The 70,881-nt window shown below is 48.7% G+C and overlaps 2 protein-coding genes across 2 annotated transcripts in view; one reads left to right on the top strand and one right to left on the bottom strand.

Annotated features, from left to right (window-relative positions):
* ANGEL1 (angel homolog 1) overlaps positions 1-16,607 on the bottom strand; it is a 25,074-nt gene extending 8,467 nt beyond the window's left edge. Inside the window, exons 1-7 of the mRNA XM_026519445.4 lie at positions 16,456-16,607; positions 13,133-13,708; positions 12,009-12,235; positions 11,521-11,590; positions 10,505-10,938; positions 8,165-8,291; positions 7,753-7,863 (exon numbers count right to left, since the gene is read on the bottom strand). Coding sequence (XP_026375230.3) covers positions 7,753-7,863; positions 8,165-8,291; positions 10,505-10,938; positions 11,521-11,590; positions 12,009-12,235; positions 13,133-13,708; positions 16,456-16,519 — 1,609 coding nt within the window. The 5' untranslated portion in view covers positions 16,520-16,607. The remainder of the gene's footprint in view (positions 1-7,752; positions 7,864-8,164; positions 8,292-10,504; positions 10,939-11,520; positions 11,591-12,008; positions 12,236-13,132; positions 13,709-16,455) is intronic.
* Positions 16,608-29,946: 13,339 nt separating this feature from the next.
* On the top strand, positions 29,947-57,715 carry LRRC74A (leucine rich repeat containing 74A). Its single transcript, XM_044391338.3, has 15 exons — positions 29,947-29,983; positions 31,452-31,583; positions 34,742-34,914; positions 37,396-37,503; positions 38,550-38,646; positions 41,579-41,628; positions 41,987-42,068; positions 47,577-47,662; positions 48,106-48,300; positions 51,401-51,496; positions 52,497-52,643; positions 56,137-56,244; positions 56,854-56,936; positions 57,135-57,185; positions 57,625-57,715. The coding sequence occupies exons 1-15, from the start codon at positions 29,947-29,949 to the stop codon at positions 57,713-57,715; spliced, it is 1,536 nt and encodes a 511-aa protein (XP_044247273.3).
* Positions 57,716-70,881: the final 13,166 nt, after the last annotated feature.

Here is a 70,881-nt window from a genome sequence, read left to right as displayed (position 1 = left end):
CAGTTACGTCCTCCACTGAAGTCTTGAAGCCCTCACAGTCATCCCTGAGGGCTGGAATCAAACTTCTTCCAAACTCTTGTTAATTAATGTTGGTATTTTGACCTCTTCTCAGGAGTCACAAATGTTCTTAGCGGCATCCGGAACAAGGAATCCTTTCCGGAAGGTTTCAATTTACTCTTCCTAGATCCATCAGAGAAATCACTATCTGCAGGAGCTATAGCCTTACAGACTGTATTTCTTCAATAATAAAACTTGAAAGTCAAAATCATTCCTTGATCCATGGGCTTCACAATGAATACTACGTTAATAGGCATGAAAACAACGTTAATCTTGTTGTACATGTCCCTCAGAGTCTTGCGTGACCAGATGCATTCTCAATGAACAATAATATTTCGAAAGAAATCTTTTTTTCTGGGCAGTAGGTTTCAACAGTGGGCTTAAAATATTTAGTACATCATGCTGTAAACAGATGTGCTCTCATCCAGGCTTTGCTGTTCCATTTAGACAGCACAGGCAGCATAGATTTAGCATAATTCTTAAGGGCCCTAGGATTTTTGGAACGGTAAACGAGCACTGGCTTCAACTTAAAGTTGTGAAAGCCCCTAACAAGAGAGTCAGCCTATCCTTTGAAGCTTTGAAGCCAGGCACTGACTTCTCTCTAGCTATGAAAGTCCCAGATGGCATCTTCTTCCAATAGACAACTGTTCATCTACATTGAAAATCCATTAAGTGTAGCCATCTTCATCAACTATTTTAGCTGGATCTTCTGGATAACTTGCTACTTCATCTTGTACTTTGATGCTACGGAGATGGCGTCTTTCCTTAAACATTACGAACCAACCCCTGCTAGCTTCAGACTTTTCTTCTGCACTTCCCTCACCTCTCAGCCTTCACAGGATTGAGGAGAATTAGGGCCTTGCTCTGAACTAGGCTTTGGCTTAAGGAAATGTTATGGCTAGGCTGATCTTCCATCCAGGCCACTAGAAGTTTCTCCATATCATCAGTAAAGCTGTTTTGCTTTCTTACCACTCATGTGATCACTGGAGTAGCACTTTTCCTATCTTTCAAGAACTTTTCCTTTGCGTTCACAGCTTGGCTGTTTGGGGCAAGAAGCCTAGCTGTTGCCTGTCTCAGCTTTTGCCATGCCTTGCTCACTAAGCTTAATCATTTCTAGCTTTTGATTTAGTGGGAGACATGCGACTCTTCCTTTCATTTGAACACTTAGAGGCCATTGTAGGGTTACTACTTGGCCTAACTTCAATATTGTTTTGTCTCAGGGAACAGGGACGCCTAAGGAGAGGGAGAGAGAAAGACAGGGGAATGGCTGGTTGGTAGAGCAGTCAGAACACAGAAAATATTTACCGATTAAGTTTGCCATCTTATATGGGTGTGGTTCATGACCCTCCAAAACAATTCCAATAGTAATATCAAAGACCACTGATCACCATAACAAATATAATGAAAAAGTTTGAAATATTGTGAGAATAATCAAAATGTGACAGATACAAAGTGAACAAATGGTGTTTGAAAAATTGCACTAATAGACTGGCTCAACGCAAGGATGCCACAAATCTTCAATTTGTAAAAAACACAACGTCTGCAAAGCACAATAAAGGGAAGCATAGTAAAACAAGGTACGCCTGTATCTAGTTTTTCCTCGATTTAAGTGGGGTCTTTTAAAAAGAATCTAGAATAGAGGTTGAATTTTAACAGTCTCTTGGACATCTGTAGGATGCACTTCATATATTTTAATAGATTTCATATATATTAGTATGTTAAGTTATAATTTCCCAATATCAAACAATCTTTGTATTTCTGATATACTCCATTTGGTCATGGTATACTGCTCTTTCAGTGTGCTGCTAGACTGTTTCCTGATCTTCTATTTAAACTTTTTTTGCATCAGTATTCCTAAGTGGAGAATTTTAGCATCGATAGTTTTTTCTGTATAATTGTTGTCAGATATCGGTGTCAAAATACTTGTTGCATAAAAATAACCAGCTCCTTTCTTCCTCTGTGCACTGTAATAATTTAAATAGTAATGAAATTACAAGTTCTTTAAAGGTTTGATAACATTCTCCAATCAATCTGAGCCTGGTGTTTTTGTGGGACATCTCTGAGAACTTTATGTATTTCTTCCCTACTTAGATTCTCTCTCTCCTCTGTAACCAACTTTACTAAAATACATTTTCTATAATTAATATATGCCATCTAAGTTTTTAATTTCTTTTGCACTTCGCTGGGCCAAGAACCCCCTTATAATCCTACTAATTATTCTGCATCTGGATACTTTTGCTTGTTCCTTCCCTGACCTTTGCAATAGGTTAGTTAATGGGCCTACCTAACTGACAGCTGCTTTTTTGCCCAAACAACAAACTCCTAAAATTTATTAGTTTCACTGTTTTTCTGTTTTCTACATTATTCCCATTTGTATCTTCTGTTTTCTTCCAGCTTACTTGTTCTTTTTTTCTAACTTCCTAAGCTGAACATGTGATTTACTTACTTTTATCTCTTCTTATCTACTAATGTAATTCTGTGATTCTAAATACTCTATACAATTCTGTGAACTTTTCACTGAATACTGTTTTTTTGTTGGTTTTTTTTTTTTTTTAGATTTTATTTATTTATTTTGACAGAGAGACGGCCAGTGAGAGAGGGAACACAGCAGGGGAGTGGGAGAGGAAGAAGCGGGCTCCCAGTGAAGGAGCCCGATGTGGGACTCGATCCCAGAACGCTGGGATCACGCCCTGAGCCGAAGGCAGACGCCTAACGACTGCGCCCCCCAGGCGCCCCTCACTGAACACTGTTTTAGCTATATCCCACAAATATATGGTACTTTCGTTATTATTATTTTCTAGATATTCTGCAATTTTAGCTTAAATTTCACCTTTGACTCAAAAGTTGTTTGAAATGTTCTAAATATCCAGGTGATAATGTTTTCTTTTTTGTTTCTAATTTCTATTTGTACTGCATGTGTGATCAGAGAAAGACTGTATGACTTCGACTATTTGAGATTTATTGAGGTTTTTTTGGTGGTCTAATTCTTAAGAATTTCCTATGAATATTTAAAAAGATGTCTTTGCTCAAGATTCAGAGTTTGATATGCATCAATCAGATTTGCCATATTCAACATGTTACTGAAGTCTTCCATATTCTTAGTTATCTTTTTTCTACTTGATCTGTTGTGGGCTAAGACAGGTATGAATTAAAACCCTTTACCATTAGTTATTTTCTGACTACTGTTCCTGTTAAGCCTGCACTTTCACTTCATGATTGTTGATGTAATGTTATTTGGAGCTTAAATATTTATAATGCTAATATCTTCATTTTGAGTTGTATCTTCTACCATTACAATACACCAGAAAAATCTCAGTGAGCAGCAGGATACTAAAAATGGTTTCCCTCAACGCCAGGTTCTGTCCACGCAGCACTGTGTACAAACAGCGCTGTTCCGGCAGTCACAGAGGACTAGAGGTCTCTGCGTGCCCCACCTGGCCAGATGAGCACATGGGCCACAGCTGCCTCTACAGAAGCTGCAGTGTCTTCCTGACCCAGTCAGCACTGGGAGCAGTCAAACTAGTAAGTTCTTCTGCAAGTACTTGGGAAGAGGATAAATTGTGTCCAGGCATGGGCCAGTGGAGAAGTTGGATTCAGAACTTTCCCGGTTAGAAAACTGATCAGACAGCTTTTGGTCTGTGACCATCTGGTCAGTCTGTAAATAGTGGTTACAAAAATCATCTATTAGCAATTGCTTTTTCTATAATGTACTGTATTGGGCACATGGTTTGTTGTTATTTGTTAAAAGACCTGAAGGTCCAGAGTTCAATGGAAACGGGCAAGTGGTCATGAGAAAGAAAATCAGTAACCCCCTTCCAGTGTCTTTAAGATCATACTGGAAAGAAGAAATCATTAGTAATGGACAATGTTTACAAGAAGGGGACTTAAAATTTAGATTCCCTTCTCATGAATTATTTCCCCACAAAGGGAGTTGGGGAGAGTGAGAATTACAATGTTTTTATTACACAATTGGACAATGCAGAATTCTCCGGCGTCATGCAATGTCAGCCTGTGGCAAGGTTAGACCATCACCACCTAGCACTGCAGCTCCTTTTGCAACTCACATGCTGCCTAGTAAAATCAGGGCCACAGTCAAGTCAGCAAGTTCTGATGTGTATCAGTGGGTTGCATGACTCTAGTATTAGACTGGAAATATTATTTGTTAGCACATCTAAACACATCCTCTAGAAAAAAGATCACATATTATCGATCTCCTTGTTGCACTTAAGCCTTTCAACTTGGTATAAAAATGGTGGTAGATTTTTAGATTTGGAGTCTTTAAAAGATATTCATGAGATAAACATTTTTCCAAGAAGACATACAGATAGTCAACAAAAACATGAAAAGATGCTCAACATCACTCATAATCAGGGAAACGCAAATCAAAGCCACAATGAGATATCACTTCATACCAGTAAGAATGACTAGTATCAAAAAGACAAGAAGAACAGGTGTTGGTAAGAATGTGGAGCAAAGGGAACCCTTGTGCACTGTGGGTGGGAATATAAACTGGTCACTACAGAAAACAGTATGGAAGGTCCTCAAAAAAATAGAAATACCACATGACCTAATAACTCCACTTCTGGGTGTTTATCCACAGAAAACAAAAATACTAATTCAAGGGGCGCCTGGGTGGCTCAGTCGTTAAGCATCTGCCTTTGGCTCAGGGCGTGATCCTGGAGTCCTGGGATTGAGCCCCGCATTGGGCTCCCTGCTCCGCTGGGAGCCTGCTTCTTCCTCTCCCACTCCCCCTGCCTGTGTTCCCTCTCTCGCTGTCTGTCTCTCTCTGTCAAATAAATAAATAAAATCTTAAAAAAAAAAAAAACTAATTCAAAAAGATACATGCACCCATGTTTACTGCAGCCTCATTTACAATAGCCAAGATATAGAAGCAACCCAGGTGTTCATCAACAGATAAATGGATAAAGAACATACAGTGTACTCACACATACACAAATACGGAATATTATTCAGCCATAAAAAGAATGAAATCTTGCCATGTGTGACAACATGGGTGGACCTAGAGGGCATTCTGAGTGAAATAACTTAGAGAGAAAGAAATACTATATGATTTCGCTTGCATGTGGAATCTCAAAACCAAAACAAACAAGAACAAAATAGAAACAGACTCATAAATACAGAGAACAAACTAGTGGTTGACATAGGGGCGGGGGTGAGGGAGAGGCAAAGCAGGTACAAAATTCCAGTTATAAAGTAAGTAAATCATGGGGATGAAAAGTACAACGTAGGGAACAGTCAATATTGTAACAACTTTGTAGGGTGATAGAGGGTAACTACACTTATAGTGGATGGGTATGTTTACCCAAATTTAACCTCAATTTTGAAAATACTGCTATTATTTTGCACTGTTAGTGAAGTGGATATTTTCCCCATACATAATGATTCTACTTACAAAGTGACTGTCAGTATGTGTTTTAAAAAGTTTAATTTTGTTATTAAATTGAAATGCTTATTTTATGTTTCAAATACAATACTGTTTTGTTTTGGTTTTTAATAATGTATTCTTAACATGAAATGTGGGGTCCTACTACTGCTTTAACTTTAGGATTTCGTAATTATAAAATACTGAGCCACTGCTTCTCTGCCTGAGCCCACTTAACACCAGCAGTCCTCTCAGTTCCTGGAGCATGCTAGCTGCTTCATGCATGGGGGCCATCATTACCATTATTGCTATTGCTACAGCTATATAATAGATTTAGCTTTGCAATTAAATTTAAAAAAAAAACAGAGCCACTGAAATGTTCATTGCTTTGTGCAAAATGCCAATTCAAATCAAATTTGTACAAGAAAAAATAAATCCATTGCTTATCACCAGTCCTTCTAATATAGCTTTTCCAGTCACTTCTCGGTTGTTTTAGATTGTTCTAGCAGTTTGGTTAAGAAAAGCTTTTGGTTGAGTCTGAAATTCTTGAATCACACCTTGTTTCCTTGAAGCCTTGTTCTCCTGTCTTCTAGAGTTGAATGATAACTAAGAAGTCTGAAGCCAACCTGGTTATTTTTACCCTTCAGAGCAGCCCCATCTTTTTGGTTCAACTGCCCAAAGGATTCTTTTGTCTCTGGCTTCTAGTAACTTCAGTAAAATGTCTTACTGTTGATCTCCTATGTCATTTTTTACTGAAACATAGTACATTCTCTCAATTTGAAGACTCAAATCTTTTAATTTTGGGAAAATCTTCCTTGAATAATACCTTTACGTCTTTTGTGCCGTTATATTGGTTTACTCCAATTACATGTATGTTGAGTTTCCTTATCTTCCACTACTATCATTTCTCTCTAATCCCTTTTATCCTTTTACCTCCTTTTTATTTTGCTTTTTCTTTCATGGCTTCTGTCTCTTGGCCTGTTTTCAGCAGTATCTATTCCTATTCCTTCTTATGCTGAACCCAATTTTGTCTTCATTTCATGTGATTTTTAAATTTTTTATTCTTTCCCAGCTCTGCAGCTTCCATTTCATCTTCTGGTGTCCTGCAAAGTGCCTGAACTTATTTTATAAAGGCAATTGCTTCAGTTTTTTATTCATGGGAAAATAGTCACACTTTTTCATATGCTTCATGAAAACAATTTTATCTTTGAGGTAAGCATTCTTTATCTGCCATTGGTTTTTCCGTTCTTCCTGCTTTCTTTCTTCCAGTATTCTCGCACAGCTCACATGCCGGTTCCTTTTAAGCAGCCCGGCTTTGAATTAGTTGAGGTTTTTCTGTACAAGCTATCTTGTACAGCTTCTCTAAGGGAAGAACTGGGTATGCATTCCCAGTAACAGCAATATTCCTGATGACACAGGGTTATATATGAGTCCTTTGAATCTTTACTTCTCCCAAGGCAAAAGCAAAACGCAGCTCTGTAAGTGTCTCATCGCCCCTCCTGCCACTCATACAGACTGCTTAATGCAAATAGGGCTTGATTCCTTGATCAGGCTTTTCTCCAGTGCCTGTTAAGACCAAAACAGGTTCAGACAATCTCCTGTCACAACCTGTGCATCCTATTCTTGCTGACGAAACAAGGGATTTTAATTTTGTGCATTAAGGTACACTCCTCACCTTGGAGAAATGCACTGTGCTGGTTCTTTGTTGAGATCGATATAGTCCCCAGGTAAGTCCTTCCATACTTCTCCAGAGCTTCCTGCAGCCATCTACCTATGCTGTGATTCATGGTTTCAGACACATTCAGATCTCCTAGATTTCTCACAGATGGAGTTTGCATTGCTTTTTTCCATTCTACTTATTGCTTTGGAACGGTTTCAGAGACAAGAAGGGGAGAATGTCAAGTACACTCTGCCATGTTTGATCTAGGAGTTCTCAGTAGGAGTAACTTTTTATCACAAGCAGGACTCCTGTCACCTTATGATTTTCAAACCCTGTCATGTGTATCTTCCCTATATGCTGTACACACATTGGTTATTAGCAACTTAAGCCTAAAAAGGTTACATGCCTCATTCAAGGTCTCAGAGATGATTGGAACTCAAGTCTCTTGATTTCTGGTCCACGTTCTCACTGTGCTGCACATCTATGCGTGCATATGGCCGCAGAACTCCACTGACCTTCCTCCTAAGCATGCTCATTACCAGAAGCTGACCTTAAGAATTATACCTACAAAAAGACTAAAAAACCACGTAACTGACAAATATCAGGGGTGAAGAGGAAAGAAGACCAAGAAAACAAGCTCAGTTTCCATTACCTGGCTTCGTATCTGTCACTCCTTCCATAAGAACCAGTCCTACTGGTCGCTGACAGGCGATGTCACAGAAACGGAATCGCAGCAGGAAGTCTCGGCTATACTTTAGTCTCTCTGCAAACCAGGAAAAGCCATATAGTGAGCGAAAGGAAAAGAAGCCGCATGCTGAAACCGCCTTAATACTGAGAAGCTTCCGGTGTAGGGACACAGAGGAAGCCTGGCTCTGAAGACAAGCTGATTTTCCAACAGATAGGATCCAAAGTTGTCCATTTCACTGGGAGGTCACGAGGACAATGGGAAAAACAAAGGAACTTGCTAAGAGAATTGAGGAAATTACATTTTCTCTTGTCACTGAAATACCAGCTTTCTCCCAAAATGGGCACAGAGGCCAACCAAGAATGTGGCACAGGCTCACCTGCTCTCTTGGGGTGACAGGAGGTAAAATACTGACAGCAGTCAGTGATGCCCAGGGAGCTGGGCCAGAGTGGGGCCTGCAGCTTCCTCTGGTAAAGCTGATGGGAGAAGTCTTCCTGTCCAGACACCTAGAAGGAAAGAACAGGGGGAATGAAGATACCAAGACGGAAAAAGAAAACAGCCCATGATTTGGGACATACAGACACACACGCACACAATCACATACTGTATACATATTATAAGCAAAACACGTCAGTCTCAGGGAAAGGTTAAAAATAAGGAGCTAATTAAAACCTTTTTTTTTTAAACTAGAAGCACTGAAATGTCCTCGAAGCAGAAACAAAGGCTAAGAGAATGAGGTATGTGAGTCAAAGAGAATAGAACTGTATGAATATATAGTCCCCTAAATTTCACCTCAGAAAAGTCTACATGAGTCTCCAGAGGGAATAGCAACTTTCAGGGGCTTTAATCTGCAGTGGGAAGAGGTTTATCCTGATCTTTGGATCTTCTGGATCAAGGTCTAGCATCTTGAGTCCATCATGAGGAAACCACAGGGTCAAAGCAAATGGGAAATGCAACAAAGAACTTTACCGTATCTACATCACCATCCTTGGTCAAAGTCAATGAGCAGCCTAGGAATGGACAGAACGTCGTAGGGAAACATTGGGTACCGTCAGTCACCTGCATATCTCCACCGTGTGTAGCAAAATTCCCTTTATTTCATCTAACAACAACAAATATTTGAATGCCAGCTATGGGCAAGACACTAGCTAAGTGTTGGGGAGAGTGCAATGATAGATACAATCTCTCTGCCCTTGAATGACATAAATTTTCAACATGCCATCTCAAGTAAGACAGACCTAAAATTTAATGGCCACTTTCTAGCTGTGTAACTTTGGGCAAGTTAGTTAACTCTCTAGGGTTCAATATCCTCTACTATAAAATGGGATAATAATACCATATACAATTAAGAATCTTGATAATAACAACTAATGGTTGACTGCTTTCTTTGAAGCAGGAACTGAGAAAACAATTTACCATGCGTTCTTATATTTGATCTGCCAAACAACCACCAAAAAACCCCTCTGAAGTGGGTCCCCTTGTATCCCTAGTGTATAGATGAGGCGCATGGGGCTTAAGGAAGTTAAGTAACTTGCACAAGGTAGCAGAGCAGGGATTGGAACTCAGGACTATTTGGCTCTTAATCACCATGCCTAATGGCACTGGTCACATGGTAAGCACTTAGTAAATTCTTTTTCCCATTCTCTGAGCTCCTTGATTATAGCAGCTTTCCGGCAGGATAAGACCTTTCTCCGCACACATGGGAACCAGGATATTGCTGGCACTTGAGAAACCTCATTAAAATAAAAGCCCAAAGTGCTCAACGATAATTCAGCCATTTTGTGTCCTTTCTCCATTGTGCCTTGCCAAAAGCTAAAGCAGTAAGTTGGATAGTAGTGGCCAAACAGAGGAACAGGGAGATTAAGTGACATATAAAGAAATCAGCACAAGCTGAATGTCCATAGGCAGGGCTAAATGGGATAAAACTATGAGATATCTATGCTATCAACATTCAGTGGTTAAAAGGAATGAGATAGATCCATATATACACTGTTGAGTGAAAAAACCAAGCTACAGAATGAAACATACATTAATATGTTTATAAACACACACACAGTAGATCATATATCAGCCATCAGAAGCAATCACAGCACAGTACTGGAGGGCATGGGATCCTGGCTCCACCACTAGCTACCTGTATAGCCCAGAACCAGCAAACTGCCAAACTTCTGCACGCCTTAGTTTCCTCACTTAAAAAATGGAAGCAATGATAGAAACTATGGAAGTTGAGTGAGTTAATACATGTGAAGTGCTTAAAACAGCACCTGGAACCCAATAAGTGCCTAATAAATGTAAATGATAATTACAGTATCATAGGAACATAGATATCACTGTAAATGCATACAGAATATTCTGGAAGACCACCACCAAACTTCAAACAGTTACTACTTCACTTTAAAGGGAAAGGTAAGGAACGTAAGTAATAAAGGGGGGTTGGTCTTATTTTACAATGTTTGAATTCTTGCAAGAATGTACTTCTATATTATTTACAAACTAAAAATTAATGATAAAAACTGAAAGGATTCCAAGATGCCAAAGGCACCCAGGAATTTCTAACTTCCAGGCTTGAGTACAAACTATTCAACAGAACAAGAAAAAGCTGGAGGGAGCCAGAGAAGGTGTAACTGAGGTCCCTGCCACAGAAGCAGCCCTAGTTGCCAATACCTGAATCTCTTCCTTGGCCATATTCCCACCCCCGCACTGGCCTCTCCCATTTCACCTTCCAGGCTGGCATCCCATGGTACTGGAGCTCTCCGTCCCTGATGAAGTTGTAGAGAGGTGAATCAGGAACAGAATTCAGGTCCCCACACAAGATGATGGGGCAATGGCTGCCATCAGACAACCTGGCTACTTTGTCCACTTCGGCCAAGAGAATGGCCATCTGGGCCAGCTTGACATCACCCCGGCGTGGGTTGTATAGGACATGGGTATTTGCCACACAGAGGGGGGCCACCGAGACTTGCCCCAGGCCTTCTGGGACTAGTGGCTGCAGCAGCAACACTAAGCCCACATTGTCCCGATTGAGGAGCTCCAAGCCAGGCCGGAAGTACTCCACAGGGCTGGCACAGAGCAGACGGAATCTCGTGGGCTTGTAGCAGACAGCACAGCCATCTGTCTTACACCCGGTCCTCCTCTTGTAGAAACAGGTAAAACCTGCAAGGAACACCGGGCCAAGGAGATGGGTCAGAGTCCTCAAAGCCTGAATCCCTCCAACCAGTGACAGTAGCCGGGGCGTGTGCGCCTATGGCATTGCTCCTGCTGCTCAGTAAGGGGGTTCCTGCCTTGCCAACTCCTTGGTTCTGCAGAGGATCCCTTACAGTTATAACCAGATGACTGAGTGGCCAAAGCGGAAGTAGGACAGAAGGGTATGAAGCAATATAACCGGATAGGAAAAGCATGGATTCTAAAGTCAGACAAATTAGAGTCCCAGCTCCACAGCCTACTAGCTTTGTAGCCTGGGTGACCTTGAGCAAGTCACACATATTTTCAGAACCTCAGTCTCCTCATTGTAAAAATGGGGATAACAATAACTCAGCCTCACAGGTTACTTCAAGGCTAAATGGCAGTAAATGTCAGAACCGCTTTAAAATTGCAGAACTCTTTTTTTCTCATCCATACAGAGGAGGAGCTAGTGCACAGATGAGACTGAGGATTTACTGAAGCAAAAGAAAAAGATGGTGCCTTCAGGCAGACAGGGCTGGAGGAACCAATGAACAAGCCAGGGAGCTGCATTACCCATCATTTGCAGAGAAGGCTCCAGCTCTTCCCAGTAATGATCTTCCTGGACTTCCTGGAGACACAGGATCTGGGAAATTGACAAGGAAACGACTCACTCCAGAGTACCAAGAGTGCTGGAAAGTGACTCCCACCCTAGGAGCAGGCACTGAGGCCAGGTGGGAAGTTGCTGCTTGTCTCAGGCAGGGTCACACTGAAACTCCCCACAGGGCCAATCTTCCCAGACAACCACCAGCAAGGTCAGGCCTAGAGTTAAGCTGAGTAGACCAAATGCATGCACTGGATTTTCCCACTTCTTGAATCCCTCAAGTCTCCCTCCCTGCATAAAGGTGCTGGAAAGTGTGTACCCACAGAGTCTTCTCAGCACCTGCCAAAAACTCACTTACTTCAGGCAGGAAAGCTCCAGCCCTAGGTAGAACTCCAATCCTATAAACAACTACGGGGTTCAAAGCAAATACAACATGGCACTTCTTCCCCTCCTCACTCACATCGGGGTCCCAGTGCTGGAATTCCTGCATGAGATTCGCAAAGCGATAGTTCCAATTGAGGATGTCCGGGTGGCAATGCAGGTAGAGCTCTGAGCTCTGCTGCATCAGGTCCTGGGCCAGGATGTTATAGGACATCAGAGTGAACTGGAATTGAGGGCCATCCCCTGCCTCCAGGCCCTGAGCATCTGGCTGAGTAGAGAAATCCTCCCATTCTCGCCACAAGATTTCTGCAAGGGGTTGGGAAGAAGAGGTCCACAACGAGTACGTGTTATCCTCAGGCACTGCCATCTCCACCCCTGACTCAGAGAGACTGTACCCGAAGTTCCTTTTCTCATCTTCCCTACCACCCATCCCTCTCTATGGCTCTTTGAGCAGCACTCTTAGGACATTTTCAGACTAGATAATAAGCTCCATAATGCCAGAGACAATCTTAGCCTGTTCACCACTGTACCTAGCACAGTACCTGGAACCTAGTACCTGTTCAATAAATCTAAGCTGACAATTTCTCACTTTTGATAAATCTATGGGTCTCTGGAGAATCACAGATCAAGGTGCTTCATAGTCACCTGAGGTTAAAGACATTTCTAGAGTAATCTCAGTAATCCATCGTGTTTCCTAACCTTTAAGCTCAAAAAACCCTGTGGGGCTATAAACCACATGTCCCCATCTCCCCTAGAGCATGGAGCTGCAAAGTGAATTCCAAACCTATTTGAGCCACAGAATTCATTCTTCAAATTTTAATGGAAGCCAAATATATACCATAGATAAACCAGAAGATTAAATTCTGGTTGAGGCAGTGTGGAGGCCCTGAGACCTCTCCACCACTACTAGAAACGATATGGAGAATCAGAACAAGGATGTGCTTTCAGTTCTGACTCTACCTAGCTATATGACTTCAGGCATGTCCTACTACCTCTCTGCACCATGGCTATTTCATCTGAAAGACCACAGGGCTGGATGAGACAATCTCTAAGGCCCCTCTAGATCTGATACTATAAGATTCTCAGAAAAACAGAATACAGCAACAGAGCTCCCTGCCAGAGAATCTTCTCTTTAGCAATAGGCTCTGCTCACACTGGAGACAAGCTGCCACCGAGGCTCAGTCAGTCAGTTGTCAGACTCACCATGATATGGGATTTCCACTGGGGGAGGCTGCAACTGCCCCAGACCATCAAAAGGCCAGATGGGAGCCTCTTCCTGGGGCATAGGCTCAGGTGCTATGCTCCAGGCCACCACTGCGGGGTCCTCTTCCCACTGCTCTGCAGCCAGGGCACCCATTGGGAGGACAGCACAGTCTGCATACTGGGGGCCGGTCTGCATGGGGACAGCTGCCCACATTGGGCCCTCGACCTCTGGCAGTGGCTCCTCTCCTAGCATCTCGGGGAAAGGCTCCTCCAGGTTCTCTGCTGCCCGCAGGTCACTCAGCTGCCTGCTGGACCACTTGTCCTCTGAAGCAGCATCCTGTTCTCCGGGATTATCCATCAGAAGCGCCAGGCTGCTCTGGGCTAGTCCCTTATCTACAAGGGGACCCTCACTCGAAGTTGAGAGCACCTGGCTCGACCCTTCTTCTCGCCACTGCTGTAGCAGGCCCTCACACTCCTCCTGGTCGGGCCCCCGAGGGGCCATGGCAAAGTCGCCCTCTACCTGGGTGGACGAGCTCTTCGCCAGGAGGGCATTTTTTCGACATGTGAAGAAAGCATCTAAGAAGCAAGCCAAAATACCATGTTATAAGATGACAACATCCCCGAACCCATACTCTTCTCCCAACTAGAATGAAAGTCCCATATAAGCAAGAATCACATGCACCTTGCTCATCGTTGTGCCATCACTGAGCGTGCCCATTTTAGTGCCTGGAACACCATCGTCATTAGCATAAAGTGCTTACTATGTGCCAGGTGCTATTAACTAATTTGTATGGTAGGGATCTGATACGTATTCAGTGTGTGAATGAAAGAATGGTCGTCCCACGTAATCTAGGACAGACATGGTCACATATAACCACTGCCCCCTTTTGTCTACAGGTTGGGACTCCTATTAAGCATCAACTCTCTGTTGCTAAGGGCCATATTACATTTGAACCAGCACTTGACCATGAATCAGAACTGTGAGTTATGACCTAGCACTGAAATTAACAAACCATGTGACCTTGGACAATGCCCCTAGTGAGATGGACCCACTCTTGACTGTAAAGGGGGGACAGGGGAAGTTTGAACTACATAATCTCCAAGAGCCTTTCTAGTTCTATAAATCCCCTAATCTATAAATACATTCCAAAAGAAAAAGTCCTTAAGTAGACAAAAAGGGTGTCTCGAAATCTATACAATTTACTTCTTAGCAAAGGCCCTTGCTCATTTTCTCGAAGCTATATATCCTATTCATAAATCTTAACAAACTTCGTTATCAGTCTTCCCATTCCATAACACACCAGAGGCTGTAAATCGGAAGGTGCCAACAAGAGACAGCTGTCATCTCTCTGCTACAGCAGCCACAAATGACAGCCAACAGGCAAGAAAGCAAGTGGGAAAACTCTAAAATTAGAGCCCCCAAACTCCAAGCACAGTATTTTGGTGCAAGCAAACACCCACACTCACTAAATCACTCATTTACAGCACAGGACAAGTGACACGCTCACCCTCAATCACCAGAGATTCATTTTATCAGCTCAATTTTTTAAAAGGCAAGAAAAGCTTCAAAATGGTTCAAATGTTAAAAGACACTATCTTATTTATAGTCTATGTGGATTTACGTCACTCTAAACCAGTGGTTTTCAACCAGGGGTAATTTTGCCCTCAGGGGACATTTGGTATTATCTGGAAACACAGTGGTTGTCAAAACTGTGGGGATGCTACTGGCATCTAGAGGTTAGTGGAGTAGGATATTGCTGAACACCCTGCGGTGCAAAGGACGGCCCCACAACAAATTACCCAGGCCCAAATATCAATAGTGCTGAGATTGGGAAACGCTGCTTTAAACCCACGAACTACGTTGCGGGCTTTAATCTCAGGGATTTGCTAATTCCCTGTCCCTTGAAACATTCTCTGCATACCAGATGGCAGAGGTTCTCTGGTTTACGTGTGTGAGGCTACTTGTTTTCAAATTTAGCAGATTTTTGGTGGTGGTGGTGGTTGGTTCTTCAACAGAATTGTTTTATAGGAAGGAAGGAGGGAAGGCGGGAAGGCAGGAAGGCAGGAAGGAAGGGAGGGGAGGGAGGAAGAGAGGAAGGGAAAGAAAATCTTCTGTAAAAACCAAATACACAAAGTTTTTTAAAAAAGTGACACTACTTTAATAGGGGAGGGAGGGAGGTGGTCCCTCCTCTGAGACCTCTGAATTCTGACTACTGGCCTAGAAACCTGTCGACTGGTATATGTCACTAAGGCTACCATGGTGGACATCGGAAGCGCTCCAGAAATGACAGCAACATGGATAAAGGAATATGCTTTAATTCTCTGAAAACAATTACCTCCGGGCGTTTCTCATCCTGAATCGAGTGCCTACTATATTCTGGGCAGTGTGCTAACACTGGAGATACAGGGAGCAAAACAGACACGGTCCTGCCCTCCTGGAGCTTGCATTCCGGCGGCAGACACACAGAAATAAACAAATGAATTCACACACTCACACACATTGTGTAAAGTTCCAGAAAGGAAAAGCACAGAATGCAGTTGACCGCTTATTTCTAAGAAAGTAGCTCTTGGTCTGTCCCGCCCTCTAAATTGCCAGAGAACATTCTGGGAGTTCCGTGGGAAGGGATGGTCTCCTAAGATCCTCAGGAATTTCAAAGCCTCGGGAACGGCAGCGAAAGCAGAGCATGAAAAAGTGAAAGAATAACTCTCTTCTCTCTCTAAGGTACCAACTGGGCTTTGGCTCCACCCCGCCGCATCTCTAAACGCACGGGACACTGCTTCAAAGCAGGGGTTTAAATGGTTTCAGGGCTGTGAGCACCAGTTTTTCAACCTAAGACTCGGCAGGAGAGCGGAGAGGCGGCTGGGAAAGGTGAGTGTGGGGCAACCCGGGGGGAGGCAGGTAAGTGCAGGTACGTCTTCGGCCCACAAACCGCCCGCCCCCAACAATTCGGGCTTCGCTTCGACCCGAGTTGCCAAGCCTCCCCGACCCCCCAGGGCAGTGACTCCGCGGACCCCTGAAACCCGTGCACCCCCGGGGCCTGGGAAGGGCGGCTCCTGCCCCTTCGCCGGCCCCCTCCCACGTCAACTGTGGCCGAACGCCACCAGGCCACAGGCGCGGGGGGAAGAGGGGCCCCCGCGAGGGTCGTCGGCCAGGCCCGGGCCTCGTGGGGTCCGGGACGGGCACCGGAGGCCGCCTCCCCACACCTTGGCCGGGGAAAGGTGGTCGTGAGGCCCGACGCGCCACACGCCGCCCCAGACCCCGCGGGGCCCCGCCGACGTGGGCCCGGGCCTGGCACCCGCCTGTCAGGACGCGGGGCCGGTACCTGAGAGGGCGCGGAAGAGGCGCGCGGCCGGCAGCAGCAGGTAACACAGGCACGACGCGATCATGGCCAGCCGCCGCGCTCGCGCCCGCGCCCGCCTCCCCTTCTCACGGGCGCCAGCTGGGTCTCTCTCAGCTCGGCCCCGCCCCCGGCCCCGACCCCGCCCCTGGGCCGGCTCACGTGGTAGGGTTGCGCTTCAACAACAACTTTATTGGGAGCGCAGTGCCACGCCTGGGCCCGCAGGGGCGGGGAGCCCGTTTCTGTGGCAACAGCCTGGCCTAGCTCCCCGAAGCCATCCAGGCGCCCAGTTTGAAAATTAAGCGCCTCACTGGAGGCTGCGTAGTATCATTCCAGGGCCACAGTTTCATTCCCACTGTTGCCACCTAACCAGGGGTCCACCTGGGTGCACTATGACCTCCCTGCCCCTCAGTTTCCTCATCTGTAAAATGAGGGGCTGGACTTTGACTGCCCTGACATCTATAATCTCTCTCCTCATCCCAGAGAAGAGCGCGCGTTCTAACCCATTTGTTCCCTTTTCCTGATTCTGCTGTCTTCCCCAGCTCAGATTCTAGGTCACAAATTAAGTCCACACCTTTGTCTCCTTTCCCATCCTATTCTATATGGGCCCTCTTTTTACCTAACCTGGAAAAAAGGGGGTGTCCCATTGGTAAGGGAGTCAAGAAGGCAGGGGGGAAAGCTCCGCAAGGCAGGGACTGAGTCTGGTTGGTTGGTTGGTTTCCATCGAGGTGTCTCTCTAGTGCCTACAACGGTGCCAGGCACATAGTAGGGATCAGATCTTTGTTGACTGAACACAGCACATGTCACTAAATGAAGGCCAGGTCTTCTGTCGATTCTGTGCTACCCGAAAACCTCTGTGAGTCTCCCTTCCCCATCCCTCCCCCTCGGTCTACCCCAGCCACACTGGGAAGCAAGGAATGTGTAATACTCCCAAGTTCAGTACCTAGTGTCTGAGCCGTGTGATTTCCGATTTGTGGCTGGAGCCTCGGTTGCTCAGGGAAGCCCTCTGGGGAGTCACCAGATCCAGGACCAGCTGGGTACATCCTAACACTGAAAGGCTAAAAGGAAGAAGAAGGAGAGAGTCAGTCTGGCTTCGAGTAACAGCACTCACCCGTTGCCTGAGATGAGGCAGGGGTCCCAAGGGCAATCTGAAGGTTGGGAAGCCTCTTAGAAACTAGCTCACAAATGTTAGCTCTGCCTAAGGAGCCCCCAAGGCCAGGCCCACTCCTTTTAGGTGGCTGAAGTAAACCTTCCTTGTACCTTCCTTCCATTTTGTCCCAATGGTTACCCAGAAGTCCAAGTTCTAAATCAGATCCTAAATCAAGGTACTTACTTCGACACTGTGTTTATCATTTTGTGAAATGACGATTCCCTTATCCACTTGGAAATGTTTTAAAAATACAAATCCCTAGGCCCTACTCACAGGGTTCTGATTTAACAGATCTGGAATGGGGCCCTTAACACGGACCAAGTTATGCTGGTGTACAGTTTGGGAACCTCTGCTAAAAGACTGTGCCGTTCAATGCATGAGTGAGCAAAGTGTGTCCGGCCAACTGATGCCATACTCTTTCAGAGGCTTTTCCCCGAGGCCAGGTAAGCGAAACTGTCCTCTTTTTGTTTCCTAATCCATAATCAGCTATGTAGAAAAGTGTAGGGGGATGTGAGCATCACAAGGATAGAGTTAGACCACCTGAGTTCAGATCCTGGCTCTGCCAACTTTCCACCTGTGGAACCTCTCAGGTTACTGAACCTCTTAGAGCCTCAGTTTCCTCCAACCTAGGGTAAACTGCTAGTGTTTACTGTTTTGTTGTTGTTGTTGTTGTTTGTTTGTTTGTTTGAATTTAAACCCAAACCAGCTCTGGCTACTGGTAATGTAGGGTCATCTTTTACAGTCCCTGGCAGAAATTAGGGCATTCCAAACTGTAATGCTAAGCAAGCCCTCACTGCAGATTCCAAGGAGACTTGGCCTGGAGAAGAGCAGCCTTGGGCTTCCGCAGTCGAAGGAAATGTGTAAGTACAATATGCACCATCTGCAGTCTCATCGTATCAGAAATATTCCAGAAGAGAGACCAGATGAGTCCCTCAGTTCATCCCAACTGTGATAACAGTGGAGGCGATGATCAACCACTGAGTGGTGGCAGGGATGCAGACCCTGTCTAGTAGGGTCAGTGGAAGGCTTTGCAATACTTTGAGGGATACAAAATGTTCTTTTCCAGGGAAATTTCCTGTATACAAGAAATGTAAGCCCTTGCGGGTTCAAATTTCACTTCTGTCACCAGGTATGTTTGGAAGTTCAAGATGGCTGCCTTTCATTTGCTGATAGAACGTGTGCTTCATACAGGCTGGCATAATCCTTCCTTTCAGGGTTGCAGAAGCTACTGGCCAAGGCCTAGAGCAAGCTGTTCAGGAGAAATACAATGTGAACTACATATGTAATTTAAAAAATTTTAGGGGCGCCTGGGTGGCACAGCGGTTAAGCGTCTGCCTTTGGCTCAGGGCGTGATCCCGGCGTTATGGGATCGAGCCCCACATCAGGCTCCTCTGCTATGAGCCTGCTTCTTCCTCTCCCACTCCCCCTGCTGTGTTCCCTCTCTCGCTGGCTGTCTCTATCTCTGTCAAATAAATAAATAAAATCTTTAAAAAAATTATTTTAAAAAATTTTAGTAGCCTCATATAAAAAGAAAAAAAAAGCAGGTGAAATTCATTTTAATAATATGTTTTATTCTGGGGTCGCCTGGGTGGCACAGCGGTTAGGCGTCTGCCTTCGGCTCAGGGCGTGATCCCGGCGTTATGGGATCGAGCCCCACATCAGGCTCTTCAGCTATGAGCCTGCTTCTTCCTCTCCCACTCCCCCTGCTTGTGTTCCCTCTCTCGCTGGCTGTCTCTATCTCTGTCAAATAAATAAATAAAATCTTTAAAAAAATTATTTTAAAAAATTTTAGTAGCCTCATATAAAAAGAAAAAAAAAGCAGGTGAAATTCATTTTAATAATATGTTTTATTCTGGGGTCGCCTGGGTGGCACAGCGGTTAGGCGTCTGCCTTCGGCTCAGGGCGTGATCCCGGCGTTATGGGATCGAGCCCCACATCAGGCTCCTCCGCTATGAGCCTGCTTCTTCCTCTCCCACTCCCCCTGCTTGTGTTCCCTCTCTCGCTGGCTGTCTCTATCTCTGTCGAATAAATAAATAAAATCTTTAAAAAAAAATAATATGTTTTATTCAAATGCATCTATCCAAAAAATTGGCATTTCAACATCATCAGTACTTTAAAATGAGATATTTTATGTTCTTTTTTTTCTTTTTTGTACTAAGTCTTTGAAATCCAGTGTGTGTTTTATGTGGACAGCACATCTCGGTTTAGACTAGCCCCAATTCAAGTGCTCAGTAGCTCCAGGAGCTAGTAGCTATCATACTGAACCCGTGCAGGTCTAGAGGGCTCAAACAGCCTCTCAGATAAGACAGGCTGAAAAGAATTGCCTACGTTTGACTCTTATGATAACCTGAGACCTGTGCACTCCTCCTAACCTGGCCTCTGTAATCCTGGTGTTTCCTCTGGGATCTCAGGATTTATGCTAGATATTCCGAGAATGTGCCAGATTGGTCTGAGTGATGCATTCACTTATTCACTGATTCCTGCATTCATGTATTCATCAGATGTTTATCAAGCACTCATCAATGTTCACCCCAACCTCACCCTGACTTTTCTTGACCTCAGGCCCCCTCCTCCTCTTCCATTGCAGACTCTAGCCCTGACAGTTTTTCCTACCTCAAGTCTTCCTATGCCCAATGTCAATGATGCCCATCCCAAACCCTAGAAGCTCGGGTCACCACCTCCTCAGCGGACTCATTCCCACTGTACTTCAGACACTCTTAGAGCATCTTAGCTAAGTACAGCTCCACCTCTGGAATCCTAAGTTCACACGCCCACCCCAGTGGATCACCTCATGGCTTTCTGCCTCTCCCACTCTCACTTCTGCTTCAGCTGTTAACTTCATCAAACCCTGGAGTTCTCTCATCTGTCCTCATGCTTCCCCTCAGTCACCATTTCTTTCTCTATCCAATATGGAATCCCCATGAACCATCTTTTATCACTCTTCTCAATATCAACTCTCCTGTCCACGGTTCTTAAATGACACCTGTTGAGGTCAGTAAAAGCATTCTCCTTCCTGGCTGTGACATCTGGGCTGCTGAGCACTGCTGAATAAAGTTACCTACCCCTTGGACTGGAGCTATTAGGGTGCTGGTTTCCAACCTTACACTTCAGCCCTCAACCCTCCCCAGCAATTCTTTGTTCTTGATTAGCTTTCTCTCCCATTTCCATGATGACCATTCTTTTCTAACTTGTTGTCCTATGATCTCCCTTCCTGTTCTCTGGAGATCATCTCCCTGCCAACTGTAGAGAAAAAAATAGAACCACCAAGTCAAAACTCTCTACTCCTTGTTGCCGCACCAACACACTGACCAGCATCCATAACCACCTTACTTCCTTCCCTCCCAACACAGTGGCTGACCACACCATCATGCTTGGGATTCCTTCTTCCTGCCTCCTCAGAGATTATGCTCCTTCTGCTCACCGCTCTCCATTTCTTTCCTAACTCCTTCCCATCAACATTTAAATATGCCTCAGATCTCTCCTATATGAAACTCTCCCGCAGCCCAAGGCCCCCTCCCACCATCCCTCCATCCCCCCACCTTTCCTTCACGGCCAGCTTCTTGAGTTGTCTGCTCCTGATGTCCACACTTCCTTACCTTTCATTCATCCTCATTCCACTGAAATGTAGCTTCTACCCTCAACACTCCACCGAAACTCCCCACCAAAGTTCCCAGTGCCTTCCTGGTTGCCAAATTTAATGGGCATGCTCCAGGCTTTATTATTTCTTGAATGTTCTATAATTTTGCATAATTCCCCCCCTTATTGTAAGATTCTCTTCCCTTGGTTTCTGTGACATTCTTGTTTTCCTTCTGATTCTGTGAACGTTTGTCCTAGTGTCTTTCATTTCTGAATACCCCCTTTCAGTGATGGTGTTCCTAGGATTTCATCCTTGGTCTCTTTACTCTTCTTACTGGAAAGTCCCTCCTTGAGAAAATTTCACCCCTCCAATGGCTTGAGATACCATCCACATACTGACAACTCACACATCTATGTTTTTATTCCTTTTCCTGGGTCTTGGATTCATAAATCCTTCTGCCTGTGGACCTCTCCAATGGATGTCCCAGAGGCAAAGATTCAACACACCCAAAGTTGCATTCAGCACCTTCCCCCACCATCCTCCAAAAAATGACGGCCCCTCTGTCCCCTCAATTCCTTTGTTCTCTTCTTTCTGAATGGCACAATCATCTATCAAGTTATCCTGGCCTCCAACTTTTTCTTCTCGCTTTTACTCTCATATCTGGTCTGTCCCAAGTCCAAGGGGTTTGACCTTCTTTATGTTTATTCAGTGAGTCCACTTCACCTCTGCAGCCACTTCTAACTGGTGTTAACCTTCTCCTGTCCTCAATCTGCTTTCCACACTGCAGTCAGAGCAGTATTTCTACTCTGCGAATCATGGCCATCACACTGCTGCTTAAAACCTCTCTGCAAACCTCCACTATCCTCAAAATGCAGGCCAAACTCCTTAGCATAGCAACAAAGGCTCTCTGTTGTGGCCTCCACCCACCTCCCATCTCATCCTTCAGCTCTTCCTTTCCATCACCACGCCCCACCCACCCCCCCACCCCCGCCGCAGTGGCAATGAGGATCCCACTTCAGAACAGGGACCCTCCCCTGGGTCTGCCCCTCCCTCTACCTTCACTGGTTACTGCCTAATGGACCTTCAAGTCTCAACTTAGACACTTCTTCCTCAAGGAAGCTGTCCTGAGTCTCCAGCACCCACCCACATACAAACACACCACTGCACCCAGTTTGAACCAGAAACTTCCTCCTATTTGCTTCTCTCACACCCTTGCTTACTCTGGGCCCAACACTGTCACTGTCTCTTTAGTCATCAGTACCCCTCAGTAAACTGTGTACTTCATGGGGTTCGCCACTCTGCTCCCGTCATCTAAGGAGCACTAGGGCATCCAACACATAGAATGAATGAATGAATGAATGAATGAATGAATAAAAAGTCCTTCTTTCTGAAGAGCTTCAGTTTCATAAGGAAACTGAGCATAATAAAACCCACAAAAGCGAAGGGCCAGGGCCTGGGTGGCACAGCGGTTAAGCGTCTGCCTTCGGCTCAGGGAGTGATCCCAGCATTCTGGGATCGAGCCCCACATCAGGCTCCTCCGCTGGGAGCCTGCTTCTTCCTCTCCCACTCCCCCTGCTTGTGTTCCCTCTCTCGCTGGCTGTCTCTATCTCTGTCGAATAAATAAATAAAATCTTTAAAAAAAAATAAAATAAAATAAAAAATAAAACCCACAAAAGTGGACACATAATGGGGAATTTCTTGCTTTATAATTCTGCAAGTAACTTTCTTTCAAAGGCTGCCCCCCATATTTGAAATCCCACTTGATTTACAACTACCATTTAAAAAAAAAAAAGCTCTTACAAAAAATGGGATATTATTACATCGAATAATAATGGCATCTGTTTCTTTCTTTGTTCGCACTTCCTCATCTTGCCTCCTTCACATGGTTTCTGCCAACTTTCTTGGATTCTTTTCTCTCCGTTCTTTCCTTGGAAAACTAGAACCTTCATTATCAAATACAATGGCAAACCTTTCCCTAAAGGACCAGATAGGAAATAGTTTTGGCTTTGCAGGCTATGGGTCTCCGTAGCAACCTGACTTTGCCATGTGGCCGCATGAAAGCAGCCACAGATATACCTAAATGAGTGATAATGACTCTATTTCAAGAAAACTTTATTTACAAAGCAAGCAACGGACCAGATTTTGTCCTCAGACTATAGTTTGCCAACTCCTGAAATCTGTCACCTGAGCCCAGACTCTTGTGAGCCATGAATGGAGAACAACCTTGTCATGTTAAAGCAACAGCAAGGGGGGCAGTGTAGAGAGGCAGCATGGGCTCAGCAACCAGACTGACTTCATTTATGTCCCAGCTCTGCCACTTTCTAGCTGTGTGATTTGGGGCCAGTTACTTAGCCTCTCTGTGCCGAGTTTCCTCCTCTGTAAAATGGGAATCAAAAATAGGATCTCATGATAGCATAATAGTAAAGTCCCTAGGACAGTGTCTACACTTATAAGTGCTGTATAAATGGTACCTTATAGGATAGTAATGGGTCCCTCTGCCGTGTTCCCCACTAGTGAACTGTTGTAGCAATAAGACTGGCCATAAAGAAGGAAATTTTCATTCTCTTAGTATTTGTCCATACCTGGCCCAGGGTGACATTCTCTTTGACTCATTTCAAGTCAAAACCACACCTCCCCTCCTCCCCTGGGACTGTCTCTTTAGTCCCTGCTCTGGATTAACTGTTGAGTCAGTTTACCTCCCATCCCCTAAGTGCCTTGTGCCTACCTCCCAGCACCGTGGGAGCTTGTCTCACAAATTAGTACTTTAAAAGTACAATATTTTGATTAGGTGGGTCATCACACGCTGGTTATATGGTTTCTGAAATGCTAGCCCCACAAATAACCCCAAAGGATCCATACAGTCAACAGACTTTTGACAATGGTAAAAAGGCAATTAAATGGAGAAAGAACAGTATTTTCAACAAATGGTGCTGGAACATTTGAACATCCACACGCAAAATGAATCTTAACCCATACCTCATAAAGGTATCCTTTATACCTTATACGAAGATCAACTCAAAATAGATTCTAGAGAAAGCTCTGGAAACAGATGGTGGTAAGGGTTATATAACATTGTTAATGTACTTAATGCCATTGAATTATACATTTTTAAAGGGTTAAAGTGATAAAGTTTATGTTAGCATATTTTACCACAATAAAAAAAATGTTAATGGATCATAGACCTAAACGTAAAAGCTAAAACTATAAAACTTCTAGGATAAAACATAAGAGAAAATCTACACAACTTTGGGTTAGGCAGAAAGTTTAGATATGACACCAAAAACTGATCCATAAAAGAAAAAAAGTTGATGATTTTGATCAATTTTGAAAATTTTTCAATTATGAATTTTGAGGGGTGCCTGGGTGGCTCAGATGGTTAAGCATCTGCCTTTGGCTCAGGTCATGATCTCTGGGTCCTGGGATCGAGCCCCATGTTGGGATCCTGGTTCAGCAGGGAGCCTGCTTCTCCCTGTCCCACTGCTTCTCTACCTTTCTCATGTTCTCTCTCGCTCTCTCTGTCTCTCTGTCTCAAATGCATAAATTTTAAAAATGATGAATTTTGAAAAATTATCAAAATTATTCGACTTTATAAAAATTGAAATGTGTACTCTGTGAAAGACACTGTTAAGAATAAGAAGCTGGGGCACCTGGGTGGCTCAGTCAGTTAAGCGTCTGCCTTTGGCTTAGGTAATGGTCTCTGGGTCCTGGGATTGAGCCCCACATCCGGCTCCCTGCTCAGTGGGAAGCCTGCTTCTCCCTCTCCTGCTCCCCCTGCTTGCATGCTCGCTCTCTTTCTCTCTCTCTCTATCAAATAAATGAATAAATAATAAAATCTTCGTTAAAAAAAAGAATAAGATGCTAAGCCATAAACTGGGAGAAAATATTTGCAAACAACATTTCTGACAAAGGACTTCAGCCCAGAATATATCAAGAACTCTCAAAACTCAGTAAGGAAATAAAACACCCAGCTTAAAATAGGCAAAAAATCTGAACAATAAGAAAGATAGATGAATGGCAAAAAAGCATATGAAAGGGTGCTCAATATCACTAGACGTTAGGGAAATGCAGATTAAAACCACCAGGAAATACCACTACACAATGTGAATGGCAAAACAAAAACAGAACTGGCAATCTCAAGTGTCGGCAAGAATGTGGAACAACTGATGCTACCACACATTCCTAGGAGGAATTCAAATTAAAACCGCTCCTTTGTACTTTGGTAACAACGTGGTGGTCTCTCACAAAATGAAACTTACACCTGCTACGGACATGCAGCAATCCCACTCCCAGCATTTGCTCAAGAGAAATCTCTGTTCACACAAAAACCTGTATATGATTGTTTATAGCTGCTTTATTCACAAATCACCAAGAAAGGGGAAATATGAAGATTTAGCAGGTTAATGGATAAGGTGTGGTACATCCTACAATGGAATATTAATTACTCTGAAATATGAAGGAAAAAACTATTGCTTCATGCAATAACATGGATAAATCGTAAATGCACTTTACTAAGTGAAAGAAGCCAGACCCCCCAAAAAACGACACATTGTATGATTTCATTTATATGACTCTGGAGAATGTGAACCTATAAGGATAGAAACGGAACAGTGATTGCCAGGGGTTAGGCTGGGAAGGGGTTAATCATAAAGGGGCAGCATGAGAGAAATTTTCTGTTGATGGAACTGTTCTGAGTGGAACCATGGTGGTAAATACATGACTCTGCATTTGTCAAAACCTCCAGAACTGTGCTGTACAAAGAGACTGTGGCTGTATGTAAATTAAATAAAATCAACCAGGATATTGGGGGGGGGGAGATGAAATACAGGCTGTGACCAGTGAACCCATGTTACAAATGAATCAAATAACCACATTGAAGGGGCTTGGAAGAAAGAGTTGCCTAGATAATTTGGCGGGGGCGGGGTGGGGAGTGTTTCAACTGAATGTGTAAGGATAAACACACGTGTACACACACACACACACACACACACAAACTATATAATAACAAACACTGTATTTTTAGCTGGTAAATTTGTTTCCCCTGTTATGGTTTAGCAATTCTGAAACTACCTTATATGTATACTAGAGATGAGCAAATAAGTAAATGTATTGTGGTAAATGAGAGCAGGGTTTCTTAGGGAGAAAAAAAATGACAAATATGAAAAGGGGGAAGACATGAATGTCTCCAGTGGTGCTGGACTGAAATCAGAGGTATTGGTGTAGTCATGGCTTTCGTTTAATAGGTATACAGATAGACGGGCATGGAAATAAATACAGATGTGTGTTATGCGTGGGTTAGTATATATACAGACAGACAGACAGAGGTGTATTTCCTCGCTCTATCCACTCAGAAGGACTAGGAGCAGTGCCAACGCAACAGTGCTGAGCATGCCAGCACCCAGACCTAGGTTTTCAGTCTCCTTGGAAAAGCGCTTGATGCCTGTGGTGCCAGGAAGGAAGGAAGGGATCAAACAAATAAAAATAAAAGGCAGGACGCATGTCAAAGGGACACAGGAGCCAACCTGAGTGAGCTCCCATAGCCAAAGCTCGAACTTGAACAGCAAAATAATGATAGTACTGTATTGAAAAAAATAAGCATCCATGATCTCTGTTAATATAAACAACTGAATAAACAAATAAATAGAAGAGAGGGACCACTCTCTTCCACAAAAGAATTCCCATTAGCAAACATAGAAGGATTGTGGGAAACAGAAAATCACCGTTAAAACATGACAGTAATAATGGTTGAGGCAAGATCTCAGTAAGATCAATAGATGCCAAAATTATTGGGCAAAATCAATAAATAAAAGTATTGGGCAAAAAGTTTAAGCAGAAATAGGATATTTGCATAGAACATCTTCTCCAAAAGATGTAATAATTATAAAGGGGAAAACAGTAACTTTACAGTAGGTAAATGTGGCAGATACCCCCTTGACCAAGAGATCGACGTAATACATATTGACATCATGTGTCCCTGATATGTGCTGAGAAGGGCACGTCAGCTCTGGCAACTTTCCCAGTAATCATGACAAAACATCAGACAAACCCAAATTGAGGGACGTTCCACAAAACATCTGACCAGTACTCTTTGAAAGTGTCAAGGTCAAAAAAGACAAAGACTGTAGAAAGGTCATATTTTGGGAGAGACTGAGAGAGACATGGTAACACAATGTGGGATCCTGGAACAAGAATGGACATAGTGAAAGAATGGGTAAAATACAAGTGCGATCTGTAGTGGAGTTAATAGCATTGTTAATTTCTTACTTTTGATAATTTTGCTATGCAAGATGTAAATACAAGGGGAAGCTGAGTGAAGAGTATATGGGAACTCTTATTATTTTTGTAACTCTGCTACAGTCTAAAATATTGCAAAATTAAAATTTTAATTTAAAAAAGTATACCCCTGGGGCATCTGGATGGCTCAGTTGGTTAAGCATCTGCCTTCAACTCAGATTATGATCCCAGGGTCCTGGGATTGGAGCCCCTCATCGGGCTCCCTGCTCAGGGAGGGAGAAGTAGGCTCCCTCCCTCTCTGGCCCTCGCCCCCCCCCCCTCATGCTCTCTCCCTCGCTCTCAAATAAATAAATAAAATCTTTAAAAATAAAAAGGATACCCCTCAGTAATAAACTTTTAAAATAACATAAAAAGAAGTTGCAGATATATTTTATGATGTTAAAAAGATATAAAATTTTTAAATTATGGTTCTTGAACATTTTTATTTCTCCATAATGGACTCTTCCCCCCAAATAAATAAATAATTGCTGTTCATCATCATAAAGAGAAGCTCTGATTAAATCATGCTCCTGTTCAAAAATCTTCAGTGGCTTCCTATTGACTTTTCACTGCATTGAATCTACCCCTAAAATTGCTCTGGTCCCTGTTGCCTCCCTTTTCCCTACTACTCCCTGCACCCTATATTCTCCCTAACCCACCTGGGGCTCTGTTGCCCTCCTTTATTCTGCATTCCTGGAAATGCCTTTTGCCAGGACTTTACTTGTTCAGAGCCGACAAATGCTCCCCAGTGTGAAGAAACCTCACCTTCCCTTGAACTCCCAGAGAATCTCCCTCATGACCCTTATCAATTTCCAGTAACTGTCTGGGGCCTCTGCCCAGTGGCTATTCGGGGTGCTTTCCTCCAAATTTTCTATTTCTCACTTTGTGCCTGAGACCACATGGTGCTGTCCAGACAGAGCACCTAGAGTTTAGACCAGGACCAACATCCTCTCCAGTCCCCTTTTTTCTCCTTTAGGACACTTTCTTATCCTCTGCAACAGCATGGAGCATCCCGGATGCCCAAAGGTTCTCCAGGACTCATGCTTACCAAATCATCCTAGGAGCCAAGCACTCCCCCTGGTGTGCTTGGTGTTTCTTTCAAGGAATCACATGACATTGGACCAGTAAAATGGTGTCGCCATGCTGATTTGGGGTAACCCAAATTCGTTTTATGAACGGGAGCTCTGCCAAAAATATTTGCCCATGACCCTCACACCTTAGGGGTGGCTGTGTCAATTTCTATCTTGTATGATACATGCCCTGAAAGGTCCATGCCATAATCATGTCTGTACCCCCTCCCCACAGTGGTTGCCTATCTCAGCACCTTGTACATAATAGATGCTCTGTAAATATTTCACAGAACGAATGCCTGAAGGAACGAGTCACATCTCAGATACACATTTTTCTTTTGGTCCTAGGTTCTAACTATGGCTTCCCTACACAAATTCCTAGATTGTCGTCCTTCTTCTGAGTGGCAAAGAGGGATTTCCACGTCCCCAAGCCCTCCAGTCACTGACCTGACCGTTGATGTGCTGAAAGCTTATCAAGAAGGAACAAACACGCCTCCAGATTCTCTTGAGAGTCCACTGCAAGTGAACTTCAACGCCAAGACATGTGAGAACAGCCCAGGGTGTGAATGATGGTTGAGTGGTTTCAAGTTAGGCAGCCCGGTAATTTGGGTTGAACAATGCTTTGGCTGCAACAAATTGTAGTGATAGAACATATGTTTGTTGGGCTTTGCTTTTGATCTTCCGTTCCAAGGTTGAGGATACTCTCCCGAGGGGGAAAGAAAAAAGGAAAGAGAACTGGGTAGAAGAAAATGGACTTCACCCATCACTGAAATATTTCATACCTGAAGCATAACCACCTTGAGAGAAGAACATGGTGGCCGCTCTTCACAGTCACCTGACTAAGGGGCTTGGATTTGCTCCTGCCTCAGAGGGAAATACACCACCACTGAGAGGCCCCCCCACAGCACCTGCACACTCACAGCCAAGCCTGGGCTCGGCCCCTGCGGACATATGAGAAAAGAGGACCTGCCAGTGCCACCAAGAGGGTGGGAGGCTGGCTGTTGCCAGGTCCACCCACGTGGATCACAATGACTGCATGAGGTCACCGGAATGTTGAAGAGGTGAAATGAAACCGGCTCCTAAGTCACAAAGTCGCGGGTGGGTGGGCATCCTTTCGACAGGGCTCCCAGGAATAGAGCTGTACCACTTCCCCTGATGAGCCGGGGAAGTAGTTACTTATCCCAGACAGCATTGGGGTCCAATCCATGCATATCCTGTTCCCACCAAAGCCCACTCTCCCCACGGCTTGCTGGGACAGAAGGATAACTCCAGGCCCCCCTGGGATTTATCTGTGTGAGGGCAGGGTGCACAAACCTTGAGACAGAAGTGAATGGACGGGTGTGCGTCCTAGGGGAGCAGCACAGAGGTGGCAAGAAGCTGGCAGCAGCCCCCGAGAGGGTCCTGGCATCATGGACAATGATGAGCTTCTTGAGCCTGAGACAAAAGGTGAACAGGCATCCCATCTCTCACCTCTCGGGCCCTTCTGGGCTGCCTCAGTGTAATACCCAGTGATCACACGGACCCCGAACTCCCCTCCCCTCCTCAGGCGGGACCCTCTAGAATCCGGACGGTGTGTTACAGTGACTTGGCTTCAGGGCTTCCCAAACAGGGGGAGAGAGAGTTGGACGCGATGCTCTGCTAGCTCTGGCCAACTTTAATTTTCATTTTGTGGGCTGGCCTGTGTCATGTTGGGAGTCTGAAATCAGCCATATTGGGAATATTTACGCCGCCCAAATTGGCTAACACTACAAATCAGGATTTTTTTTTTTTTTTCTGGAGGGCCAGTTAAACATTCACTGGCATTCTACTGGTTGGATGGAATTCTGAAATTGTATGACTAATGAGGATATTAAGACTCAGAAAGTCATCAGTGTTTGATGGCCAAGCCACTGTATGTCTTCTAACTGCTGGGCAGCTGCTCCTTCCACCCCTTATCGTGCAGACCTTGTCTTACACTCTTGGAAATAAATATTGGAGCTCGGGTTTACAGATAAGGACTAAGAAAACACAGACCTGCATGGACTCATTAGGAACCCCACTTTCTTAGAACCTGGGTGGTTAAAACTTGGGACTGCCACCACAAATGCTCAGCCCACCCAAAGAGTAGATTGGCCAAGTTCCAATGGGCTACTGGTCGTGGAGCATGGCTCCCCCAAACTTTGCATCCCACAGAGGTGGGATGACTAGGTCTGGACCCTTGTGTGAGGTTTTCAGGAATCCGTGCTGGTCCCAGATCAGCGGTCCAATGGCAAAAAACCCATGTCCAGCGACTGTAGGGACTGGTGGGAGGGAAGCATAGGACATGGATATTTCATCATAGCAATTAATTTCGACCCCAGCAAGATTTTGCAAGCCCTTCTTCGTGGTCTGAAAATGTTGGGTTGGAACGAAGAGAAGCTAGGTCAAGTTCTTAGGAGTCAAGTTATCCTTCTTTCTCCTTGGGACTGTTCCTATTCCACTGCATTTCACATTTGACCCAAGTCGCCTCCCCTGCCCCTGGCCTTCTGCAGCATGGCTTGTGCCCGCCAATGAGGAAGCCTAGGCACTGGCACACATCCTCTCCCTGAAAGAGTGAAGCAGACCCTGAACCCCACCCAAGCCAATGAGAAGGAAAAGAGGGAGCAAGGAGCCAGTGTCTGAGATAGGCCCAAAGCAGGGAACGGGGCAGGAGCAGGGAGTCCCCGTAAAGAAGATGGGGAGGCAGACTGTGTCCGGGAGGGAGGGCTTGTAGAATGGAGTCCCCCTGGCGGGACTGAATGCACACTGCAGTTCCTAGGCACCCTGAGCCCCATGAGGCTGTGGCGTCACCGGCTGTGGCCAGACGGCTTGCAGAGCAAGGGAGCATAGGGTGGGCTCCACGTGAAAGGCCAGCAGGTTTCATTTCCCCCATCAAGGAGATGAGTTTTTCTTCCAGATGATGAACCCAAAACTGAGCCAGCGCCCCAGAACAGTGATGAAACCCTCTACTGTGAGGCCGAGGGCTCTGTGGCTGTGGAAAAAGAGAAAGCAGCCCGGGAGAGCTCCGAAACAGACCTGGAAATTGAAGGTGATAGTGGGCCCTTAGTGGGCGGGGTGGTGGGGCGCCTCCTTCCTCCGAAGCTGGCCAGCTCTGCTTTCCCAGATCGGCCCGGCTCTGGCCCAGTGGGCCGTCCTGCAGAAGGAAAGTGGCAGCAGCCCGGGGCTCAGCTTTATGCCACGTCCTCTTCAAGGTTGGCCTGGGGGCGGCAGCTGCAGCTCCTGGCCTGTGCTCGCGGCCTACCCGGTGAGCAGAGCGCTCACATCAGCTTGTTGGAAGCTAAACAATACATGAAGAGGGGATTCTGGTTTTCTCAGTGTTTCCACATGTGGCGTCTTCTGTCATCTTTGCAACAGTCCCAGGAGGTTGTCATTATTATCCGCCTTTTAAAGAGGAGGCAACTGAGGCTTAAGGAGATTGTGTGAATTGCCCAAGGCCACGGAGAGCTGCCAGTGTTCGCCGATCCCCTGTTCGCCCCACTCTGCTGATCTGCCATCGCGCTCCGGATTGTAGGGGCCCCTGGAGTGTCTGTGGCCCGTCTTGCATCCTGGTGACTTTCCTCTCTACTCACATTCCAGCTCTTGGTCCTCCTACTTGAGCGTGGGCCCTGGACAGAGCAAGTGTGCCCTGGGAGCTGGGAGGGCAGGGAGAGGGGTGCTGGCTGAGCCGCAGCAAAGACTCTGTTACTGCAAACAATGCCTTTACCCTCTTCTCCCTGTTTCCCCGAGGAGGGAAGTGCCCAGAACACCTGGGAAGCAAGGTGAGCACAATGCTCGCCCTGCCTGATGGGCCAGCCTGGAACTTCCAGGCTGAGGCTAGCCCAGTGGCCTTCCTCTCCTGTGTTCCGGCATCTGGGTCAGTCAGTTCATAAACCTCCCCACCCGTGGTCAACACACAGCTTCCCCTCCACATATGCCTCCTCCTGCCTTCCTCCCACCCTGCATCTTGCTGCTCTTCTTCTGACTTCTTTACCATGTCAAGACTACCGCTAATGTACTGTTTTCAACACAGAATTTCACCTGGTTGGAGGGGGTGGCAGATAGAAACTGGATGTTTTCTCCCAGATTCCTGCTTCCATCCCATTCCTCCCCCGCCCTCTAACTCCCCACAAGAGAGAACACTGTTGCAAGCTGCCTCTAAAATACAACCAGAGGGGCGCCTGGGTGGCTCATTGGTTAAGTGTCTGCCTTCGGCTCAGGGTGTGATCCCAGAGTCCTGGGATCAAGCCCCGCATAGGGCTCCTCCGCTGGGAGCCTGCTTCTCCCTCTCCCACTCCTCCTGCTTGTGTTCCCTCTCTCGCTGGCTGTCTCTCTCTCTCTGTCAGATAAATAAATTATATATATATATATATATATATATATATATATATATAATAAAATAAAATAAAATAAAATAAAATACAACCAGAGTGGGGCACCTGGGTGGTTCAGTCAGTTAAGTATCTGCCTTCGGCTCAGGTCATGATCCCTGGGTCCCGGGATTGAGCCCCACATCAGGCTCCCTGCTCAGCGGGGAGTCTGCTTCTCCCTCTCCCTCTGCTGCTCCCTTAGCTCATGCTTTCTCTCACTCTCTCTCTCTCTCAAATAAATAAATAAAATCTTTAAAAAAATAAAATAAAACACAACCATATAGACTACAGCTGGAAAGGGTCAGCAGAGTGAAACAGAGCAGAATTAGTGCCAAGGACAAAGGTGGTTACCAACCTTGCCTTGGCAAACAGGAATCTCTGATGGCAACTCTGCTGTGCTGGGACAGAAACCCAGGGCCCAGCTGCTCCGGCTTCTCGTGCCCCTGCCACTCGTACTGAGGTGCTGGGAATGGGGCAGGGAGGGCTTCCTGGGCAGGCCTGAGACCTGAGCCCGGGGGCAATAGCAAGCTGGCCACGAAGCTATGGAGGAGGGAGAGAAGGCAGTAGAAGTTGCTCACCTGCCACACGCTGTCTGTCCTATGCAGCAGTGGTTCTCACTTGGAGGCGATTTTGCCCCCCAGGGGACATTTGGCAGACTGGGCCGGGGCAGGCTGGAGGATGCTACCGGCATCTCACTGGCAGAGGCCAGGAATCCTGCGTAGTAGCCTTCACGGCACAAGACAGCTCCTCGCAACCGAGAATTATCCAACCCAAAATGTCGGAGAAGGCCAGTTAGGAGCTGTGGCTGCAAAGCCACCTTCCTTGTAAAGTTGTCCTCTCCCCGACAAAGCTCTCATTGTCTGCCTCAGAAATGTCCGGGGTGGGTTGGCCAAAGGCCCTGGCATCCGAAGGAAAAACAGACGCAGGCTTTAGACCCCAGCTGCCATCGGAAGCCCTGCCATCGAAGGCGCTCACTTAATGAGGAGACAGCTGCGAGGGCGTGCGGCACCCCGGGAGGCCCACTGCCCGTTGACCATGACCAGGCAGGTCTAAAGCCCGAGGAACAAAGGCCCCAAGAAGTTGGAATGGAAAGATAAAGTCCCCTTTGCTGTTAGCTGGTTTTAGCGCTGATCAGCTGTGTCTGATTTGAGGCTAGATTTGTCATGGGTAAAGGAGGCATGACCGTCCTTTTTGTGAGGAAAAGTGACATGCAAGTCTTTGAAGGAGAAAAGCCCACTCAAATACAAGCTCGTTTGTTTCCGGCTGATTTGGGGGGCGTCTCTCCATCTTGCACTGATTCGACACCTCGAGAAGCCCACTCAGTCCTACTTGGGGATTTTAAAGTTGGAAGCTCCCTAAATCTTGAGTAAAGCTTTCCTTGTGGCTCTCATTTTAACAGTGGTCATAAAACTAATTAGAGGCTCCCCTCAACTATCACAAATGAGCTTCTTGTCTATTTGGCCTTTCAGAGCTGTCCCACGGTGGGCAAGAGAGAGGGGCCTGTATGCATCCTTGATAATCAGTCCTGGATGTGGGCAGCCCGGGAAGGTGCGTGTGGGCACACTGCTCCTTCTCCTAGGAAAGCTTGGGGCCTCAAACCAGGGGCCTTGTCTCTTACCCAAATGGAGACAACCATCTGGGGCTTTCTGAAGTTTGGGTCTCCCTCCCCCACCTCCGGCTGTCTTCCCGATTGGAGTCGCCTCCCAGCACACACACACCTACAGGGACATCCTCAGGCAGAGGGGACACAGGGCAGAAGCGCACCTGGCCCTGGGTTAGAGAAGAAATAAGGCAAAGGTAGAAGACAAACCCACTTCATCCATTGGCATCTTTTGTGTAGATACGGAGAAATTTTTCACCACTGGACAAAGGGAGCTGTACCTGGAGGCCTGCAAATTGACGGGCGTAGTGCCTGTCTCCTACTTTCTCCGGAACATGGAAGAGTCCTACGTGAACCTCAACCACCACGGGCTGGGCCCCAACGGTACCAAGGCGATTGCCATAGCCCTGGTGGTGAGCATGCCAGTGGGGGCACGTGAAGACTGGTAGAGGTGGGGGTTGACAGAGTGCTGGGCCCAAGACTCAGAGAGATCCTCCATGGGGCCCTAAATTTCAAGCTTTGTGCTCACCCTGCCCTAGGCTCTGCTTGACTGCCTGTTGATTACCTAACAGGCATGGATGCCTCATTAGCTCCTGGGAAGGGGGCTACTAGGGACCTTGGCCTTGGAAGCCTGTGCTCTTTCTGATTCAGGAAGCAAAGGCAACAGCCCTGAGTAAGTGGCTGGGCTTGGCCCTAATGTAAGTGCATAATACGAAATGTCAGCCTGGGTCTCAATTCCAAGCTCACCTTTGCTATAAATGGGTTCAATACTGAGCTCTTCTATTCAATGTTTGTCTTTTGCAACATCATAATTCTTAAAAGATCACACTGTAGAGTAGATCATGTTTTCCTACAGGAATAATTCTCTCTCTCTCTCTCTGTCTCTTTCTTGGCTTGGCACGAGCAACCAAGGAGTTGACCTTGAATTCATCACCGCTTTATATAATTATAATTGATTGTATACAAACCAACTTCCAACCCAAAAAGCAGAACACGTGAAAACTGTAGGTCAGCACAACACTGTTTGTTCATTTAGGACGGTAAAGAGAAATTTTGATTTAAAAAAAAAAAAAGCACTCACTCATTTTGGGAAATAGAACAGCATTTGCATTTAGCACATGCCCATTAAGAAGCTACATGAAATGTGAGATTGTGGGGCTTTCTGGGGGGGTGGGAAGAGGGGAAGAGCAGAGAACGAACAAAGCCATCTCGAAATCTACTGAGTGTTGAAAGACTGATTAATGAGGTGTTAGGAATGCACCATTACCTCATGAGTTTCTTGGGGGAAAAAACGGATAATAATGCAATTCTCTCAGGACTTGGGCCACTTGTCTCTTAGTAACAACAGTTTCTGTTTGGGGGGAGTTTTCTCTTCTCTGATTCTCTGTGTCTCTAATTTGACAAGTCATCACTGTGACATGTCGGTGGACTGAACTGTTATTTATCGTTTGTACTGCTCAACGTGGAGCATGTTGTGTTTCCCTGGCTTAGCTTAAAAGCACCCTGATCGTAGCAGTCGTATTTCATGTGTCTCGTCCCTCCCTCACCTGCCCGCCTCCCCGCCCTTGTTCTGGGTGGGGTGCAGGGGTGTTCTCTGCTCACGCATGTTTCCCCAACAGTGGGCGCAAAGAGAAGCCACTGGCTACCGGCCTGTGTGAGACGAATGTGGACTGGCCTGGTGAGGGGGCTGCCAGCTGCCCCCCCCACCGTGCTGGTCACCAGGGTGACTCTGGAAGTGGCCATCCAACCCCCCGACCTGCCTGGACACTATTCAATGACACCTGGCCACCTGAGCCAGGACCCTTGCCTTTGAGCACGATGGAATTTTGCCCGCCCCTGAGAGCTGCGGCCAGAAGGCCCTGAGTGGACCGTCCCGCATCGCAGTAGCTGTGCTCACATTTGCCCTTTGCCCGGAGCTAGAACTCCTTACCGCTGGCCACCTCTCTCGCTGCTTGGCGCACTTCGAAAATGCTCAAGTCCAATGATGTGTCTGTTCTCCCTACCTTTCCATACCGGGGCCAGAGGTGTGGAAGGGGAAAGTAACAAACAGTGCTGCTTAGAGCGGACCCCTGGTCCTCCTGCTGCAAGTCACTTGCTCTGACCTTGCTGCCTGCAGGAATGCCGACTGGCTGGGATGTAGATATTTAAGACTGACCGCCAGGTCCTTCCAAGCTTCCTGACTAAAGAAACGTATCAGATAAGCCAAATGGCTAAACTAGAAGTAAGACCTCGGGAGGAAGCAGGAACACTAGATGCTTTATGTTTAAATACCCTGATTAATGCATCAAGTTCTCCTTAATCTTAGAGTAGGTCACCACTTCTCTCCTCCAGGCCAAATAGCTACAATCTGTTTAGCTCATCCTTGCGCCCCGCACTTTTCAGGGATTTCTTTCTTTCCTTTTTTTTTTTTTAAAGATTTTATTTATTTATTTGACACAGAGAGAGAGACAGCCAGGGAGAGAGGGAACACAAGCAGGGGGAATGGGAGAGAAAGAAGCAGGCTCCCAACAAAGGAGCCCGATGCGGGACTCGATCCCGGGACTCCGGGATCATGCCCTGAGCCGAAGGCAGACGCTTAACAACTGAGCCACCCAGGCGCCCCACTTTTCAGGGATTTCATCGTTTTAATGTCCCCTTTCTAAATTCCCCCGCAGAGCCCCGTTGGTGGAAGTGCCCAGAATAAGCATACTGTCCCAGTACACCTCAACGGGACGGCTCGTCCCCAGGCTTCCTCCTGCTCCTCCCCACCCTCCAGAAGTGCTAGCCTGCATCTCCATACCCTCTGAAAAGGCTGGGATGTTCAAGGGAGAGGACAGGCTCTGGGCAAGGGCAGGGAACCAACTGGGTCACCGACTCCCTCTGTCTTTCTCCCCCTCCCCTTGTGGCGGCCGAAGTCCAACACGAGTGTCGTCACCCTGGAGCTGGCAGACAACTGTCTCATGGAGGAGGGCCTCCTGAGCCTGGTGGAGATGCTGCAAGAGAATTACTACCTGCAGGAGATGGTACTGGGCCCTGCCCTGCGGGTTCCCACCCCCGCACTGGGGCTCCTGGAACCCCCCTGGGGTGGCCCCGGCCCCAGCCAGCCTCCAACTTTCTGCAATCAGCCTGGAGGCCCCTCTCCTGCAGAGGTGACGTCTCAGAGGAGGGCTGCGTGTCAGAGGCGGGGGGTGGGGGGGGCTGTGTTCCCTGTGGCCCGAGGAAACCCTAAGAAAGCAGTTCTGTCTGGACCTTATAAGCCCTTCTGCAGAGTTGCTTTAAAGTGAACTTAGAGAAAATAAAGGCGTGAAATAGTTTCATCAAACACAATGTGTCTGGAGACAGATGATGGTGAGCATTGCATAAGCATGTGAATATACTTCAGACCACTGAACTGTACCCTTAGGAATAGTTATGATGGTAAATGCTGTGCTATGTCTATTTTACCCTATTTTAAAAATGGGGGGAAAAGAGAGGAGAAACAATTAAGATAATAATAGCTGGTTTAACCAGGGATGTACTGTATGGTGACTAACATAATATAATAAAAAAACATTAAAAAAAATAATATCTGGTTTATATAAAAGTCCCTCCCACTAGCCAAAAAGGACTGTGTCCATTTGTATCCCCACGTGTTCCCAGCACAGTCATTCATGCTTCATGAATCAATGAATGGAATTTACAATGATGAATTACTCTATAAACTAATCTCTCAATTGCTTTACGCCAAACTCTCCATATGAAGCTGTCTTAGGTTTCAGAAAAAATAGGACAGTATGCTTATCTAAAGTACTAGGGCTAAACCAGAGAAGTGGGGAGTCACCAAAGCCAAATTCAGAGAAAACAAAGACCAGTCGGAAGGCCTCACAGCCAGGCGTTAGGAAAGCTGGATTCCCATCATTCTCTGCTTCTTTGCTCTTCCCAATGCTTCCTACCCTTTCACCCCTGCCCCTCTCTCCACCCAGCCCTACTCCCTGTTGCAGGCCTCAAGTAAGCCCCACCCCAACCCTGTTTTTTAATGAGGGTCCTTGGGTGGGATTTTCACACACATGAGGGTGTTCTTGCCTTTTAGAATATTTCCGACAATGATCTTGGCTTGAAGGGGGCCAGAATCATCTCAGAATTCCTTCAGAGAAATACCTCTTCGCTCTGGAACCTCCAGCTTTCAGGTGAGCCCATGGAAGGGGTGGGAGAGGACAAGGGGATGAAAAGGAGAGAAGGGAAGAGCAGAGAGAACCCAGAAGAGAGCGAGCCAGACCAGGCCCCCTCTGAGTTCCAAGATCAGAACACTGCGTCTGTGCCCCGCTAAGCCCTCTGGTCATCCTTTCCCCCTTCCCAGGGCCACACTGGCTTCCTGGCTTTCCTGGACAAGAGACTTCTGACTCACTTGGCAGCATGCCTGCCTCTGCTTGAAAGTCTCCACCCCAGATATCTGCATGGCTCACTCGGTTGCTTTATTCACACCTCTGCTCAAATTCACCTCCTGAGGGAGGACTTCCCTGACCTCCCCTCCATCACCATCACTATCCTGTTTCCTTTCCGGGTTTTTCTTAACAGCATTTATTGCTACCTGACCCACAATTGTACACTCAGTTTTTAATTAGTCTGTTATCTGTCTCTCTCACAGAAAAAAAAAAAAGTCACTTGAGAACTCTAGCACCCACAGACTTGTCCTCACCCAGGTTTGTGGTTTGAGTTTATATTCTCTTCAGGGTCCTGGAACCCCTGAGAAGTTGATCTAAGTAGTCCCGTGCTGGTAATGACCTGAGGCACGCCACAGGAACAAATAGAACACCTCATTGGAGGAAAAGTCCCTCGACCCAGGCTCCAGGCTGCTTGGGGTCCCCACAAATAAAGCTCAGCTGAAGACGGGCTCACAGCCCAAAATAGCAAAACAAGGAACCAGAGCACCGTGCGAGCTTAGATTCTAACAAGTGGCTGCATCGAGAACGTGAGAAAATAGAATTATTAGAAATAGGGGCGCCTGGGTGGCTTTGTTGGTTAAGTGTCTGTCTTCAGCTCGGGTCATGGTCCTGGGGTCCTGAGATTGAGACCCACATCAGGCCCCCTGCTCTGTGGGGAGTCCGCTTCTCCCTCTCCCTCTGCCCCTCCCCTACTCACGTGTGCGCGCTCTCTCTCTCTAAAATAGATAGATCAATCCCAAGCATTAGGTTTATCTCTATTTCTTCAAGTCTTTTTTTATCTTCAATAAAGTATTATGTTTTTTTTCCCTTGGAAGTCTTGCACATTTCATACTGGGTCCAGGTGTTTTACCGTTTTATTCCTGCATGAACAGAATGTTCTTTCTATCATATATTCTAAGTGTGTATTACTGATATGTCTGAGAGCTATTAATTTCTGTACATTGATCCTATATCCAGTCACCGTATTTATTTATTTATTAATTATTTTTAGGAAGAGAGAGAGAGTATGCAAGTGGAGGGTGGGGAGGGGCAGAGAGGAAAGGAGAGTGAATCTCAAACAGGCTCCATGCTCAGTGCGGAGCCTGACCTGGGGCTTGATCTCACGACCCTGAGATCATGATCTGAGCCGAAATCAAGAGTCAGACACTCAACCGACTGAGCCACCCAGGCGCCCCTGTTTCTTTATTGAGTTATCTTACTAGTTCTAACATTCTGTCAGTTAATTTTCTTGGATTATTTAGGCAGGTGATCATGTTTGCAAATAATGGGAGTTTTGTCTCTTCTTTCCAATATTTATAGCTCCCCATGATTTTTCTAGTTGCATTGGCTAAGGCCTCTAATATAACATTAACATATTACAGAAAGCTCTGTAAAAATACAAATTACCCAGGCCCATCCCAGGCTGCTGAGTCAGAATCTTTAAAGGGAGGGATCTAGGAATCTGTATTTTATCAAACTGACAGCCAGCTCTACGATTTGTAACGACTGATATAAACACAATTTGAACAGCTAGAAACCTAATTTTATGCCTTGACTGTCTTATTATCTCATTTTATTGCACTAGCACAGAGGCAACCAAGAAGCACGTGTGTCTCACTGGATTCATTCATTCATTCAGTAAGCATTTATGGAACACTGTTAGGTGCCAAGCACTATTTAGGTGCTAAAGATACAAAGATAATTATTAAGGGTTTAAAGGAGAAATTTGGGGTAAGGCTCTGTATCATTTATTTTCCGGAAATCTTTTCTTTTAAGATTTATTTATTTGAGAGAGACAGAGAGCGTGCAAGTGGAGGAAGGAGGAAAGAAGGAGAGAATCCTCAAGCAGACTTCCTGCTGAGCACAGAGCCTGACACGGAGCTTGATGCAGGGCTCGATCCCAGAACCCCAAGATCATGACCAGAGCCGAAATCAAGAGGCAGATGCTCAACCGACTGAACCCCCCGGGCGCCCCAATTTTCCAGAAATCTTTTAAACTGTCTAGCAGGGCTGGAGCAAGAGTAAGATGAGGAAGGCACAAGCCTCAGTCCCGGAATTCAAGGGGCACAAAAAAGCTCAGTAACCAAGTAAATAATATTGTGTTGCAACGTTTGTAAAAATCAAAAATAATGTTAAAAAAAGTCTGTGATGAGCAAACTATCAACACTTCAAATATAAAACAGGATCCAAAAGGGACAGACTATGGTGAGGTGGGTGAGGCCTAGCCGTGCAAGTGCAGGGTCAGATCCTGCCCTTATTTAAAATGTTAAAGTTTTGTTCATCATAGAAGTGTTGTGTTCATTATGATTTTTACAAATATCGCATTAAGATATTGCTCGTTGCGCTTACCGAGCTGAGATTTCGCGCACAAAGGGCATGCCTCACTTGTCCCCCTCTGGTCCTGGCCCTGCTTCTGGATTTGCACTTTTTTTTTATCACATGACAGACTTTAGGCACTGAGCTAGGGGCTCCTGGAACTCCCTGCCCTATCATGGCAGAGAAAGCAGAGAAGGTTAAAGAGAAAGGCAAACAGTTGCCTTTCTCCTGTTTTCTTCCATGTCCGTATATTTGCTTTAAGTACTTGCCACCTTTCCTATGGCTGATTGTTCCAAAGGGAAGAGCCTGGCAGGGCCAGGACGCCAGAGGGAAAGGGAACCCTAGTCTGGACAGCATTGCAAACAACCCCCCTTCACTGCAGGAAATAACTTCAGGGACGAATCTGCAGAATTGTTGTGCCAAGCCCTATCGGTAAGAAGGGAGGGGTGGGTGCCACTGAGAGCCCTGTGGGTGATGGCCCTGGGTGATGTGGGGGCCTGGAGGGTGGCTCCGGGCAGAGAGAAGTAAGGTCCCCCTAATGTCTAGGGAGCTGGCAAGGATCTGGACTCTGCTGATCCTGACAACAGCCACTGGATGGGACAAGACCCTCCCAGCGGTCATCAACAGTTACACGAAAAAATGCAGAAGAGAATGTCTTTGGTCTAAAAACTCTCGTCCACTGGATTTTTGGTGCATGAGAGCCCTCCATCACATGGCCCTGAGATGAAACAGTATTTGCAGCCATAGAGAAGCCAAAAATCACCTCTCTCTACACTGTTTCTTTCTCCAGACCAATTACCAAATCAAGACGCTGGATCTCAGCCACAACCAGTTCTCTGATAGGGGAGGAGAGCACATGGGCCAGATGCTGGGTGAGTCCCCCACGGAGGGAAGGGGTCAGTAAAGGAGAGGCACTTGGCAGACAGTCACCTGTCAGGGCCGCATCTCCTGGTTTTTATTGTTAGTGAGTGTTCGGATCATAAAGGGATGGAAGCCACACCCCAAACACATCTTAAGGGGGGCCAACACCTGATGTGGGAAAAACATAGGAAGAAATAACTTGCTTATTTAAAAAATAACTTACTGGGGCGCCTGGGTGGCGCAGTCGTTAAGCGTCTGCCTTCAGCTCAGGGCGTGATCCCGGCGTTCTGGGATCGAGCCCCGCATCAGGCTCCTCGGCTGGGAGCCTGCTTCTTCCTCTCCCACTCCCCCTGCTTGTGTTCCCTCTCTCGCTGGCTGTCTCTCTGTGTGAAATAAATAAAATCTTAAAAAAAACAAAACAAAAAATAACTTACTGACCTCAGGGAGGCTAAGGATGATTAAATATGCACAATGGGCATAAACTGTCACGAAAATGATTCTTTTATTTGACAACAGTAATTGTAAAACTTGCCTGTGATAAAAAGATGTGACGGGGCAATGTTAAAAGAGAAGCAACGGGTAGAGAATACATACCTGCAGCATCTATATCATCTACAAGATTTGCGTTCAGAATATTGATAAAAGATCCTACAAATCCACTGGATGATGATAAATGCTCCCAATGAAACAATGGGCAGGCATATGGACAGTGCAGAGAGAAAGCCAAACGCCTAAACTCCCTAGTGATTAGAGAAACACAAAATCAAACGATGAAAAGATCCGCCTTGTCATCTACCAAAGCTGCAGAAATTTCAAGTCAGAGAATATCCAGTGCATGGACCCCAAGGGAGAAATAAGAATTTTCTGAAGCTGCTAGGTAAAGGCACTTTGTTGTTGTTGTTGTGTGTGTGTGTGTGTGTGTGCGCGCGCGCGCGTGTGTGTTTCATAAAGGCACTTTGGAGAGCAGTTTGACAGTATTTAGTAAAATTGAAAGTACATATTCTATGATACAGCAATCACCTGTGCGTGTCTCAGAGAAGCTCTCACATGTACACAGACAGAGAGGTCTGAGGAGGCTCACTGCAGATTTGTTATAAGAAAAAAAAAAAAAGAAAGAAAGAAAAGAAAAAAGTTAAATGTTCATTCCTAAGTAGAAACAGGGATCACTATTAGCACGGGAGATGCTACTTTAGGTGGGGTGGTGAGAAAAAGCCCCACAGGGAAGGTGGCTTTTTGTTGAACCCTGAATATCAAAGAAGATTCAGCCATGCCACGTTCTGGAAGCATAGCATTCCAGGAGGAAAGAGCAGAGCCTGGCATGCGGGGGGGGGGGGGGGGGGGGAGTGTAGGTGCAGCAGAGCAGGCAGGGGAGCAGCGAGTGGAGCAGGCAGGGGAGGGGAATGGAAGGAGGAGGTCACCGAGGTGGCCTGCAGGCACTCAGTGGGGCTTGAGGGACCACGACATGCATCAAGTCCAAATTCCCCATGTATGAGAAGTCAGTGCAGGGTGCTCATGTCGGGGAGTGACACGGTTTGATTTGCAGTTTTAGAGGAACCGTTTTGTGAAGGTTTATGTAGTTTTATGAAGAACACAACTGAGGACAACCAGACTCTTAAAAAGAGAGAACAAACTGGTGACTGCTGGGGTGGGGGTGGGGGCATGGGTGAAATAGGCAGAGGCAATTGAGAGACACAAATGTCGTTATAAAACAAATAAGTCATGGAGATGAGAAGTATAGCGTAGAGAATATTGTCAATACTATTGTAATAGTGTTGTTTGGTGACAGATGGTGACTATACTTGCCGTAGTGAGCGCCGAGTGATGTATAGAATGGTCGGATCAATATGTCATACACCTGAAACTAACATAACATTGTATGCTAATTGCACTTTAATTTAAAAAAAAAAAAAAGAATGGAAGAAGCAAGGCCAGTTAGGAGGCTAACGCAGTAGTCCAGGCAAGACAGGACCATAGCCGGAGCCGAGGGAGGAGGTGGTGATAGAGAGGAGTGGATGGATCCAGAATGGACTTTGGAAGTAAAGCCAACAGGACTTGCTGTTGTGGATAATGAAGGAAAGGGAGAGAGAAAGATACATGCCTGGTTATTTTGTTTCAGGAATGGGTTGGATGGTGGTGCCATTTACTTAAATGGGAAAAATTCGGGGAGTAACAGGTATGGAGGGACAGGAGCCAGGAGCCAAGACTTCTGTTCTGGTCATGTGATGTTTGCCATGTCCGTTTGACATCTACAGGGAGACATGCGGTTTGCTATATGGGTTGAGCAAACCCTGAACAGGTCAGGACTGGAGATATGCATGTGGGAGTTAGAGGCATTGCGATGTATTTAAAACCATGGGGCCAGATGAGATCACCAGGCAAGGAGTGTGGCTGGAGTTAAGAAGGTGGCCAGTGGACCACTGTGACACTTTTAGGTGTCCCAGAGGGGGAGAAGGAGCCTGAGCACGAGTGGTCAGCCAAGTAGGGGGAAGGTGAGGTATCAAGGAGCCAAGTAAGGGATTTTTTCAAGAAGGGGGAAGTGGTCTCGGCTGGTCAAGTGCTGCTTAGAGGTCAAATAAGATGACGTCTAAAAAGTGACCACAGGACTCGGCAACATGAAGATAACTGGTGACCTTGACAAGAGCTGTGAGTGTGGAGACCTGACTGGAGGGGGCAGAATTGAAAATGGGACACAAAGAAGTGAAATGGAAATGTGGGCACCTAGGAGCCCCTCAGGGACAAGGCTGGGGCGGAAACGTGGGTGACATGGAGGCAGGAAGGTTCGTAACAATGGAAAATGCTGATAGGAAGGAAAGAAGAAGAAACCGGTCGTGAGGAAGGAAGAGGAGATAGTTGTGGGACAGAGTTCTTGAAAAGGCGGACAAAACAGAGGAGCATAGGGGAAGAGAGGGAAAAATAAAACAAGATGAAATCAGAGAGGGAGACCAACCATAAGAGACTCTTCATCATAGGAAGCAAACTGAGGGTTGCTGGAGGGGAGGGGGGGTGGGGGGACAGGGTACCTGGGTGATGAACATTAAGAAGGGCACATGATGTAATGAGCACTGGGTGTTATACAAGACTGATGAATCACTGACCTCTACCTTGGAAACTAATAATACGCTATATGTTAATTAATTGAATTTAAAAAGGAGGGGGACGCCGGGGTGGCTCAGGTCATGATCCCGGGGTCCTGGGATTGAGCCCCACCTCAGACTTCCTGCTCAGTGGGGAGCCTGCTTCTCCCTCTCCCTCTGCTCCTGCTCTCTCTCTTTCTCAAATAAGTAAATAAATCTTTAAATTAATTAATAATTAATTAATCAATTTTAAAAAGAAAAAGAAAATGCTTGGAGCCAGACTGAGGAACAAAGGGGTAGGGGTGGCCTCTGGGAGCAGTGCTGAGAGAGGGAGGGGCTAGAGTGGGTGGGCCAGAGGCGGCAGGTAGGCTGGCAGGTAGGCTGGCAGGCAGGGGGGTGGGGGGGCAGAGCTCTCCCATCTCACTGCTGCCATCTTCTCAGTGAGATGTGAGCCATATCTTCCCCGAGAGAAAGGATCGGAGGGGAGGAGCAAAGCATGCAAGCCTTGTGGGGCAATTTGAGTCCATCTGAGAACTGGTTTTTAAATACTTTAAAACTCAATTTTAGGCGCACCTGGCTGGCTCGGGTGGTGGAGTCTGTGACTCTTGATCTTGGGGTTGTGGGTTTGAGCCCCATGTTGGGTGTAGAGATTACTTAAAAATAAAATATTTTTTAAAAAAAACCCTGAATTTTAAAACAACTTTATTTTTTTAAGGTTTTATTTATTCGATAGAGAGAGACAGTGAGAGAGGGAACACAGGCAGGGGGCGTGAGAAAGGGAGAAGCAGGCTTCCTGCTGAGCAGGGAGCCTGATGCGGGGCTCGATCCCAGGACCCAGAGACCATGGCCTGAGCCAAAAGCAGACACTTAACCGAACCACCCAGGGGCCCCTTAAAACAACTTTAAAGTAAGACAGACTACATCCTGTTATCATCATATTGTATATGAGCTTTAAAAAATACTTATTATTATTATAGCTGCTGGTTATTAAGTGATTGCCATACGATAGGCATCATGAGAGGCATTTTACATCAATTCCCCCCAAAACCTTGTATGTGTTAATATCTCCATTATTACGGGTAAGAAAACAGACTAAGGGAAGAGTAAGTAGCCTGCTCAAGGTCACACAGCTAAGTCAGGGGTGAGAACAGAACAGAAATATAAATTTTGCAGCCCTTCAAGAGATGGAGGGAGGGAGGTAACTTAAGCAAGGGAATTGGCGGAGAAGAGGGAGTAGGGTAAGAAGAGACTGAAGGCGGGGGAAGTTTGTTCTCAAAACAATACCAGGTGTTGCGCACTTGACTGAAAGTACATCCTGGTGCTTGACGCAAGACACACACAGTCAGTACCCAGCGCACTGACCGTGGAAAAGAAAATCGAGTGAGACATTTTCCTGGGTCTGAGGGCAGAAGGCACTGCCCCCCCCCACCCCGTAAAGTTCCAAGACTTCTTCAGCCTGTTTCCAACAGTGTCCTCAGCATATCCGCCCTCCCCCAGTAAAAATAACCATGATAAATGTGTTTCAACAGCATGTTTTCCCAACCCTATGTAGCACGTAAGCAAAAATAGTTTTTTAAAGATTTATTTATTTATTTTAGAGAGAGAAAGAGCTGGGGAACGGCAGAGGGAGAGAGAGAGACAGTCCTAAGCAGACTCCCCATTGAGCGTGGAGCCCGAAGCAGGGCTCGAACTCACAACCCTGAGATCATGCCCTGAGCTGAAACCAAGAGTTAGACGCTTAAGGAACTGCCCCACCCAGGCGCCCCCAAAATATATTTAAGTTAAAAAAAAAAAGTACAATTTCTATGCAAACCAGCTTCTAGGTAAGACTGATGCCTCACCACTGAGAAATGATGGTGTCCCTAAAGCTTTCTGGAGCCACCTCTGTTTCCATAGTTCCCCAAGAAAAACATATCCCACGATGTTGTATGTCATCACAGCCTCCCTGTGTAAATGCAACCCCGGCGTTCCACGCTATCGCTATTATTTTAATGGTTGCATCAGATTCCGCCAGATGGGTGTTTATAATATACTTTACCCTTTCCCTGGGAGCCATGAATGCTACTTTTATAAGTGATGCCATGATAAACACCACAAGCGTGTAACTCTTCTCCTATCCTTCCCTGTCTCCTTAGGAAGAGTCTCGGAGGTGATATTGCTTGTGCGATAGGGCACACACATTCTAATAGCAAACTGTCTGTGACCAGATCACATTTGCCAAATAGATGGTAGCAATTTGCTTGCCACCTGCAAATGTTGCCAGCACTGGGAATCCTCTTAAAATTTTGTGTTTAAATGAATAACCGAAAAAGTTATTGCCCCAGTGTCTTACTTTGCACGAACATCGAGGAATCCTTATTCCCCAATGTCGTGGACATCTGTCAACTCTGAGAATGGGTTCTCTGGGATCTGGGGAACACTAAGATGACTCCCTCCCTCCCCCAGCCCTCAATATAGGGCTCCAGTCACTGGATCTGAGCTGGAATCACTTCTACATACGGGGAGCTGTGGCCTTGTGCAATGGTCTCCGGGTAAGGCACTCTCTGGCAGTGGTGTGTTGAGTCCAGTGAGGACATCCATGGCCTCCCATCCCGCCATCTTGAACCTCTTCCTCATGACCCCACGGATGAGCACACACTGAGCTCTCATCAAATGCTTTCACATTGTTAGCGTCCCTCCCACAATTCCTGGATGTGTTTTATTCTTTAGTATAAATCCTACTATGGCAAATTCACCTTCCTGGGCCTCAGTGGCATCTTTGGGGATACTTCAAGAGGGCAGTTTAATTAGGGGGTAGGGAATGACCAGGTTCTGACTCCACTGGGAGGGATCTGGAAAGGTCTGGCGGAGCTCTCCCTCCCGGAGACCACTGAGCACCCAAACTTGTTGGCAGCAGGGAAGAGAGCCCAGGGCCTGGTGGCTAGAGGAGTCACACGCAGCCTTGATGCTGGTGCTGTTCTCTCCCCTTCTGGAGGCTAACATGACCCTGCAGAAACTGGATCTCTCTATGAACGGCTTTGGGAACGAGGGGGCTACGGCCCTAGGGGAGGTCCTCAGACTCAACAACTCCCTGGTCTACCTAGACGTCAGCAGCAATAACATCAACAATGACGGAGTCTCCAAAATCAGCAAAGGGCTGGAGGTCAATGAGAGCCTCAAAGTTCTGAAGGTGAGCTGGGAAGGGGCCGTTTTAGGTGTGTGTCCGTGTGTGTGTGCATTCATGTGTGTGTGCATGCATCCGTGTGTCCATGTGTGTTCATCTGTGTGTGTGCCTCAGTGGGTGTGTCCATGAATGTGTGTGTGTGTGTGTGTGTGTTGGGGTGGGAGCAGCAGGGTGATGGGGTTGCGTATTGCTGGAGAGAATCCTTGGGAAAATTCACCTAGTGCCTCACGTGTGGATCGGTTCCGGACTGTCGCTCTGCTCTAACCTTAATGCCACCCTCTACTGTCACTTAGTGCATGCTGTCATCTCCTAACTGGTCATCTTTCCTCCCACCTGGGTCTCCTCCAGACTTTGCTCCACACTGAAGCCAGAGTGTGCGTTTTGAGCATAAGTCTGACTTTCACCCCCACTCCCATCTAGTCTCCTCCAGCTTAGACCCCCCCCCATGGCTTCCTGCGGTTCAAATCCTGTCTCTCATCCCAGTGTGCTTCTCCAGCCTCAGTTTACCCCACGTTCTCCCTTGCTGTCCAGCCAAGGCTTCAGGGGCTTCTTTCGTCTCCCCCATTCCAGGGCCCGGCTCTCCCTGTGGCCTCAGCCTCAGCCTCCCCAATAGTGCTCTCCCTCACTGCTCCCTGCACCCACCTGGGTCTCTGCCCCAGCTCAGCGCACTGCTCTGGCAGCAGTCCTCACGGACCCTCAGATCTCGGCTCACCCCTTCATGCAGAACTCGCCAGGCTCCTCCTTAGACTCTCATCTCAGAGACTAGCTGACTGTCTGGTCACCCCCACTGGTGTGAGAGCTGCATGAGAGCCAAGACTGTGTTTGCCTCTGCCCATTATTATACCCCTTGTAGCTAGCTTAGTGCAGGGCATACAGTAGATGCCCAGTGAATGTCCGTAAATGAATGAATGAATACATATTTCATTTTAAATTGATTGGTGCCTGGGTGGTGCCTGGGTGGCTTGGTTGGTTAAGCGTCTGCCTTCGGCTCAGATCATGATCCCAGGGTCCTGGGATCAAGCCCTGCATCGGGCCCCCTGCTCCACAGGGAGCCTGCTTCTCCCTCTCCCTCTGCCTGCTGCCCCCCCTTCTTGTGTGCGCCCTCTCTCTCTGTCAAATAAATAAATAAAATCTTTAAAAATACGTAAATAAATAGATTGGCTTATAGATGCTAATGTCTAACATAGAAGCTCCTGGGCAGTTGGAAAACAGATGAAAGAAGAGGCCTTCCATCACCAGTTTCTCTTTCCGGGGCTCGTGACATGAGGCAGGTGCGTATCAGATGGTCTGCTTCTTGCCCACAGCACAGCCCTCCAGCGTGGGCTCCACTCGCTCCACCTGTCAGATGAGAAAGTCGAGCCTACGTGACTCCTCGCAGCCCAAGAGAGGCAAAGAAGTCAGCCTTGCCTGGCTTCACGCTGCAACTCCAGACTCAAGATGTGGGGGTGATTTGGGGAGGGGGCGCAGAGGTGGGGGTGCTGGTGGAGAAAGACAGGAGTTAGAAATCAGGGACAATGAGCTGCCATCTGAGAGGACAAGCACCTGAGAGCTGCAAAGAGGAAGCCAGCTTCCCGGCAGTGGAGGGCAGGGTGACCGGCCGGCTAGTGACCGTGAGAGCTGGGAGCGAGGTCTGGCCCGAGCGGCGAGGAAGAGGAGACCGACATGCAGCCTGCCTGCGATTCAGCCTCCGCGGAACAATGAAGCCAAGGAAAGTTCAGAGCACCTGAATCGTAAAAGACTGAAACGGTGCCTTAACAACATGGCCAGGGGGGTTTTCTCTAATTGGTGGGGTCCTGGTGATTTTAACATTTTTTCTACCTCTTTTTGAGTTTCTTGTATAATGGCCATGTATCATTGTTTAAATGTTTAATTAAACACATTGTCATGTGTTTAAATACATTTAAAATTTTTTTAATGTTTTAAAATGAAAGAAAAAAGTTTTAAGCACAACTTGAAACATACCTCTCAGTTGGGGTGTAGATGGAAGCCACATCCGTTTTGCCACTGGAATGATCTCTTGTTCTCCACATCGAGCACAGCCCTCCTTTCCCTACTTTTAGAAAAATAAGGATTCCCCCAGGGAAGTGAGTCAATCAAAGGCTTCTAAAGGCTAAGCCCTACGAAGTCTGTGTTTTCTCTCTCGAGTCCGTCAGGAACCCGGGAAACACCTGACACACAGTAGGTGCTCAACGAAAGTTCCGGCTGCCTCATCAAGACACCACCTGGCGGAAAGCCTTCAATAATAATAACACTCACGTGCTGCTTACTATGCACCAAGCACTCTTTTGAATGCTTTGCTTGAATTGATTTATCGGATCCTCAGAGCGGCGCTAAGCGATAGGCACCCAATGGTCAAGGAATTGACCCAAGGCCAGAAAACTAGTAAGCAGAGCCACTGGGCTCCATGTTCCTTGCTGTTAACCACTACACCAAGCTCCAGTGGCTCCCAGCCGCGTTGGGATAATGCCCTGAGCACTCGGCTAGGCCTGCATGCTCCCTGGGATCTGGCCCATCCCAGCGCTGTGGCCTCATTCTTTCTGCTCCTGCTCATGAAATGTTTGCTATTGCCCAAACACCTCTGCAGCTTTGCCCTTGCCTACCCTTGTCTACTTGGGTGCATCTCAGTCCCTCCTCTGGTCGTGCCCCCTGCTTCTTCCAGAGAAGAATCCCCATTAGCTCTGCAAGGCTTAGCTCCAGTGTCCCCTCCACTGTGCTGGATGCCCCTTTCCTGGCTCACACACCAGTGTGTGCCTCTGTCACTGCCCTCACCGCACTTCTGACGCCTGGGGCCCCCCTAGAGTGTAAGCTGAGTGAGGGCAGAGACCTTGTCCTGTCTGCCTGTGCACTCCTAGCACTTTCCCAGCAACCGGCACATGCTAGGTTTGCTGGATGGATGGATGGATGGATGGATGGATGGATGGATGGATGGCTGAGCAGTGAGATGGACAAGCAGATGGATGACTGGACATACAGACAGGGAGACAGATGTTTACAGAGAAGACTGGGTGGAAGACAGGGATGATGTTTGATGGGAAATGGAAGCCGTGCTCTAAGCCAGCCTCTCCTGTCCCCATCACATCCTCCTCTGCTCTCCCTCCTCAAACAGCTTTTCCTGAACCCTATGAATATGGATGGGGCTGTTTTACTTATCCTGTCCATCAAGAGGAACCCCAAATCCAAGATGGAAGAGATCGACATTTCCGTGAGTGATCAGACGGTGCTGGCTCGCACCAGGGCGCACGCTGGTTACCACGGGCACGCTGGGTGGGCAGGCGCCAACAGCTCTGTCCCTCACACCGATGCTCCATGACAAGGTCACTCCTTTTGGAGTACAACCTGGCCCTCTCTTGGGGTCCTAGTAGTAGGAGTAGCCATTCCGTCGATAACTTCACGGTGTGAAATCCCAGACCGGAGCCCGAGTGGGTCTGGGAGCAGAAACAGCAGAGACCGAGGTGGGATCCCCAGAGCAGACTTTGTTCATGCCAGCCCTGTTCATGGACAGTCCTGGGTCCCAGAACGGTTCCAGAATCACAGAACTTTTAGAATCTGTGTTATTAACACACAGAGAAATTTGTATTTGTATTCCATGACGGGGCCTCCTGAGAGTAGAATGTGAGGGTAAGCCCCCTGATGGAGGAGGAAGGCCCGAGGAGGGGACCGGGCCAGGTGTTCTTGCCCGCATCATCAGACAGGTGGTAGCTGGCCCACCACTTTATACTGGTTTGCCCCCAGAGTGATCTTCTATGCTCCAGCTCATCTGACCCCACTCTGGGAGGTAGGTAGAGTGGACTCAGGTCCCAGAGCTACTGTGAACAAAAGGGGCTCAAACAATAGAAATGTATTATCTCACAGTTCTGTAAACGACTAAATCAAGGGGTTGGTAGGATTAGTTCCTTCAGAGGACTGTGGGGAAGAATGGGTTCGATGCTCCTTGCAGCTTCTGGTGGTTTTTTGGCAACCTTAGATGTTCGTCTGAGAGCCCAGCTGACAGTGACAGGCTACCAGCCCTCAGCTACAACATCTGATGAACGACCCCAGTCTAGGAGCAGCCCTGCAGAAAAAGCTGGAAAAGACGAAAAAACAAAAACCAAAATAAAACAAAACTCTGCCTTTGGCTTGGAGGGGCCTGCTGGTCTGCGGGGGTGGAGATGGTACAACGGCGAGGCCTTCCTCATGATGGGTCCCCTCTCTCCCCGCCTCAGAATGTGCTGGTGTCTGAGCAGTTCCTAAAAATATTGGATGGGGTGTGTGCCGTCCACCCCCAGCTGGACGTGATGTACAAGTCCGTGCAAGGCTTCTCTGAAAAGAGAGCCCTTCTCCTGTGGGTGAACCCCATGAAACTGATCCAGGTGAGCCCTCGCTTCCCTCTCAGAGACCCCGAAGACCCAGAGTCTCCCCTCCCCCAAAGTGTCTGCACAGTCCTCTCCGACAAGGAATGTCTCAGACGTGGGGTAGTCCTTGTGCATGTCGGACCCCCTCCGCAGTGCTTCCCGGCTCCCAGAGGAAGGGGCCATCTGGGAGCTGGCTGAAGTGGGAGGGGCTTGGAGCCGGATGGTCTCCACCAGTCAGGCTCCTCCGCTTGCTAATGTGCAAGCAAGGGCGAGTCACTGCGCTCTCTGGGTCCCAGTCTCCTCACCTGGAAAATGGGTAGAACAACAGGACTCACCCCAGGAGGGCTGCTGTGGAGATCCAATTCTGCTAAACACACACAAAGGGCTTAGAGCAATATCTGGCCAGTAATAAGCACCAACAAACGCAAGCTCTGGCCAAGAGCTGGTGAGGTTGCCAAGACACCCCTGTGGTGAGGACAGCTATTCGATGGCTTCAGCTCAAGAGGGACCCTCAGGCTATCTAGTGGTCACCTGCTCCTGGCTCAAGTCTTAGATCACAGGAGGCAGATGAAACCATGGAAATGAAAAATCAGACAGTTTTTGGGCTGCAAGGGTGCTCATCTGGTCTGATCACTTCACAGAGTAGCGCCCAGCCCAGGCTGGTGTTCCCACTCCTGGCTCTCACCTGCGGCAGGGTTGACGGGCTTCTGCTGGACGCACACCTGTTGCTATCTGGGGTGATGCCGCACAGAGGTGTGTTCTGTAGGGTGTGTGCTGCTGGGGCTGCTTCCTGCGCCTTGGTTGGTCTGCTCTGTGCCTTAGATTCCAGGACTAACAAGTAAATAGAAGAGCTCTGCATGAAAATCATTGTTGTGTGGAAAGTTCTAGAAGGCCGGGGGGGTATCGAATATCTTCATGAGTCAGATGACTTCAGCTGGAACCAAGGACCAGGATGCCCCAGGGAACAGGAACGGAGTTCTCAGATGCAAAGTGGGGACTCCACCCCGTGTTTAACACAGCATTGAAATCTCTAGGAATCTCATAAGAATCTCAGACTAGAGACCAAACCAGATGTGCAAGGTGAAACATAGTCCTTCCACTCAGGGAGCGAACAATCTGGTTAGAAAGATGGGACAGATGCAGTAACTTCTCATAGATAGATAATAAATAATAAATGAGTGACAAAGGCAGCAAATGTCACTGAAGTCTAGAGTAGAGGCCACTGTGAGATTAGGCAAACAAAAAAGGACATGTCCTGGAGAAGGGCCTTGAAGAGCAGAAAGGGTTCAGGTGAGCGACAACGACAGGGAGGAAGTTCCCGGAATAGGATTCCCACCAGCAAAGGAGCAAGAGGGCGGTGCACACAGTGTGCTTGGGGGATGCGCAGGACCACGTGGTTCCAGCAGAACCACCACATGGTTCCAGGCTCCTGCAAAGCCTGCAAGCCAAGGCTGCACAGGGAGGCTGAGGCTGGATATGGTGGTCCTCAGATTCTAGGCTCAGTGCTGAAGTTTGATTCCATAGGGAGCAGGGAGCCAGTGATCGTTGCTGAGCAGTGGGTAATGTGAATCCAGCAGGACCGGGGGATAATTTTTCAGGCAATGGAGAGGAAATGAACTCAAGGGGGTAAAGATGAGAGTGGGAACGCCAATGATGACACTATGGTAGTATTCTAGGTATGATAACTAGTATTCTAGAATGGTGCCTTGTCTGAGAGTGGCAATGAAAGTGGAGGGACGGACATAGGAGATACCATTATGGAACATCTCCAGGATTTGGTGAATGGTTGGGTACATGCTGCATGTGTGCGAGAATGTGTGTGTGTGTGTGTGTGTGTGTGTGTGTGTGTGTGTGCCGGGAGAAGAAAGGCCTGTGATGATAGGAGAGAGCCAAAGATAACCCCAAAAGTTCAACCCCGAGGGACTAAAATAAAGGTGGTGACGTTGGCAGGGGTAGGGAAGTCCTCTCTACCCCACCATCTCTGTCCGCCCCTCCCTGCTGGTTCTCCACAGTTGAGCCGCACTGGATTTCTCCCTGTTTCTCTACACCAGTTCTTGCTCAACCCCAGGTCTGTGCACACGCACATTCCTCTGCCTGGAACACCCTTCCTCCTGCCTTCTGCGTCTCACTCATTCCTCCTCTCCCTCTAGGTCTCTACTCAAGTTCACATCCTTGGGCAACCCTTCCCGACTCCCTAGTTGGGAGTAGCCAGGCCCTCTCTGAACTCCTCCAGGGCAGGAGCCACCATGGCTCTTTTCAGTAACACCTACCAAAGCAACAGGCCCTTCTTGCACTGGTCAAAGTTCTTGTTGCTGAACACACAGTCCACTCTAGCTGGGTTAAACACAGAGGGACATATTACCAGAGACAGACCCCAGAAACATCGGGGAGCTGAAGAAACAGACTCTCGGTTTAGGTTCCAGAAATGGCTCTCCAAATCCCCCACGTGGGCTGCCAGGGTAGCAGTGGCTTCTGCTGTGATCGGGAGTCCGGCCAATGGGGAGCCACCCGCTGACTAGGACCACCCCCCAGCTGCCTGGCCTGCTCCCTCCAAATCAGATGCTTGGTGAAACCCATCCCATCCCGATGCCTAGCCGAAAGGGGGTTTGGGGAAGCTCAATGTTTCGCTCTGTAGCGTCTGCATTGTAGAGCGGCCTGCTGTGGGGGGACGGGAGGCACGGCGGCTCACCCGTGGGGTCCGTCACAGCGCTTACAACCGCTGGCGGGGTCGGGCTGCCTGAAAGTCACCGGGGACATGTTGGATCGAGGTGCCAGTGGGTGTCAGCAGGGACTTGTGAGCAGCTGTTGAGGATGCAGAAGTAGGGTCCCCCCCAAGGGGAGAGGCAGTGCACCCCAGAGGGGTTAGTGTGGGGAAAGAAGAGCAGGGGACCAAGGACTGGGCCCTGAGGAGTTCCTCAATGAGCACGACGTCTGCAGGAATATCTGTCAATCTGGCTGGGCCTTGAAGGCCCTTTGAGTGGGAGGGGAAGAGAAACATAAAAAGACTTAAGAAGGACCCCAAAAGACTGTTTTAATGAACTGAAAAGGTGTTCACAGTGTGTTAGTGCAACGCAGTTTATAAAGAGTGTGTACAATAGAAAGATGCGATGGATGGATGGAGAGAGAGGTAATAGAGGATAGATGAATAATAGAAAGAAAAATAGATAGATAGGTAGATAGACAGAAAGACAGGACAAAGAGCAGAGACTCTAATCCTTCCCTCTTTGGAGCCGCATGGAGATCCTGCTCTGTGGAGTGGGGGCCCCTGGAAACTGAGCAAACCCCCAGAACCATCATCCATGCAGCTCGCCACGCCTCGCTCTGTGCAGGGCTCTTGGGCTTAAGCGACTGCTAACACACAGGAGACTTGGGCCCCCCAGTCTGCCTTGTTACACCCCCTTCTGCTTGCCGGACTGCCCTGTGGCAGAAGGTGGGGGCGGGTGGGGGGCTGGGGGGTTAATAGATTCTATAAAGTCAAGTGTGTGCCCCTGGTGTCTCCTGCTTCTCTCAGAGCTATGCCGACCAGCACAAAATCACAGTCTTAGACTTCTTCAAGAGCTTGAACCCTAAAGGAACGATGAGGATGCCTGTGGGTGACTTCCGGAAAGCCATGATCCAGGTGTGCTGACCCCAGTGGCTAAACAGCCAGGGTGTGTGTCTGTGTGTGTCTGTGTGTGTCTGTGTGTGTGTCTGCATATCTGTGTCTGTGTGTGTCTGTGTGTCTATCTGTGTGTCTATCTGTGTGTCTGTGTGTCTGTGTCTATCTGTGTGTCTGTGTGTCTGTATCTGTGTCTATCTGTGTGTCTGTGTCTGTGTGTCTGTGTGTCTGTATCTGTGTCTGTGTGTCTGTGTCTATCTGTGTGTCTGTGTGTCTGTGTCTATCTGTGTGTCTGTCTGTGTGTGTGTCTATGTCTGTGTCTATCTGTGTGTCTGTGTGTCTGTATCTGTGTCTGTGTGTCTGTGTCTATCTGTGTCTGTGTGTCTGTGTCTGTGTGTCTGTGTGTCTGTGTCTATCTGTGTGTCTGTGTGTCTGTGTCTATCTGTGTGTCTGTGTGTCTGTATCTGTGTCTGTGTGTCTGTGTCTATCTGTGTCTGTGTGTCTGTGTCTGTCTGTGTGTCTGTGTGTCTGTGTCTGTCTGTGTGTCTGTCTGTGTGTCTGTATGTCTGTGTTGGGGGGGCTGGGGGTCGGCAGAGAGCTCCGCTGACCTTGCACGTTCCACCTCTTCAGCAGGACAAGGTCCCCGTAAACCTGCACCAAGTCAGGGAGCTGATAAAGAAGCTGGATGACAAGACAGGCATGGTGAACTTCAGGTCAGTCCGGGCACAGCGGCTCTCTGATCCTGCTTCTGCCCCAGGCAAGCCCCCCGTTCTCTGTCAGGCGCCCCGGCTGATCCCAGCTCCAGGGGCCACCCTGTGTGCACTCGATGAGGCACGAGCCCCGCCGAGGCAGCTGGGTGCGCTCTCCCTGGCCACCAAGGCTGGCCCCACTGTCTGCCCTCCTCCTCCTAGCTTCCCCTTGACCGTGGGCTGCTGGCTGCGGGGCCAGATTCTGGGGACACAGTGAGGTGACACAGTGGAGCACTGGGGCTCGGCCCTGCTGGTGAGAGGGGTGTGCAGGTAGCCAGGGAGCCCAAAGAGGAGGCTCACCTTGGCAGGTCCTGCAGCGCGAGCCGCACATGCCCTGGGAAGCCACAGGCCATTCAGCTCCATGGTGGCCGGTGGCCAAAAGTGATGCTTGTGGGGCAGAGGCGCCATTCCTTAAAGAGACAGGAAAGGGTCGGGATAACAGTAAAAAGGGTAACGACACCCTCCGTGAGCCCTTACGTGGCCTCATACTCTGTGGGCCACCAGACCTGCCCAGGTGCCCGACCTCTCACAGTGCCCAGCAGCTGCTGTCGTCGCCCGGACACTGAGCTTTGGAGAAGGGCAGCACAGAAGCTCGGTGCGCACACATAACAGGGCAACTGTGGCCTTTGAACCCAGGTCTATGTGGTTCCAGAAGCCGCTCCACCATGCTGGACCTCCTTGCCAAAGCCTGCGGGTTGGGCTCCCGTCTGGCCCTGCAGCTTTGTGTCTTGCAGTGTCCTTAGGGAACTCTATCTGAGGGAATCCCCTCTGGTCCTGCCCCACGAGCCTTCCCTGGGTACCTCTGTCCTGTGGCCTGATCAGCATCTCTCTTGGGGAGAAGCCAGGGCAAAGACAGGAGGGACAGACTGACCCATCTGCACACCCTGCTTCTAGTAAAGGGTGTGGCTGGGCACAGAGCTCTCAGTCTCCAAGTCTTTAGAATGGGGTTATAACCACAGCACCCAAGAGGGTTTGTAAGGACCAAATGGGGATAATGCATGCAAGAGGCTGGCACGTGTCACCCAGCAAAGGGGCCCTTGAAGATGGCTCAGGCCTGCTCGTCCCCCACACCATCCCCACCTGCCCTCTCAAAAGTGGTGCTTCTTGTTCCTTGGGAGGCTGATGGGAGGTGCCCGGGCAGAGGCCAAGAGACCAGGCTCCAGGTCCAGCAAATCTCCAGCGTTGCAGACGAGCTCAAGGGGTAATCAAGAGGCAGTCCTGGGCTTGGGTCCCGGAGTCTTGGGAACTGAGGGGAGGTCTCTCATGCACCCCATAAATTGTCCCTCGGCTCTGTTAGTTCTGATTGAAGAGCCGAATGGTCCTTTTTATCATTGCAAGGATTTTTAATTTTCATGTTTGTTACAAACAATATCTGCCTGTGAAAATTCTAAATCCACAGCAGTATAGCAAGAAGAAAGCAAAGGTCCTCTTTGATCTCCTCCCCACAGGGCACTCTGCCTCCTAGAGTACTCTCACGAACCATTCGGTGCCTATTTCCGGAACTTTCCCGTAACCTGCAATCAGGTGTGCCTGTGCGTGCACACGGGTGTGCATGTGATATAGTGGTTTAAAATGTGGGCTCTGAGGCCAGACCATCTGAGTTCCAAGCTCAGCTCCACTCCTGGGCAAGTTACCCAGTCTCCCTGGGCTTCAGTTTCCCCATCTGTACTATGAAGCTAATAATAGTGCCCATGCATTGGAGTTTTTGAGGCGGAAATGGATTAAAGCCTATAAAACATTTAGAACGTTACCTGGCATGTGGTAGGCTCAGAGGACACATATGTTTTCCTATATATTATTTTACCCTCACAAACACACAGTTTCTTATTTATCATAAATAGAATCATGTTATCACGTTCCTCTGAACTCGCTTTGCCTTCCAGCACGTCTTGGCAATCTTTCCATGTTTGTACATTTAGGTCCATCTCCGTCTTTTTACGTGCCACATGTTATTTCATAGCACTGAAGTCTCATTGCTGAATCTCATTTTTATGGACGGTGAAGTGATTTCCATTGTTTTGCTACTACAAATAATACTGTAACCGGCATCCTTTTGTATATGGTGTTTGCACGCCTGAGTCCCTCTAACAAGGACTCAGTGGAGCGGATCCCGTGTAATCGCTGGGCCAGAGGGTGTGCACATTCTAAATTTCAATCTACTGCCAAACCCTTGCGGACAATGTAAACCAGCTCACTGCCCCGTCCCCAGGACCGCCCGGTTCAACCCTCTGCCACCACGAGGGGTAGGTTGACAAATGGTCTCGCTTGGATTTGAGTCGGCCCAAACGTTCCCACCAGTCAGCCACGAGGCTCCACCCACACTCAGTGTTACCCCTTTACCTTTCAAACCAGTTTCTTGAAAACGGCGAAGCCATAGCAACAAGTGTGGTCTGGAAAGAAGTCCTGGCGACCGAGACGTCCTGGCAAGTCAGATGGTGGCAGGGAGGAGGCGGAGATCTGTCTGAAACCTCCGTCGACAAACATCAAGGCCAGACTGTGAGCGAGCCAATAAAGTCTGGCTGGGTCTCGGCGTCTCTGGGCTGCTGCTGGTGTGCCCTTCCCCCGGGCAGCACCTCCTGGTTTTAGTGACCAGCAGGGGGCGCATCCTCGGCGGTCTTGGTGGGAGCCGCGAAGACAAATTGGGAATGCAATGGGGTTGCTAGGCAGCAAGAGTAAAGCGGGGAGTGGAAGGGGGGAGATCAGTGTACAAATGCGATCATCACAGTAAATGTAAACTGTGTCCAGGAGGGAGATTTCTGAGATGCTGGAGGCAGTGGCTGAGGGAACAGATGCTCAGGAAACTAGAACGGGGGCCTTTAGAAGCAAATGCTGAGGGGCCACGTGGAGAGAGCCCAGGATGGGAGACAGAGACCGGGCATGTGGTGGTGGCCCGACACTACCTAGCCACCGGACCTTGCAGCCTTATGCTTCCATCTGAAAAGTAGGACAGCTAAACTAAAGGCTTCCCAATCTGTTCTGGGGAATCTACCAATCTGCATTTCTTTTTAAAATTCCTTGGAAGCTAGGGAGATGAGATAAGAGATAAGGGACAGAAGAGTCGCTTAACAGAAGAGCAGGGAGAGTCAAGAACAGCCTGTGCTGTGCGGGTAGGGAGGTGGATACCTCCAAGGGTTCTGATCAACCTTGCCAGTCGTCTTTGTGGATGAACAAGGGCAGAAGGAGGGACTGAAAGCTTGCGTCTCTGTAGCACTGCAGTGCCTGGCACATAGTAGGTGCTCAATAAATACCTATGGAACAAACAATTACATTTACCTGGTGATTGTTTTGGGCAAGTGGTGGAAAACTGGGAAAATTGGGAGGTAACCAAGAACCAACACTTTCACACATCAGTGCAGTGCTGGACCGGCATCTAGGCACCCAGTTATCACCCTGGTTTCACTTTGCTTCACCGGGGGTGGAACTGATGCTGAAGCCTCTCTGCACATGGGGCAGAATCATTATTCGAAATAATTTATGCCCCCTCCCCACAGCGCATTTTCCCCTTTCCCCTCCTTAATCAAGATCTTAGCCTGAAGTTGAATTTCCATTGATTGGGTGGTACAGGAGCTCGGAGTCCAAATTAGGATAATAAAAGAAAATAAAAACACAATAAGGGATTTGAGGGCTGAAGCTCATGTCTACCATTCTCATCAGGATGTGCAGATGTCTTTGGCTCCGACTCCACAAATAAATTGAATCCCCTTGAAGTCAGGCTATGTCTTCTAAGTTTATTATAATCTATAAATTTCCCCATCAAGTCTCCTGCCTGCTGAGCCTCCAATAACTGCTGGTGTCCGGGGGGAACCCTGAGGATTATGCAGCCACAGAGGGTCAGAATTGGTGGACTATAAGCCATGGATCAATAAAAACAGTTACATTTTCTCAAGATGCTTTTAATCCATGTCTTGCATAGAAATGAAAAGGCAGCAATCTTCTGATCAAATGTTATTTTTTGTTTGGGTAGCTTTGGGGTAATTATGGAGCTATAGGGAAGCTCAAATCCACCCCTACCACCACCCCCAACCTTCCAGGCCATCCCTTGGCACTGCCACCCCCAAGTGGGTGAAGGATTGCCTAGCCAAAAAAACCTGCCTGCCACAGCCTGGGAGCCTTCCCAACGTTGGAGTAATTCCTAGGAGTGGCCACTAGGTGTCAGGTCAGCTCCAAAAGTCCTGGTGAGCGCGTCTCTTCCAGATCTTAACAGACTGCTTTGCAGCCTTTGCCACGCACTTTCTGTGATCTCGCAAACTTCTGCCCCTCCAAGAGCCCAACGTGAAATCTGAGCCCTGAAGGGTCCAGCAGCCTGACACGTGGGCAAACCTCTCCAAGGCTCAGTGTCCTCGTTGTGAATTGAGGTTTCTAACAGCTACATTTGCATCCTTGCTGTGAGGAAGAAAATCAGGGGCTGGTAAAAACCGTAAACATTCAGTCCCCTCCCCCAGTCAGCCCGCCCTGGAGCTGGGCAAGACCGCAGGAAGAGACAATGCTTCCTTTGGGGGGAACTGCACATGGGACTCATCCTCTGACAATCGGCTTGCCAAGTCGGGAGGCTGGTGGGCAGGAGGACTCAGGGAGGAGCTGCAAGCCCAAGGTGGAGGTAGAGAAACCTTGCAGAAGTAGGAGAGGTTGGCAGGTGGAAATGGCCCAGAGGGACTGGCCCCACACTGAAGGGGATCAGGCTGCAGCCCCGGGAAACAGCACCCTGCATGTGCTCCTCCTTCCATGCCCTAACTCAATTAGCTTTGTGCGCTAACTTTTTGCTCCTCCCAGAAACCCTGTACAGGAGGTCTGTTCTTATCCCCATTTACAGTTGTGGAAAGGGAGGCATGGAGAAGTTAAGCATCTCACTCAAGGTTTCTTGCTAGTAAGTGGTGAGGCTGAGATTCAGACCCTGACAACACAGCTCTGGCTCGCCGGGGTCTTAACCACTATACTTCCTACCCCTCCGTGGCTTCCAAGTGGCAGCTTCAGATCAGGACAGTGAAGTTGAAATGCACTTACTCTGTCTATACTTTTTCTGCAACAAAGGGAGGAATAACTAAATTCATAAGCAAGCATAAGCTCCAGGCCAGGCTGGACTAGCCAGTGGGAGGGAGGCAAAGGCAGATGGTAATGTTGTATTGCAGCTGATTTCTCAAGGTCAGGTTGATAGGCTCTCCCTGTCCCCTGCATTGCTCAGGAATTGCACCAAGGGAGGTAGGATGAGAGAACAGAAGGAAGCGTCTGGAAAGTTCTGTGTGCCAGCATCATAAAGATTCTGGCATGTGACATTTCTGGGTTTGAATTCTGCCTGGCTTTACCACTTGCCAGCTCTGTGACTTTGAGCAAGTCACTCAGCCTCTCTGAATCTCAATTTCCTCATCTGTAAACAGAAACAATAATGCTAACCCCTACCCCACAGGATTGCTGTGAAGATTTAATGAACTCATGCATGTGAAACACTGAGCCCAAGGCTTAGCACACAGTAAGTGCTTCTTACAAGCATGATCTTGTTACAGTGGGCATTCCTTTCCTAGAGGGGGGGAATGAGAGAAGCCCTAGGTCCAGCAGGTACAATATTGGCCAAACCAAGCAGCCATCTTTGAAATATCCAAGTACCGGGCCTTTGAAACACCATGGAAGCATTCTAATCTCAGGCTTTGGTTTAAGACTTGCATAAAAAAATCGAAAGAATTTGTCCAATTTTTTTTTAGGATTTTATGTATTTCTTTGAGAGAGAGAGAGCACAAGCAGGGGTAGTGGCAGAGGGAGAGGGAAAAGCAGGCACCCCCGCTGAGCCGGGAGCCTGACACAGGGCTCATCCCAGGACCCTGAGATCATGATCTGAGCCAAAGTCAGACACTTAGCCGACTGAGCCACCCAGGAGCCCCTGTCTGGAGTCTTAAGAACTGGAGGGACGTGGGGAGGACCAGGGAGCAGCCGCATCGTGTGGACAGTGCGGGGGACACAGTAGACATCTAGCATTTCTCGCAGCTGCTGAGGTCTGAACCCCTCTTCCTGAGCTGGGAATGCCTCACCTGACGGGAGGGGCAGCTGGGACTTGCAGCCAGGCCGCAGAGCATGCCTACACCAGACACCGACTCTCCTAGCCACGTGCAGGAGCCAGCAGCCCAAAGCACCAACGAACACAGCGAATTCTCTCTCCGAGCTGCAGCACTGCAGCTGGCCGAGCCCTCCGACCCGTGGCGACGCTGCCGGGGCTGTTGAGGACACAGAGCCGGCAGGTCAGCGGTGTGAGCGGCAGCCTGGGCTGTGCGGCCGTGGTGACAGCTGCCGTGTCCTCAGGGGACCAGGCTGCCTTGCCAAGCAGGGGCTTGGGATTGGGTTTGTTTTGATGTGTTTTGTGTTCAACAAAATCAAACAATGATTGGCAAGGCAAGCCTGCATCCTAGACACTGGCTGCAGACAAATGGCCTTGAACTACAGGAAGGGAACATTTCTCCTTCAGGAAGCAGACGTCCTGGAGGGGGAGGGGCACCAGGGCGCTGGGAGGCCCACCTTGAGGCCCAGTGGTTCGCCTTTTAAGGAGGGTCGGTGGTGCGGCCCTGGGCGGGCTACTTTGGCTGTTCGGCCCCCGCCTTAGGGAGTCTGTGGGTGAGCTGGAGTGGGACTGGCTGAGCCGGCTGCCGCGGTGGCCAGGATGAAGAAGACGGAACTCTTCTGAGTGTGTCCATGTGTGCGGTATCAAGAACATACGGGGTCTTTCTCCCAGTTCCTGCTACCAACTTTAAAAACCCTTGGGGGGCGGTTGGGGGGTGCAGTGGGTTAAGCATCCAACTCTTGGTTTCAGCTCAGGTTGTGATCTCAGCGTCGTGGTCCAGCCCCCTGTCAGGCTCTGCGCTCAACACCGAATCTGCTTGAGACTCCCTCTCTGTCTCCCTCTGCCCCTCCCCGCACCAATCGCTCTAAAATAAATAAATAAATAAATAAATAAATAAATAAATAAATAAATCTTAAAAAAAAAACAAAAACACCCGTGCAATTTCCTGAGTGACAGGAGTGTCTTTGTTGGGCTAAAGAGGTGACCCAGGGTGGGTGCCTAGATAGCTTAGGCATGCTGGTAGCCAGAACGACCAATCAGGGAGTAGAGGTTGGGACTTTCAGCCAATGGGAGAGGGGGTTGGAGATTGAGTTCAAATAATGTAGCCGGTGTTCAATCATTCCTACCTCATGAAGCTCCGGTGAAAACTCTGGGCGGTGAGGCTCAGAGGAGCTTGCTGGGAGGGGAAGCTTTGCACCGCCTTTGAGATCTCGCCCTGCACACATCTTCATTTGCCTGCCGCTGAGCCAGAGCCTTTATAATAAAACTGTAATCATAAGTATAGCGCTTTCAGTGAGTTCTGCGGGTATCAAACCTGAGGGGGCCCTGGGAAACCCCCACGTTGTAGCTGGCGGATCAGAAGTACAGATATCCTGGGGAACCCCCTTGCAACTGGCATCTGAAGTCGTCTAGGTGATGGAGCGCTTAACCCGCGGAGTCCAACGCTCACTCTGGTGGTGGCGCAGCTTCAGCCCCAGGTGTGATGGAAAAGGAAACGTGTACGTGAATGCGTTCTCACGTTTGAATTATAGACACATAATGTGCGTGCTCAAATATGTCCATGTCCATGACCAATAAGAGGGTGTCTGTGACCAACAAGAGGGGCTTATCTGCGTACTAACCCCCAGATCCACCTGCTTTATTGCGGGCAACTTTAAGACCAAACTCAACCACAGCCACTGCCGGCTTGTACCTCTCCTGGCTGTACCTGCAAATTCCCAGCAGAGGGCGCTCCAACCCCACACAAGTTCTCCCCCTCCGGAAAGCTTCAGCTCTTTAAAGCTTGGGGGGTGGGGGGAGCGGGCAGAAAAAGAAAACAGGACCCCAGACTGGCTCCAGGAAATCAAATTCAGATGCCCAAAAAGGGCCGCAGTGCTACTGGCTTCAGTGACACTGGTCATAGCAGAGGAGCGTGGGCCAGAACTCAGCCTGCCTGGAGAGCAACTTCTCTGCCCAGGGGCAGGTCCAGGTTCTGTGGGGGCTGAGCTGTACGATCTGGGGGACCTCTTCACAAAATATAAATTTACAAATACAATATGAGGTAAGTGGATATTTATTTAGAATGAGGAAAAAGTCACAACAAAAGGCACATTTTCTAAAAGCCCATAGCAGCCTGAACGTCAGATGGACCCCGGGCCTCGGTAGAGGGTCTCACTGAGGGAGGGTCCCTGCAGCTCCAGCCTCTTCAGCTTCTTTAGGGTCCCTGCATCTCCTCCAGCAGTGACCAGGTGCCTCCGAATGAGGAGTCCAGCCTGCCTCCTGAGTCCATCCTGCCATGAAAACATGCTAAAAAGACACAGCTCGAGCGAGCCACCTATCTAGGTCTCCATGCCTCTCCCGCCACCACTGTCTTTGGAACAGCCAGCTGTAGTCACACCATGACCATGTGACAGTGGCAGGCCGCTGTTCCTTCCCTCTCTGTCACACCCCCGGAACCTGCCCCCTCCATCCCCTCTGCCTTCTCCCTCCTTGAGTCCTGGCTTCACAGTGGGTCCTCCATCCACCTGCCATTATTTCAAGATTGTAAAACTCACAGCCCCCAAAATGCCTTTCGTAAGGGCACTGTGATACAGGAAATTACCGAATCTTAAAATCAGTGGGGAATACAAGTCTGAGGGTTGGGGGGGGTGGTTAGGGAGAGCGATTATGTACTTCAGTTTATACTAAAGTGTAAGTGACTTCAATTAAATTCAATAAACATTTATTAAGAGCTTCCCCTGTGTCCAGTGCTATTGTGGGTAGGTTTGGGATACATCAGTGAATAAAACCAAACCCATCTCTTACATGGAGTTTACACTCCAGCAAGAAGAGACTGACCACAAACAATATATAATCAATATACAACCAATAAGTGAGTCCTACAGTGTGTGAGAAGATATTAAGTGCTATGGGGGGAAATGAGCTGGGGAAGGAGGTTCGGGAGGGTCATGGCTGGGGGTGGGGGCAGTTACAATTTCAGGCAGGTAAGAAGTGGTATTTGAGCTCAGTTCAGTCAGGGGAATGACTTAAAGAAGACTAGATCCGTGGTTCTCAACAAGGGGGTCATCCCGCGTCCCCGAAAGGACATTTGGTCATGCCTGGAGATGGTTTTCGGTTGTCATAGCCTGGGGAAGGGTGCATCGAGCAGGGAGAGGCCAAGGATGCTGGCAAACATCTGCGATGCACAGAGGAGCCTGGCTGTAGACGGAATGTTTGTGCCTCACCCCCTAATTTGTGTCTTTAAATCCGAACCCCCGAGGTGATGGCATTAGGAGATGGGCCTTTGGGGTGTGATTAGCTCATGAGGTAGAGCCCTCATGCAGGGGAATAAGGCCCTCCTGAAAGAAGCCCCAGAGGGCTGGCTCCCTTGGCCCTCCCCACGTGAGGACAGAGCAGATGGCCATCTGCGCACCAGGAAGCAGGTCCTCACCCCGTCAATCCACGGGCACCTTATCCTTCCAGCCTGGGGAGCCGCGGAGAGATAAGCCCCTGCTGCTTATGTGCCACCCAGTCTATACTCTTCCGTGGTAGCAGTGTGAACAAACTGAGACTAAATGAGGCAGGGGACAGGTGCTCCTCCCTGTCTTCCAGAGAAAGCTGAGAATGCCCGGCTGGCCCTCTCCCAGCCTCCTGTGCGATGTGAAGGGCAGGCCAGTACGGGCTTGTGGGAAAATCTTTCCTCCTTGCTAGAAGGAACAGCCACAGGGAGAGCCTGCCCTTCCACCCTGCTTCTGGACAGGATTGTGGGAGGGTGCTGTATCCATCATATGGGCTGGAGGTGGCGTCACCAGAAATGCTGAGGATGGCAGGACGGAAAGATGGGGACGAGCCTGACTTCACTAAGTTGCTAGGCAACCCTGCTTCACACCTGCCCTGCGAAGTGAACCAGTAAATGTCTTTCTGCCCAGGCTTTTTTGAGTTGAGTTCTGTTACTTGCACCAAAGCATCAGAGGAGACACAGACCACCCTCCCCACGCTTCCTGTCCACACCATCGCTCTGTGTCCACTGTCTGGTGACACATGGCCCTCCCCTACAGGAGCGGGAGCCCCTTGAGTCTGGGGCTGTGGTCCCATCTGTGATCTCCAGGCTTAGCAACATGCCTGGGACAGAGTAGGGGCTTAGAGATATTTGAGGAGGACATTTAGAGAATGGAAGACAGAGTGAGGGGATCCCGGCTCTCGGCAGCCCAGCTGTTGGGTTTCCTGAGAGCTGCCCCAGCAGACACACTGCACCCCAGCAGCCCGGCGGTGCCCGTGTGCAAACACGTCTGGGGTGAACGCCCACAGACGCCATGGATGACGGAAGTGTTGGCCCAGAGGCTGCAGCTCCAGCACCACTAGGAAGCAGATATGCCAAGTGCACAGGGAACGGAGGCCTGGGAATTACTCCATGGGGCCAGATTGGAAGCATGCTATAAACGCAGGTGTTTCTTCTAGAAAAGGTCTCCCTATTGACACCCACCCTCCTACCCAGCCCCCACAGAGATAGACTCTTCCAGCTCCCAAGACCCTTGCCTCACAGGGCCGGAGAGGCAAGAAGTTAGCCAGGAACCAACTGGCCCAGTGGGGGTGTCCCCTGAAGGAGGGGTCTTCCTGAAACCTCAGCGCTAAGGACCTCTGACTGGGAGTTGAGAGGGTGACAAGGCGTTTTCCTCCTCGTCCTGAGCTCCTTCCATGATGCCAGGCTCAGGCCTGCCCCCTTCGGGTCTGCGACAGGGACCCGCATTAGCCTGGCAGAACGACGTCAGGAGAGCCTCCGGTGAGAAGGAGCTAGGGCCGTCCAGTGATTAGGGGCACAGGCTTTGCGTCAGGCTGGGCTGTGCTGGAATGCGTGCTCGGCGGCCTCCTCCCCTCCCTCCTTCTTCCCCTCATCATCCGTGGCGGTCCCACGATGTGCTGGGCACTGTGTGCCGTTCCGGGGCTGCAGTCTTTGGCGTGGCGATTGGCCAGATGTGAATTCAAACAGCAGCCCTGCTCAGTGACATGGAGCTTGAACCCCAATCCGGGAGGTGCACAGAAGCAGAGGGCCCCCCAAACATGGCCGTGGTAAGGACCGCCTGCCGCCAAGGAAGAATGTCTGGGGACGACGTGGCCGCCGCGGGGACTGTAGCACTCATTCAGCCCATCAGACTCTCATTACTGGAACAACAGGACCCACCTCCTGTGGCTTTTGGGAGCCAAAATGGGCCACTGCCCGTAGGCCACGAACGCCCCTCTCAGGGCCCTGACTAGGGGCTTCCTCGTGGGCAGGGTGGCAGCTGTTACCATCAGGAGGCAGCGGTGGGCCTGGAAGCCTGGCGATGCCGCTACGGAGAAAGAAGGGTCTCACACGGGCTTGTGCCACAGGGGCCTGCCAGGGCAGAGCTGCGCTGTTCGGCTCTGGCCCTCCTTCCCTCTGGCCTGGTCTTTCCATGCAGCTGGATGGGCAGGCCCCAGAGCCCAGGCAGGGCCCACCTGCTTCCCCCGACCTCAGCTGAGCTTCAGCTACTGGAGTCAAAACAAAATCCCCGAGTCAGTACACTCCTGGCCCCAGGCCCCACCATTCCTCTGGCTCGGGGGACTCCACAGCCCCAAGCGCAGTCCCCCTGCCAGGTGGCAGCTGAGCGAGCCGCTGAGCAGTGGTGACAAAGAACAAAGCAACCAGGCTTGGCTGCACGGAGGCCTGGTCTGGAGCTGGCAGAGCAGCCCCGCTCTCCCCCCACTCCCGCCGCTCAGGGAGAATGACACTCATGGAGAACAGAAAGCCAGGGCAGGAACTTGGACACCTGAGCTCACACCCAGAGGTCTGGGGCTGGCACACCACACGGGCAGCTAAGGGGAGCCCCTGGGCCCAGCCGTCACTGCCAAGCCCTCGCCTCGCTGTCTGAGACGGGCAGTACTGCGTGGGATCATGAGGCCCCAGTCTCCTTGCTGCCTCAGTTTCCCCTGGAGGAACACGAGTGTAGGACATCGAACACCATCACTAAGGACAGGGTAAGCTATAAAGGAGCAGAGTGGGTGGATGTCTGCTCAGACCTGCCTTCCAGCCAAAGACATGCTCTGGTCCAGGAGAGGGTTGGGGAGGGGCCAAGGAGGGCCAAGGGTGTTCTGGGAGCGGGGCTGGTTTTATGGGTGCAACGTGTGCGGTCGCACGGGGCCCCGTACTCAGAAGGGCCTGGGGCTTGGTTTCATGGTCTCTTGTCATTGTCTTAAAACTCTTGGTTATTTTTTAACAAAGGGCCCTGCAAATTACATAGCTGGTCCTGTCTGAGGGAGAAGACGTTTATACACAAAGGACCTTCCCATCTGGGAAACCGCATTGGAGGGTATGGGGACAGCCACCCCACCATCCTCTCCCCAACAACTCAATGAAGACACGGAAACTAGAGCGGCCTCCTCTCTTGGACAGATGGAATGTGCGTTTTCAGAAGAGCGGAGAGATCAAGAGCAGTCCTGACTTCAGCAGGTCGCCCAAAAGGCCAAGAAGAAGGAAGGGCAAGGGCCAGGGGAAGACCAGCCCCTCCTCCTTAGGCCCTGGCTGCCTCTTCCACAAATGGGGTCGTGGGGAACACGGGTGAACCCCTCAGCTGGCACTCGCCATTGCAGGAGGCTTCAGGGGTGAGGCAGGCAGGCAGAAGGGAGTGGGGGGAAGAGGTGGGAGGTGGTTAGGCCCCAGAGCCAGGAGAAAGACTCCTCAAGGTCCTCAGCCAGCTGGGCCAGCCCAGGCCTGCTCCAGCCTCTGGTCTCCAGCCAGAAAGTAATTCAGAAATTCCTCCAGAATGCTGCCGGGGCCTGCGCACCTTGCCGCCCGCCCCCCCCTCCCCCCGCCCCCAGCCTGAGCCTGCCAGCTCGGTCCAGGCAGACTGCTAGTTTCCACCTCCCAGAGGCTGGCCAGCAGCTCCTGCAGCCTCCCCACCTCACTCACAGCCGGTCCAGGGTCAGATGGTGCCGGGAAAGAGCTGGCAGGAGGGGAGCAGCCCTGGGTCCTGGGCCAGGGCTGGGGAGAATCCAGGGTCCCCGGAAGAAGGTGGAAAGGGAGCCCAACCCTGGGTGTGTTGTGGGGGGAATGAGGGAGACTCAGGGATCTGCTTAGGGCCCAGCCTGGAGCCTGGCCTGGCTCTCAGAAGCCAGGCCCAGGGAAGTCTGCCCTCCCTGGCAAGACTGGCCAGGCTAGGCAGGAGCCAGGGCAGGGCCTGTCTCAACACCCCCACCTTCTGTCCCTGAGGCCGAGATCTGGGCCACTGGAGACTCCCTCCTTGGCATCTCCCCGGATCCCAGGCTGCTAATCCCCTCCCATGAAAATGCAAACTGCCCTGGGAGGCCGGGAGAGGGCAGGAGAGGGGCGGGCCTCACATCAGGCTTTCATCCTTCACACTTGGGGGAAGTTTGTGCTGGGCCAGCCTCAAGTAAAACCCCAAGAGGGCGAGGGAGGTCTTCAGTGACATTCGTGGTGAAGACTTGCTTTTGCAAGGGAGGAAGGACAGGCAGAAGGGTAGGTGAACTTACCCATTTCAGACTCATGTCCTGGACAGGCTTTCCTGCCTTGGGCCTGGGTCCCAAGGCTCACAACCACACGCCAGTCTCCACCTTCTTCCCCCTTCCTTCTCCAGGCTCAGGCTGGCCCTGTGGCTCCCTGGGGGGCTGCCCTCCCATTTCGCAGACAGGGAAGCTGAGGCACCCACATGCTGGGTGAGGTCGACAGCTAAGTGTCTGGGCAGAGCAAGGCTCCTGCTACCAGCTTCTTGGGGGCCCTCCTTGGACAGGCCAAGGAAAGCTCTGGACTCAGATCTCAGCTTGGCCACTTGCTGACCTCAGGGCCTTGGGCCAAACACTTGACACCCCCCCCACCTGTAAGGGGAGAGTTAACAGCCCCCTGCTGGGGGCCCTGTGAACACAGACCTCAATAAGGAT

The sequence above is a fragment of the Ursus arctos genome, unplaced genomic scaffold (genome assembly GCF_023065955.2).
Source record: "Ursus arctos isolate Adak ecotype North America unplaced genomic scaffold, UrsArc2.0 scaffold_25, whole genome shotgun sequence".
Lineage (NCBI taxonomy): Eukaryota > Metazoa > Chordata > Mammalia > Carnivora > Ursidae > Ursus > Ursus arctos.
The sequence above is the reverse complement of the archived record's forward strand: the minus strand, read 5'-3'. Positions and strand labels throughout refer to the sequence as shown.

Bases quoted from the DNA above. Each gene is read 5' to 3' on its own strand.
- LRRC74A (XM_044391338.3), top strand. From the start codon at position 29,947: ATGGACAATGATGAGCTTCTTGAGCCTGAGACAAAAG. The intron at 29,984-31,451 runs GTGAACAGGCAT...TTTTTCTTCCAG, and splicing joins TCTTGAGCCTGAGACAAAAG to ATGATGAACCCAAAACTGAG. The intron at 41,629-41,986 runs GTAAGAAGGGAG...TTCTTTCTCCAG, and splicing joins TGTTGTGCCAAGCCCTATCG to ACCAATTACCAAATCAAGAC.